Source organism: Urocitellus parryii, chromosome 7 (genome assembly GCF_045843805.1).
Source record: "Urocitellus parryii isolate mUroPar1 chromosome 7, mUroPar1.hap1, whole genome shotgun sequence".
NCBI lineage: Eukaryota > Metazoa > Chordata > Mammalia > Rodentia > Sciuridae > Urocitellus > Urocitellus parryii.
The window spans coordinates 41,586,760-41,658,848 of NC_135537.1; positions in this window are offsets into that span (position 1 = coordinate 41,586,760).

The following is a 72,089-nucleotide window of genomic DNA, read 5'->3' on the forward strand; positions in this document are numbered from 1 at the left end:
GTTAATTCTCACAACAATTGTAGAATAGGTACTGAGATAATTCCCATTATATAGACGGAAGTGAAGTTTAATAACTGGTCCTGTGATGATTAATTTTATGTATCAATTTGACGGGGCTAAAGGACACTCAGCTGGTAAAACAGTATTTCTGAGTGGATTCAGGAGGGTGTGTCTGGAAGGGATTAACATTTGAACTGATAGACTGAGTAAAGGGACCCCTCACTAATGTGGACAGGCATTATCCGGTCCAAGGGTGAATCTGCTCTCTGAGAGAGCTGGTACATCCACATCCATTTTCTCTTGCTCTTGGGTTTTGGATCTTGGACTTGGAGTAGGATTTACATTATTGGCTGCCCTGGTTTTCAGGTCTATGGGCTGGGACTGGAACTATTCCACTGGCTTTTCTATTTCTCCAGCTTGCAGGTAGCAGGCCATAGGACTACTCAGCTTCCATAGTCATTAAGCTAATTCCTCATAATAACTCTCTTTCTTTAAATCCATATATGTCACCTATGGGTTCTGTTTCTCTGGAGAACCTCAACTACTATAAGCCCCATGATAAGATCTGTTCAACACAGGACATATTTGTAATATTCAAGTGGATTTTTTCCATATCAAGAAACTGGGAAACACCAAGGATATAAACTTTAGTTTCTAAATCCACAATTGTAGGCCTGACATCTTTTAGGTCATTAGGCTATAATTCAGTGCACTTGAAAGGAATATATTAATACTTATTTTTGTGACTTGTAAAGTGTAGATACTATAACGTTCATCACCATTTTATCTACCATCAAAATGTATTTAAATGTATTTTATTTTCGTTTGTGGGACTGTATCTAACTATTACCTGCTCTATTGGTTCTCACTGCTTAGGCAGAAGACCAAATTTTATACAGTCAATTTGAAAGCATTTTATAACTCTCAATGTGTATCAGACAGTGTTCTAAGAAATTTACAAATCTTGACTCATTTAACTTTACAGGGTAGGTACTCTTATCATCACCCCCATTTTTCAGATCAGGACACTGAGATGCAGGATGGTTAAATAATCTGTTTGCTATGAAACAGTAAGTTCTCATGATCTGCCTTTGCCCATCTATAGACTTGGCCTTATTACTCCCTGTTATATTCTCTCTTTCCCCTGTCTCTGTCTCCTTCTCATTTTTCTTCTATTTCTCCTTCTTTTTCTCCTCCTCCTTCTTCCCTCCTCCTCCTCCTCCTCCTCTTTCTCCTCCTCCACCACCTCCTCCTTCTTCAGTATCTCAAAAGTATAGTCTTCTTTGTGCCCTGTGGTCTTTGTCCAAGTACACCAAGGTTAGTTTGCATTTCTTTTCTGTTATCTACTCATTAGTGCCCAGTGGTGACCATATTACATTAAGAATGTACTTGAGTGTGGTACAGTTCTAATAACCACCTAAAGTGTTGTTTGTTTCCATTCCTCCAGATCTGTGCCTTCCTGAGTTATCCCCATTTCTGTTGGACAGAGGACCAGCACCCATCCATGTGTTCAGGCCTGCCACTGTGGAGTTCCCTTGATTCCTCTCTTGCTCCCACATCCACATCCCATCCTCCGTACATCCCAGCAGTTTTACTGTACAGCCTGTCGTAAATCTAACTGCTTCTCTTCTCTGCTAGTAAGCTGATCCAAGCCCCTATTTCCTTTTGCCTGGACCCCTGAAACAACCTCCTCATCTTCTTTTGCTCTTTTCAACATGTTCAGAATGATGATGTCACTCCTCTGTGCTCATCTCTAATGGCTTTTTGCTACACTCAGAACAGAATCCAGTGTCTCATCATAGCCACAGAGGTCCCTTGGGCCCACAGCTCTTTGTGTCTTCTTTTCCTTTATCTCACTGTCCCATTTGCTGTCTTCAGGTCTGCTGGTGCCTTCCCTCTGCTCCAGGTACACACACGTGGCTTCCCATGGCAGAGGCTCTGTGTTCTCTGCTCTTCTCCAGCCAAGAACACTCTTTCCCACACCTGTTCAGGGCTGTCCCTTCTTATTCTTCATGTCTTTATCTCCTTGGAGAGGCTTTTCCTGCCTCCATTTTCCTCTGTCCCCTAACTCTATTTTCCTTCAAGGCACTTACATTTTTTTTTTACTACGTATTTATTTGGTTTTATGTTGCCTCTCTAGAATGTAAGCTCTACAACATTAAGAATTCATCATCTAGGAAAGTACCTGGCTTATGTTAAGGATTTGGAATGAATGAGTGAATAAATGATTGAGGAATTAAAAATAAGTAGGATGTTTCCAAAAACATCCTACTTATTTTTAAGTGGGAAGCATAGTAGGAAATCTGTCTAAGCAAACAGGGAACACAGTGAGCCTGCAGTGAGTGAGCCCTATTCATCCCTTTCAGTTGTCCACCTGTGGGAGCCACCCCCCATCCTATTGGTTGGAGAAAAGCACCTGCTTTGCCATTATTGAGCAGAGAAGCCGTGCTTTTCTACATTTCCTCTGTGCTTGGGGGGTCTCACTGGGAATAGATTTTATAGAAGCTTGGTGCGTGGAATGTTATTCCCTTCCTGGGAGTGGTTAGCAGGCACCAAGAACCTATTTGTCCACTAGGGAACAAAGTCTCTCAGGAGAAGCTTAGTATTTTGGCTGAATAGCACAGCCTTTCTTAAAGAAACTCTCCAAGGAATTTCTGCTCAGGCCTCCCAGGGTACAGCAGTGATTTGTAGTAGTTTTAGGTCTCTTTATATTCTAGTTTCATCTCTCTCCATTGATTTTGCCATTTGTGGCTTATAATGGAAATGAGGAGAGCCGGTACAGATGGAGCAGTTACTAGTCACTTCTATCTTATAGCTGGGGGCACTCCTGGGGAATCAGTTGAATGGGTATTTGCTTTCTTAATTCTTCTCTGGGTTTCACCAAGTTGGGGTCTCCTGGAAGGTGGTCATCAATCCTGTGGATTGGTTCGTATTGTACACTGTGAAAACATATGAAAGAGTTTGGACTCCTTCCCAACACGAGAACTTCAAGAGGAATATAATTTTATAAATTATGACAATTTATAGTAATTTTAGAAGTACACTTTGCTAAGACAGAATGAAAAATACGTTAGCTAGATTCCTTCCATCTAATTCTTAAGGAGCAATGAATGAATGCTAATTTTGCTGAAGTTTGATTATGATGCTGGTGTCATAAAAAATGCTGCTATTTATTTTGCCTGAAGAAAATCCAAGATATATATGATAGCATCCTGTGCATAAGTCTTGATCTGGAATTGACTTTGATGTAGAAAAGTAAGTGAAAAAGTCCAGTGGAATTATAAAGCAGGAGACTCAAGCAGAAGCCTGCATTAAAGTCAGGCTCCTTAGCATTTTCTAAGATCCTCACTGATTTCCATTTAATATTCTATTATCAACATCTCCAGTTGTCTTGTTTCCAGAGCAGTTAAGAAGCAGCAAACTGGAAGAGGACAGAGGAGGTTGCAAGTCAAAGTCATCCTGATGGAAGAGGGAAATGACAGCTGACAGGCTGACAGCTGAGGAGGTAATAGCAAAGTTTAGGCAGAAAAGCAGGATGTGGGACTACTGCCACTCTCTAGGAATTGTCAGGTTTTGTCTCAGGGCCAGGTTATACTCAGTGGAGAATTGCCTGTAGGTATGACTCACAGGAAGTAGACATTGGAGGGAATGCCTTGAAGTTGGAATATGTGAATATCTAAAAATTGCATAAATTTGCCAAGTCAAAGTGCTACATCTGGGGAGGAAGCTAAGATACAAAACTGAGCAAATATTGCTTGGTTCAAGCCGGATGCTGGAAGACCAGGAGAGATGGTTTCCAAGGTAGGTGGGCATAAATGAAAATGTGTAGAGGTAGACTAAGGGGCATGTGGTGGCTAGGCTGTTCAGTATCTAAATGAGAAGAGTTTAGGTTGTTGTAGTCACGTTTTTTTTATATAGCTATTTAAAAAATCTGTGATAGACTAGTATTTTCAGTGTGGACAATGTATCCTTGAGGGAGAGAGCATGGTGATCTTAGAGTATGTGATGTGCATGGTATATATGCTTTTTTTTTTTATCCCAATAGAGAAATTAAAATTTAGTTAAAAAGATTGACAGATATTTGGGGTTGTGCTCAAATCAAGTACAAAGTAAGCAGTGTTTGGAAATGAGCGACCTACAGAAATAATATGGCCCCATCAGTCTGCATGAATTCTTTCAGTTTCCTGCTGCCAACGTCATCTGCAGACTTATCTCTATCCACAGCCTGTTTTCATTTTTCAGTTCTATTGCTACAGAAGATATCTTTCAATGGGAAGAGTGACCTTCTTGCCCTCTTTCTGAAGGTGGTTCTTCTGCCTGCACACAGTGTCCCAATTCCACCAGTTAACTTTGAAAACATTCTTCATAAATCTGTTGTCTCTCCGTCACTCACATATTTAAGCATTTTTTCCTGCTAGACTTATGTATAGTTTTACAATTCTTCTATCTTAACAAATATTGTCCAACTCTGCATTCTAAATCTGTAATCTTTAAAAAAATTTTTTTTTAGTTGTAGATGGACACAATACACTTATTTTATCTATTTTTATGTGGTACTTAGAATCGAACCCATTCTCACATGTGCTAGGCAAGTGCTCTATCACTGAGCTACAACCCCAGGACCTGAATCTGTTATGTTTTTTTCTCCTCTGTCATAGTCTGTTCCTCCCAAGTTTTTGCAAAGGAATCACAAGCTCACCATCTTTCCTTTCTCCCTTCTCTTCACATTCCCTGTTATCTGAGCATTGTCTAAGGAAGCTTCCCTGGCTTTGAACTCTGGTCCTAATTACCAACAATCACCTAATAGCAAACCCCGGGTACACTTTTTACTGCCCATTTTAGTTAACCTCTGTTTGATATCTGAGCCACCCCCTCATTTTTGGATGCCTTCTTTCAGTGCATCTCTATTTGTTAACACTTATGGCTTAGACCTACCTTGGAAACAATCTTTCAAGACAAGAAAAGGGCAAACAGCATCTTTGTTCTAAACTAGTTCTTCCAATTGTATCTCCCTACTTTCTTACAGGCTGGCACCATCTGGTCTATCACTGAGAGTGAGACTCAGCTTTTTCTTCTAATGAGTCAGTCAAAGGCATTCCTCATTTCTGTTACTGTGTTTTTGATTTCTAGCATTTCCTTTTGATTCTTAGAGTTTTTATCTCCCTACATACACTGCCTAACTGTTCTTACATGTTGTCTACCTACTTTTCCCACTAGAGTCCTTAATGTATCAATCATAGTTATTTTAAATTTCATATATGGTAATTCCAACATCTGTATCGTATCTGAGTCCGATTCTGATGATGGCTTTTTTTCTTAAAACTTGTGAATTTTTCCTGCCTTTTGGCATGCCTTGTAGTATTTTATTGAAAGTAGGACATGGACATGTTATATTGAAAAATGGGAACTAAATTCTCAGGGAGAAAATTTATGTTAATCTGGGCAGGAATTGAACTGTGTTTAATTCTATTTTAGTTGTAGCTATCAGTGTGCTCTTTCTTTCTTTCTTTCTTTCTTTCTTTCTTTCTTTCTTTCTTTCTTTCTTTCTTTCTTTCTTTCTTTCTTTCTTTCTTTCTTTCTTTCTTTCTTTCTTTTCTTTGAGGATTGAACTCAGAGCACTCAATCATTGAGCCACATCCTCAACCCTATTTTGTCTTTCATTTAGAGACAGGGTCTCACTGAGTTGCTTAGCACCTCACCGTTGCTGAAGCTGGCTTTTAACTGTCAATCTTCCTGCCTCGGCCTCCTGAGCAGCTGGGATTACGGGTGTGAGCCACTGAGCTCGGCATCATCAGTGTGCTCTTGTTGTCTTTGTTTTTGTTCTCTCTCTTGGCTTTGAGGCTTTTCTATGTACTGCTCCTTGGAGAAAATCTGGATCTTATACCCTTTTCAGCTGTAGTCTACTGTTATTACATTGGAGCCAGTTGGTGCCGCAGTAGGGTGTGTGTGTGTTTAGACATGGAATTTATAATCTCCTGATTAAATCTCAGTCTCTTAGAGAGCCTGTATCTTGAGGCTGTGGCCTTCACCTATGTTTCTGTTTCTCCTCCAGTGGTATAGCCTTTTCTCCCTTGTTGCCTATTAATCTCTGGCTGCAACTATCCTAATCTATTTCTGTAAAGTCCTGTTTCTTGATGACTATGGAATTCTTTTTATGCCTTAAGTAATCCGGAAAGACTGGAAATTGCTGTAGAGAGGAGGAATTCTTCTCCTGCAAGTGATACAAGGTTTTAGAATTACATACAGGTGAAGTCTTTCCCCCTGGAGAATAGGCCTTTGTTTTGGAGAAGGCCCTGGGTGGTTTCAAAATGGTTACTTTCCTCTCTTCATGGTAGGGCTAAGAGGGGATCTTTCTCAAATCCTCACTGTGAAAAACTGGTGGGATTTCCTGGAGGGAAAGCCTAGGAAAACTGCTGTCCCTAGGAGCTGCCCCAGCAGTTTCTCACTCTTATGTTAGTCTGTACTCAGTCGCTAGCAATTCATCAAAATGGCCACCTAGGTGTTCCTACCATTTGTGGATCTCCTGGAGCTTCTGTTAAAGAAAACAGCTCTCAGCTGCTGTATCCCCTTGGGATGTGCCTCTTTCTAGATTTCAGGGAGGTTTCCTTAGTCATATGGTGGGTACAAGTTGTTGATTTTCAGTCTCTAGTGTTTTCTTCCAAGATCTTTGCATGTCAGAGCTGAGAATTAACTCCTAGCCCCTCATCTTCCATATTGAATTCTATTTCCAAAATATCTCTTGAAACATCCTCAGCTGTAGCTCAGGCATTATGGTTTCTTGTTTGGATAATTGCAGTAGTCTCTTGGCAATTTCCTTACTTCCAGGAAATTGTATGCTGGTTCACATGTGTGCTGGTTCAGTGGATCCTTTAGATTTCATCCTGGTGTGGTCCTTGAGAACATATTTTGATGATCCAGCCCCTTTAGTATAGAATACAACATCCTCTTGCTGCCCCTTCCCTTGAGTCCCTTATAATTTAGTAGTAAAGATCAAAATTTCAGGTCTGGAGACAAGGTTGTGGATGCATTTTGTTAGAGTTTTCATTCAATCCTCTAGTTTCAATTGCTTTAATTAAATGAGCTCCACAAACTGGAACATATTTAAAGAAGTTAAAAAAATCTTATCACAGAGAAATAAAATTGATATAGATAAATTTTAATACAGTATATGACTTTTTCCCCATTTATTGAAACAAAATGTATGTTTGTGATCACTGTGACATACTTCTGATATTTAGTGGTTGCACAGAGGAAGAGAATGGATAGAAACTTATTTTGGCTAGAACTGCAATAAAATTCTGAGGGCTATGACATGACACATATAGCTTCTGGACATATATGAACCTGGATACAGGTAAGGCCCATGGCATAAGCATTTGACCTGTTTGTGACCTCAGATGCTCTTAATTCACTTCTGAAGATCAAATGAAGTGATAACCATAAAGCATCAACAGTCCAGAATTTAGCTGGCCCTGGAGACATTGCATTTGTGTCCTATGGGTGAAGTCTAAATGAGATGGCAGTCAGGTATGTACACAGGAGTGGTCATTACTGCGGGCAGATGTGCACAGCTAATGGCTGGCAGTGGGGATTGCTGCAGGGGGAATTCCTTGATAAAAATGAGTTAAAATGAGACAATGGATTATCCAGAAGGGTGCTTTTCTACAGACCACACTTTTATTGGGGAAAGCAATCAAAGGAAAAAAATTGAGTCATTAAAAATGAGAGCTGCTATAATGTATTTATTTAGTATCATCAATGAAGCACACAGCTATAGGCTTACATATGATTTTTTTTTCTCTTAGTCTGAGTAAACTAAAGGTAATTTTGCTTCTCCCCCCAAATAAATGTAGATGGGAGGCTGGAACATTAAGACAATGTCGTAGGAATCTGATGTACAGGGGCAGAGGGACTACTTGCAAAAGAGCTAAATCTTTATGCATGTAAACCAAACTGCCCATGATCTCATTACACCACAGAGAGCTTGCAAGCATTGCTCCCAAATCACAAAGAAAAATCAGTGCACAAGTGACCTGTGTATTAGCATCTCTGCAAATCTCAGGCAGGAGCTGAGATTTATATACACTTTACACACCCCTGAGGAAATACCCATTTTATGCCATTGATAGGCCAGATGTATTTTCTTCTGTGAAATGTGATCAGAATGTAATTAGAAGAAAATACACTGTGTATTCAAAAACAAATAGACAGTATTCTTTAAAACTCCTTGGTAATTTAAATTGGGCAGCAATATCAAATTAGAGGAGTTGTGTGGAAGGGTTATTATTGTGTGATTGGGCCTCTGTGGTTATATTTGCTACAGTGAACTGATTTAGTTGTATAACCATTGAGCTGAATTGAAAATTTCACATGTAAAAAAAACCCCTTTTGCTGTGAATATGATTACTAATGTGATAAAATGTCTCACATTAGATAGTGTGATTCCTCGAAAATGACAATGTGGAGTTCAGCCGTTTTGTTTTTTTCAGAATCCATTTTATATGAAAGGAAAAATATCAAGATGGCTTTGGGGGGAAAACACACATATTTCTAATAGAACTTGCTAGAGCAGTCACACAGACTGCTATTATTCTACTGCATCTGTGCATTTTACTGTAACAAAGTGATTAATATGCCTCGAAATGTGAACTTATGGACTCAACTATTTTAGTGTCATATCATCAAAATACACAAAACCCTGACACATCTAATTTCTATGTAATCCCAAGTACTATAAAATTATATGTGTGTTTGTAATGTTTAGGCATTTGAATAGATTGTGTGACATAAGCGTGGACAAGTATATACAGGGACATGAATAAAACATGTTCCAATGCATAAACAAGGTAGTCACCAGCCAAAAAGAATTGTATATGTGCAGGATAAAAATTCTTTCTTTAATCTCTTCTAGACTTTGGATTATAATATTTTATATAATACTAAATATAGGAAATAACTAGTGGGGGGAGGAAGAGTATAATTTGTAACCTGTGTACGACAAGGATTTTAGTCTTTAGAGGTATTTGTTTTGATTTGTGGTTCTGAGGATTGAACCCAGGGCCTTACACAAGCTAGACAGCCACTCTACCACTGAGCGACATCCCCAGCCCTAATCCTTAGTTTTAAGGGGATTAAAGATATAAGTAAAACATTGTTAATGTTTTTAAACTACTCTAAAAAGGTAAAAAGAGAGGCTAAGATAGAGGCATTGAATTTAACAACAGGATTAAAAAAGGTTGTGTCTGAATTGAAGACATTAGGAACTAACTTTACAAAGCAGAGTATTCTCACAAGCAGATCTGGGCATCATCTGGGGCTCTTGCTGGGTTTCAAGTACCACAACCCAAAGTTTTGCTCTGGTATTTGTCAAACATAACAAGTGTGAAGAATTTCTAGAGTAAAGGAAAAGTTTGTGGGTGCACATGAAGAACTGAAACAAGACGTGACAGTTTACAAAATGTAGCCTGCCATTCTCTGATCATCTTCCCACTGAAAGGAGGGGGTCTGTGGCCCTTCCCTTTGAATTTAGGTGGATTTGTCACTGCTTCTATAGAATGTGGAAGTAATGCCATGTGATTCTGAGACTTGGTTAGAAGATGCCAAGAGTTATCTTGTCATGCTCACTCTGGAAGAAATCAACCACCATATAGAGAAATTCTATTACCATGAGACCACCAGGCTGGAGTGGCCACATACAGGTGCTATGGTTGGCAAGTGCATCACCTGCCCAGCACTAGAGTGAGCCATGTGCTGCTGATGTCCTGTTTAATCTTCAGACGACTGCACCTCTAGTCTCTGCAGACAAAGACCCAGGCTCTGAGGAGCACAGACAGGCTGTACTTCCCCTTTTCCTTATGTCTGACCCACAGGACTGTGAGGATAACAAAGTTACTACACTATAAGTTTTGGGGTGCTTGGATTAGCAGTAATAACTGGGACAAGCCAGTGTTTTCTAAGCTTATCTATTTTTATCATTTGGGGATCATGTTGAAAACAGGTTCTCCTATTTCACCTATGAATATTCTGATACAGCAAGTCTGGGGCTGGGGGTAAGGGTGGAGAAAGCTTTGTTTAATAAACAGTATGAAAAGTTAACTATACTAAAATGTCACCAAGATCCCACATGATTCCACATGGCCAATTTTGATACGTGAAGTTTTCATGACAAACATTTTTTAATTATGAGGCCTGGGCTCACAGACCCATGGTTTCCCTTATTTTATGATAGTGAAACACAACTCTTACAGAGAAATCTGTCTTTCTAGCTCCACTTGTGAAAATGTAATGAATAAGACAGGGCCCTCTCAGTTAGTACTAAGTCCCAGCAGTAACAGGGCGGCCAGGGGAGGCAAGTTTGTGAAGGAAGTGGGAACAGAATGAGGCCTTTGATGCTGACAGCACTGCAGCTGACCCAGATGGAAGGTGTCACGGTTGGAGGGAAGGCAGAAAATGAATGGAGAGGTGGCCTGGCCAGAGCCTTGGGAGCAGGGCAGAGATGCCAGGTAGCGTCAGTCAGTCATAGCCAGGGAGGAGTCCTGAGGGCTCCTATTCCATTATAGCTCCAGGGGCACTTTATTACACTGTGCGTTATTACTGTTGTACCTAATAACAATGATGATAGCAACCCTGGCCACCCTGTAGTGAGTGTTTGCTGAGTGTGTGTTGCTCACATCTGTTTCCTGCCTTTTAGAGCCAGAATCACATCTTACTCCTCTTTCTATCTTATGAGGGTGCCTGGTACCTGGTATTCAGGCCCATACATGTTTGTGAACAGATGATTAGAGAAAATGGTAAGAGTTGATATTTACAAGACATAAAAATATTTATTTTTAAATATTTATTTATTTATAAGAACATAAAAATATTTATTTTTGTGTGCTAGACTATGTGCTAAGAACTTTAGGTAGATTATCTATTTGTTAGTTCTAACAGCAGGGTAAGATCATTATCCCAAATTTATTGAAATGAGAACAAAGACAGATCTATGAGTTGCCCAGAATCATGCAGAATATAGATTGTTCCTGTATTCTGACATAGGAGGTTGTATGTCAGAACTTGACTCTGAATGATTTAATAAATCTATGAAAGAGAATAAGTAAAGTCTGTCACTTGTTTTTTAAGGGGGTTAAAGAGGAAGAACAGATACTAAGTAGATTAGACAAAGGGGAATAAAGTCTATTACTCTTGATTCCTCTATTTACTTACCTTGCCTGGAGCCTCCTTTCACCCTTCCCTGTGTATCTGATATCTACTTATTTTGTACTGTTGACCTCAACCTTTTGGGGGCCTATGCATGACAGGGACTGAGCTGGACTTCCTCTGACCCTCGCCCTCTGCCACCTCTTTTAATACACTGAAGTTTGATTTCTATCCTTGCCAGATAGGAAGCATCACAGGGAAAGGACTCACGACTCTTATTCTCTCACACGGACTTCTCAGAGCCCAGCGCAGGGGCAGCATCTGGTAGGCTCCGAGCACATTGTTCTAGATGGATATCCTTTCTGTGGTGTAGGGCATACCTACTGCCTATGAACGTCTGCTATGTCCTCATGCACCCATTTGTTGTAATGCACACAGTTCTAAGGCACACATTTAGGTGTTGAGATACACATATTAGGAAGACAAACTTCTATTTTCCGAGAGCTCACTGTTTAAGAGACTGAAAAGTAAACAAGCATGCATAAAGCCCCAGAGTGGGGGCCGATGGGGGGTGGATTGTCAGGACATGCAGCCAATATAGAGTCTTAAGTTGCCCCTACAGGTTGAGTACAAATGAATCAGATAAATGGGGAAAGCAGGAGCTGGAAGGGCATCCTAGGTAGAGGGAACAGTTAGAATGAAGGTACAGGGGTGTGAAACCACAAGGCACAATTGTGCAAGGCATACAAGTGGGAGATGCTGAAGGCAAGGAAACAGAGCCATCCCAGGCAATAAGGCTGCCCTGGCACTAGGACAAGCCATGAAGGACTAGATCTAGTGTGGTTAGGTCTGAACACCATCCTTACAGAAAAGGGAACATCATCACATGTAACGCTTTCCACTAATTAGAAGAGACTCTTAAATAGGGCTTGAGTAATATGTGGGGGTGTTTGGGGAGGTCACACCAGACAGCACCTCTGACATATTTGGTGGGAATAAGAAATATGCTAACTACGCTGACTGAAAGCTTGAAAGCTCCCCCAAGTCTAGGCAGTGAATATGTACCCAATTTTATTGGTAAGGGAAGAAAATATTTTTTCTTGACCCTCAGGAAATGCCAGACTTACAGGCAGCAATTTATTTAAGGACTGAATCCACACAAATCTTAAACAACAGCATTTTAACTTTTGGGTCTGAACCAAGGAATTTTAGCCTTATGTCTCCTCATGAAGTTAATTTGCTTGTTCACGTTGTTATTCAGATACTCAAGTAATATATATTGAACAATTTTTAAGGGCAAAAGACTGTTCTAGTCAAGGCAGGTCAAGACCCTGCCCTTGTGCAAGAGAGAGTTTATAACCCCAGGGTTCCAAAGGGGGATTAACTATGAGGAAGATGACTTGATTGCTTCTTTTGCAGGCAAGAATTATTTATGTGAGATCTCTGAAAATATAACTAGGGCTACATTTCTTCATAACTAGACAAGCTTGTATTCCCAAGGGTGTATGCACTGTCCGTGCCTTGTGAGAGGTAGTTGTAGACAATGTCATTAAAGCCAATAGCTAACACATATCCAGGACTGTTTAGGGACTAAGAGAATTGAGGATTTATTTAAAACTGGGAAAAGAGAAGAGTTGGCACCTACAGGAAATCTTGCCAGTGCAGTTATTTTAATTGTCTTATATATTTCAGTGAAATCAATTGTTAAAAGGACATTAGCATTGACTTAATTGGTTCCAAATAAGATAAAACCTAGACTGTCCAGAATCCTTCTATAGCTGAATTGGCTTCACTATTTTTCAGCTTATTTTTCTATATCTCTTCATTGGAGGCAGCTAGGCAGGAAGAAAAAATGTAGTGAGGATAGAAAGAAAATGTTAATTGACATTGTATCATCATCATCATTAGTGTGTGTGTGTGTGTGTGTGTGTGTGTGTGTGTACCAGGGATTGAACCAGAGGTGCTTAACCAGTGAGCAATATCCTCAGTTCTTATTTATTTATTTATTTTTATTTTTGAGATAAGTTCTTGCTAAGTTGCTTAGGTTCTCCCTAAGTTGCTGAGGCTGGTCTTGAATTTGCAATCCTCTTGTCTCAGCCTCTTGAGTCAATGCAGTGTATATACTTTTTGTAGGGTATGCTAAATAATGGTCTTCTTTGATGGACCCAAAGAGAACTAGAAGAGTTTCCTTTCCAATAACTTGATAAAGTTGTGAAAGAGACCAAGAGAAGTATTTCCTATATAGACCAAAGATAGAAAAAAAGGGGCAAAGATACCACGGGCAGGAAAAGTTAACTACAATTAATCTCACTGTGTGCATATTTCTCTGGCAGGATGATTTTTTGAGTTAGGAACTCCATTTTGCTTTTGCAGTGTTTGAAGAGAACATGCTCACTCCTTGGGTCCACTTGTCTCAGGGGAAGTTTGGATCAGAAGGCAATATTTGGTGTAAGCCTGAACTTGTTGAGATGGTATATTAAAGTGCTTTGGGTGTCAGGAGAAAAAGGTAAGAAAACAGGTAAAGAACAGAAGAGGGCAGAGATCCTCCAAGATCTTGGAGTATGGATGTCTATGCTCTGTTCTCTCATAGAGGACCCTTGGGTGGCAGGACCTCCGGGGGAAATGGCAATATGGAAGACTGGACCCTAAATACAGAATTTGCTAGTCAAGATAAAAATTCCACTGTCTATTTTGATATAAGGTCATTGGGGTCCATGTCTTTGTATTAGTCAGTTTTGCATCACTGTGACTAAAATACTGACCAAAACTACTTAGAGGAGAAAAAATTTATTTTGACCTCACTGTTTCAGATGTAGTCCATGGTGGGCCAACTGCTCTGATCTGGGCTTGAGGTGAGTGAGGTAGAACATCATGGCAGAAATGCATGGTGGAAGAAAGATGATTATCTCATGACATCCAGGAAGTAGGGAGAGAGCATGGGGAGGGAGCCAGGGACAGGACATATAATTCCCAAGGGAACACCCTCAGTGACCAACTTCCTCCATCCATGTCCCACCAAATTATTCATTCAAATGATTAATCTATCAAATGGATTCATTCATTTATTAGGTTATAACTCTCATAAGTAATCATTTTACCTTCTGCACGAACATAGGAGCTTTTGGGAGACGTCTCATTTCCAAACTCTAACAGTCTCTTAATGGGCAAAGTGGGCCCATGAAAGTCCAGTTGTGATTTTGTAAATGGACAATTGGAGGTCTGTCTTAGCTTTGGGGATACCATTTGAGCTTCCAAGGTTTCTGTGAGATTTTATAGAAAGAAGAGTGTCAAGCCATGAATGGTCTGAGAGCTTACCTTATCTTCAAGTTAATTTAATATTGTTTCATAGGTCTGCAGATATGATGAGACTTCTGGGTCAGAGATGAAGGGTGATTTGTTATTCACAGGAATACTAGTAGCCAGAGTATCATGTTTTTGAACTGATTATGAGCTCTAGTACCCTCAGAGTGCTGTGAAGAGGCCAGATGATGCCTGCACATGCAATGGGCTGCATTTTAGGAGAGGAAACCTGAGCTTAGGGAACCCTGATGTAATATAAGAGGCAGTAATCATGCTTGCTCTTTGCTTCAAGGGAGACACTATCTCTGTATTCCAAGACTATTTGATAGAGGAGTAGCTTTGCAAAGATACTTTAGAAGAAAGGGCAGTCAGTGCCTCTTCTTTAACATGTGCAGAAACATTAAAGACCCAAATAGAACTACCTCCCAATGGAGGAGACATTCAACACTGTACTGACTGAGGAAATCTTGTTATGAAATAGGAACTTTAAGTCACATTTAATGTTATCTAAAGAAAAATAAGAAAGTAGTATATTTCTTTAAAACAGAGTCTGTGGAAAAAGTTTTATACCTACTACATACTTCATGTGATTTATCTCACTTTAAGAGCATGAATTTTGAGTCAGATCTGAGCTCAAATTCTAGTCACCACTTCCTGGCCAAGTTGTTTATCCCTTAAGTCTCATTTGTTTATCTGTAAAATGGGAATAATAATTTCTTCCTCAAAGATGATGTGAGGAACAAATGAAGTTATGCCTGAAAAGAGCTTAACACATTGCCTGACATAGGATAGGTGCCAAATATTTGTGAGCTACTGATATTATTCAAAATCCCACAATGTAACAATAATAAATGATGTGGGAAACAGGGCACCTGGAGGTAAAAAAATAGATAAGGCTTACTTTTCAAGTACTTTGCCTTATCTCTGAGGTTCTCATATTTTTTGAAATTTTGAAAAGTTTTCTGAAAGTTTTGAAATTTTTGAAAGTTTTTATTAGTTATTTTAGTTATAAATAACATTAGGATTCATTTTTGACATGATTATAAAAGCATGGAATATAATTTGTTCTAATTTAGTCCCTAGCACTTTCCATTTCCCTCCTTTCCTGCCTCCCTCTGCTCCTTTTCTTCTAGTACACTGATCTTTCTGCTATTCACTTATAATTCTTTTAAAACTAGTGTCTTGTGGATATACCTGATGGTGAGATTCACTGTGGTATATTGATATACATACATTCCACTGTCTTTCCCTCTCCCATCCCTTCCCCTTTCCTTTTATTCCTTTGTCTATTCCACCAATCTTTCTTCTATTTTTAAAATTTCTCCTTATTTTGGATTAGCTTCCTCATATCAGAGAAAACAAACATTTGATCTTTGACTTTTTGGGAATGGTTTATTTCACTTAGCATGATAATCTCCAGTTCCATTCATTTCCTGGCAAATACTATAATGTCTTTCTTCTTTATGGCCCAGTGTATATATACCACATTTCTTGATCCATTCATCTGTTGAAGAGCACCTAGGTTTGCTCCAGAGCTTGGATATTGTGATTGTGCTCTATAAACATTTATGTGGCTGTGGCGCTTAGTATGATAGTTTAAAATCTTTTGGATATAAATACTGAGGAGTGGGATAGCTGGGTCATATGGGGGTTTCATTCACTAGGAATGATATGAGGAATCTCCATACTGTGGAAAGGGTTTTTTTTTTTTTTTTGAATGCTAGTTCAGATTAGAAAAACATATTTTCTATACTTGCCTCCCTCATGCCTTTCTTTGAATTAATAGGTCATATAGAAATGTTATTCTTTTTTAGAGAAATTCAGAGAAAAAGGATAAGAAGGCCTGAAAATTCGGGTTGACTCAGGAACAAGTGATGGCCCCCGCTAGCCTGTTAAAGCAGGGTGGTCCAAAGATCAGCCTATAGACTGGCCAAGAGAAGGTTATCAATGTGCCATAAGAATGGTACCCTTAGCACAGGGGTGGCTGAAGAAGGGCTCAAGTCCAATGGGTTCCTGGGACACTCATCTCTGACTGGGAACAGCTCAACCATTAAGGACAAATGTTATTTTCAATGTGAGTCATGGTGTGAAAAAGGCTGGGAAGCACTGATTTAAGGATTGAGAATTTTCAGTCCACACTGAGCAAGGTTGTAGTTGAAGTTAGGAAGTGATGGGATAAAATTATCATTAAAAATTTCAGAATGAAATCAATATGTTTCATGCTCAATCAGGGACAGGAGCAGTGAATTCTGGAATTCCAGGAAGCCAAATTATTTACCAGAGTTGTCCAGTTGGAGGGCACTGAGTGGAGATATGCAATGAGGAGATCCTGCATGGGATCTAGCTGTCAGGTCATATGAATCTTGGAGTTTGGGTTTGGGGTAGGACTTATCCCTAGAGTAGACACTATCACTTGATTATAAAGCAGAAGCTCATTTATCTAGGTAACAGGGGACCGATGTCAGAGTGACCCTGAAAACCAGAATAAAGTCCTAGAAAGTGTCCAGGCTAGTGTGTTATGGTTCCCTGTGCTTCCCTAACTTAGGGTGGGAGGGCAAGTTTGGTGCCAGCATCTGGAACAAAGCCAGATTTTAAAGTAAAGGCTTAAGTGTATTTAGATTTGATATCCTGAAGAAGCCAGGCAGGGAGCTAAGCTGACCACAAAATCCAACCTTTCTTTAGGGCTCTTGTGGCTGTGCTTGCCAAGTCTAGAATCTACTAATGGGCCATCCCCCATATCATGGTCTATCCACGAATCCATATCAGTGGATAGCTTTGTTCTTCTTGAACTTCCAAGAACACTTAAGTGTCTGTTCTGCAACTTCGAATCACAGGACTTTTTTTTTTTTCCTTTAATTGAGTGGGTTAAGTAATGAAGTCAGATAATCATGCTCAGTCCTTGTAGCAGCATTTGAGTCATTTATTAATGCAAGGACATTAATCTGCTCTATTATAAATACAGGCTAATTACCCAGATGATGTGTGAAGCTCTTTCTAAATTTTTTTTCTTTATTTAGTCCAACATAAGAGCTAACATATGGTGACTTTACCACGGATACATGTGAATGAGGTCAACCAGTTATGAAAAAAGCAAAAACTGATTGATAAGCAGGCATGATTTAGAGGATTAATCAGTCAATAGGTGTTCTTCTGTAACTGGGACATGTATTAGGAGCATGAGGACAAAAGAAGTGAAAACTAGGTATAATTCTCACAGCGTTTCCAATCTAGCAGGGAAGGAAGGGTAAGCTATCAGGGTTAATTAGGGTGGATGGAAACTTGGAAACCCTCGGAAACTTGGAGACCCTCCATGTAGAGGTGCTTGGCAATGTCCACCACATGCTGAGGGCAGGTAGGTACCACCCACCATAATAGTTGGCACCTCTGATTCGCTTCTTGGGCTTGGAGGAGGGGAGTGCTCTTTAAAACAAAATTAGTTCAATCCAGTATAGGTAGCTGATTGGGCAAGGTGGCAGTTTTGAGCTTCATTCTTTAGAGAAACGACCAAAATTAGGCAAATCTGGTTAACTGAGCTTTATGCCAATTAAGAAAGCAAGCCAGAATGATATATCTAACATCATGCTCAGGATCTATAACAAGTCTTATCTTTTAAAAATTTCTTTTAGTTTTTATTTCTCCATAGTGATTATTCTCTGGAGAAGGATCTCGGTAGATAGGTGTCTGTTACTGAAGGAATTCTAGTACTAAATGTGGGAATGTTGATTCTGCTGGATGTTCCTCTGTTACTCCCAAAGCTCTCCCTTACATCCTGGTATGTTGGTAACAGTTTGTAGGAGAGCAGCAAGGAAAAAGGAGCCCCATACCACAGTGTGGCTGTGGGCTGGAGAGAGGAGAATGAAGAGGCAGGGGAGACACAGTGGGAGAGGGAACTATCTGACCCATGTATATTTCTTTGGCATATTTTGAGTTGCTTTTTCAAAGAAACTACAGACCTCTGCAGAAATGGGAATGACTCCGAAAATCTGTCCTTTTGTAACAAAACAATCTGCATCTATGTGTGTTAGTAAAGCAAGTAACAAATGCAGACAGAAGCTTTTCTTATCTGATATCCCTCTTCCCCTTTTGCCTGGGAGAAAGAGATTGGAGGTCTGATATCTGACCCAGATAGAGATTACAGCAGGTGGCTGTCACCTGGGTGACTGCATCCATGTAAGACCACCTGTGCTTACTGTGCACATCTTCTCCCATCTTTGCACTTCCTGTGCCACCTGTCTTCCACCCACCAGTCTGAGCCCTCATTCCTCCAACATTAGGATCAACTATTTTGCCTCTCTGAGTCCCACACCTCAGGCATGTAATAAAATGTGTTTTTGAAATGGTAGGAAGACCTGAAAAAATCCCCTAGATTTAATGCACTTACTTTTGACTTTTAAAAATTATACCAATTTTAGAGGTCAGGTAGCTAAGCAATAAACTATTAGACTCCATTAGTTTTGCTATAGATACCACCTCTGATGTATAGGCCATGATAGTGTTGGTTGTGTAAGTTGTTTTTCAGGAATTTGGAGGCCACTTTTGTCTAGATCAAACTGATTGGAAACACTGACCCTTCACTCTGGCCTGTGTGACTGTCCAAGGGGTGATTTTTGACATCAGAAGGTGAACACTCCACCCTCAGAACACATTAATGCTGCCATTTTCTGAAAACATGTCCATCCCATGAACAGCCTGAAGTGTGATTGCCCATGTGCCGTCTACTGATGACTTCACCTTTCCTCCCTCCAATCACCTTCCCCAGGCCTTCAACCACTCTTCTTCTCCATCCCATAAAGACTCCTAAACCCTATCTTTGGGTGGTAGGTTTGAGACTTCCTCCCCTGTCTCAGCCATCTCTTATATAAACCCTTTCTCTTTTGCAAAACTCTTCATTTTAGTGGTGGGCATACTGTGTGACAGGCTGAACTGCCTGGTGCAGTAACATTCTTTTTAAAGTTTATTTTATGAATTAAAGTTATCTGAACTTCAGAGGGAAAAGAAAAAAAAATTGAAACATCCTTACAACACAAAATAAAGATAGGGATCTCGAGGAACTTCCGGATCTGAGGGCCAAATATGGATGCCTAAGGCATTCCGGATCCTGGGGCCTAAACATGGACGCCTGAGGCATTTCTGAACCCTAGAGCCTAAACATGGCACTTCCTGATCCTAGAGTCTCAACATAGACGTGCACCAAAGGAACTTCCGGATCCCAGAGCCTAAACATGGACGTGCGCCTGATGAACTTCTGGATCCAGGGCCTAAATGTGCACCTGAGGAACTTCCGAGGGCCTAAACATGGATGCCTGAGGCATTCCCTATTCTGGGGCCTAAACATGGACGCCTGAGGTACTTCTGGATCCCAGAGCCTAAACATGGATGCCTGATGAACTTCCGGACCTGGGGGCTTAAACATGGACGTGAGCCTGAGGAACTTCTGGATGCTACAGCCTAAACATGGAGGACTGAGGAATTTTCGGATCCTAGAGCCTAAACATGGATGCTCACCTGAGGAACTTCCGGACCCGAGGGGGAGGGCGGTCTAAACATGGACGCCTGAGGCATTTCTGGATCCCAGAGTCTAAACATGGATGCCTGAGGAACTTCCGGATCTGGGGGCTTAAACATGGACGTGCACCTGAGGAACCTCTGGATCTGTGGGCCTAAATATGGACGCCTGAGGAACTTCTGGATCCTAGAGCCTAAACATGGATGTGCGCCCAGGAACTTCCGGATCCGGGGGCCTAAATATTGACACGCACCCACCGAACTCCGGATCCTGGGGCTTAAACATGGACGCGCACCTGAGGAACTTTCGGATCTGAGGGCCTAAACATGGACGTGTCCCTGGAACTTCTGGGTCCTTGTGCCTATAAAGGGCAGGGCGTGACTCCCAGAAGAGATGTGGCCCATGAAGGGGAGCCGAGTATGGGGCCTGTTGGGAGGCAGACTGAGCTGTTGCACCCTGAACTTGAATGTGATGGTGGCCTCACTTCCTGGCCTTCCCCTGGGTGTCACTTCCTCCCTTTCCAGGTGGTGCCAGGGAGGAAGTGAGACCAGGTGCAGGGGCCAGGCCCTGAGGAGGGACACTGTCTTTCTCCTTGCTTAGCCAGGCGCCCAGCCTGGCTGGGGATGGGGACATCTTGTGACACTGGCTGCCTCCTGCATCCCTGCCCCAGGACCTCAGGGACCACAGGCAGGGACAGTGGTTGATTCTCCCCTGGCCACTAACCCTCAGCCCCAGGGTCTGCCCAGGGAGAGCTCTGTCTCCCAGAGGGTCAGGGGGCCCCTGTGACCTGCTGTCAGGACACCAGATGCTACTGAGAGTGACATCTCCTAGATGGGCGGCTGGAAACCTTGCCTCTGTCCACCGGCCCCGGACACTGGATGATTCCCTCCAGAGACAGAAAATAACCCCACACTGCCCTTATTTTTAAGCTTTGGATTCTGAAATTTTCCTGCTGCCACCTTCTTTGTGAAGCCAGTTTTTCAACAGAGACAATTTTCCAGGGGGAAAAAACAAGACAAAACATGGAGTCAGTCAAACCAAGCTGACATATCTGGTCCTCCAAGAGAAATCTGGATTGGAGGGAGAACAGCCATTCTCGACTGGCGAAATAATGAAGTTCCCTTGTCCTTATTTTGTGTAAGCAAAATAAATAATCTGATGTTAACTCATCAAATTATTTTTGATGAGTGCTTGGCTCATAGGAAAACTGATTCTGTTTTATGGAATGAAGTGTTACCTGATTTTAAAATTTAAAATGAAGCCAATTAGGATTGTTAAATTACACTGTCATAATTCTGTTCTTTGATAGCAGAAATAAATAAACCTTTTTTTTTTTTAAAGGTAGGGATCTCTCACTGAAAGCAGGAAGTCAAAACTGGGACTAGGGGTGAGTAAGGAAACAGAATTCTCCTGAGAGTCCTGAGATATTAGGGTGATGTTGATACATGCTTGAGCATTTTTAAAATTGAGTCTGAAGCTGTCCTCCCACCCTTCCTGCACGGTGCCAGGGAGTCATATTGAGACATCCAGGCAGCTGACATTGGAGTTACCAAGGCCCCAGTATTTTCCTCTGGGGCAGCAAGGAAGTGGTGGTGTATACTCTGAAGACTGCATCCAACTCCGCGACCTACCTTGAAAGAAGGAAAACTTCCTTGAGGTGAGGAGGTGGTACAGAAAAGCAGGAAGGCAGACCTTCTGTCACTGTGGCTTGCAGTGGGGGAAGGAAGGAAGCCTGTCTACCTGGATAAAGAAATTGTCCTGATACAGTGTAGCTTCTGCAGAGAGCAACAGCCAGCTTGTGCCATCTGTACCCAAGGAAGGCTTCATTTAATGATGTATGCAGTATACAGCCAAAGGCGGGGCTGAGAGGAGCCACTGAGGCTTCCTGAAAGAGAACTGGCTTCAGTTTGATTTTAAAAGTGGGAAGGGATCCTTAGAAAACTTGGAATGGAAGCACCATGTGACCCAGCTATCCCACTCCTTGGTCTATACCCAAAGGTCTTAAAAACAACATAGTGCAGTAATGCAGTCACATCAATGTTCATAGCAGTACAACTCACAATAGCCAAACCATGGAACCAACCTAGATGCTCTTCAATAGATGAATGGATAAAGAAACTATAGTACATATACACAGTGAAGTTTTACTCAGCAATAAAAGAGAATAAAATTATGGCATTTGCAGGTAAATGGATGGAGTTAGAGAATATCATGCTAAGCAAAGTAAGCCAATCCCCCCAAACCAAAGGCTGAACGTTTTCTCTGATAAGTGGATGCTAATCCATAATGGGGGGGTGGTCATGGGATGAGTGGAGGAACTTTGGATGGGGCAAAGGGGAAAGGGGGAGGGGACATAGGTGGAGAAAAGATGGTGAAATGAGATGGACATCATTACCCTAGGTGCATGTACCATTGCTCAGGCGGTGTGACCCTACTTTGGGTACAACCAGAGAAATTAAAAATTGTGCTCCATTTGTATATAAGGAATTGAAGAGCATTCTGCTGTCATGTATAACTAATTAGGAAAAGTAAATAAATTAAAATAAAAAAATAAATAAAATGGAAAAAAAGTGGGAAGGGATTTGCCTAGGTAAAGAAGAGAAATCATTTAAAGATAGCTCCCATTCTAAGTTTTTCTCATATTACCAGATGACTATTTTACATGCTCTTCCATTTAATGCTTGTATTAAGGCTTACTTAACAAAGGAGAAAAATGAGGTTTAGAAAAACAAAGTCCATTTTCTGATAGGAGGTGGAGATGCATTTTATATCTAAGAACCTCTGGTGCTCACTGTGTTTTTAGTTACTGTACCCTGTTGTCTCCATAGGCCATGTGGTATATAGTTTTCAACTGGGAGGCAATGCTGCCCTCCTGGAGGGTATTTTGAAAAGGGAGAGAGGGTGGAGCTTGGAGATCTCACTATGAACTAGGGGTTCTCTCAGCACTTAGTGGGAAGGACTCAGAGTGCAAAACATTCTGCAATATGAGAGCAGTCCTATTCTATGAAGAGTTGTCCCAAATGCTGTTAGTTGGGAAACACTGGAGGGAAACAGCATAAATATAGTAGATGAGGTGATGGGAAATAAGAACCACTAGTATTAGGGTACCTAAGAAGGAGAGCAGGAGATATGTGTCATCAGTGCAAAGACTCACACTGGGGAGAAAAGATTATCTGCTTCTTGAACATTTCCAAGTTCTTTCCCACTTCTGCTATTATCTCCCTTAACCTAGGCTCACTTTGCATGGCTCATTCTTGTCCTTCAGAACTTAGAGCAGATATGAACTCCTTAAATACATCTTTTCAAACTGCTGTCCAGTTTATCCCAGCTTCTTGTATCTCCTGCTGTGTAACACATTGCCCCCAAACTCAGCAGCTAGAACAACAAAATCTCTTGTCTCATGTTTTCTGAGAGCTAGTTCTTCTGGCTCAGGATCTCTTCTGAGGTTTCAGTTAAACTATCAGCTGGGGCTGCGTTCATCTAAGGACTGGAGGATGCACGTCTAATACCATTTACCTGGATGTAGGCAGGCTTCAGTTCCTTGCTGGCTGTCACATGGGGGCTCTCCATAGGCTGTTTGTGTTCCCAGAGTGACACAGAACATAAAAGTGACCCCAATAGAAGCTGTAGTTTCTTCTAGAATCAAATCTTGAAAGTGACATACCATTGCTTCTGCCATATTCTATTTGTCAGCCAGACCAACTCTGTATGTGGAAGAGGACTTGAGAGCATGAATATCAGGAGGTGGGATCCTCCATTTTGAAAGCTGATGATCACGGTCCTGTTTCGCTTCTTCATAGCTCATATCCCAGTCTTTGATTCTCTTGTGGGCTTACTTGTAGATTGTCAATCTCATCCCTATGCAAATGTCACAGTAAACATTATTGAAATAGTAAATATTCAAGTGAACCAAATGTTAAGTTTTAGAAGTTATTAGTTGACAACTACTTCTTCTTTTAAATTTATTTTCATCACAGTTTGTGATGAAGAGTTTGCTTATAAGATCTCTCACTGAATAAGGGAGCAAGAACATGAAATTGATGTCTACTTTCATGTTTTTTAACTTGGTGAATGATTTAACAAGAATTATTTGTATTCTTATACTTTCTTTTGCACTTTGTCAAGTACAGGTTCCAATAAAAATAGTCTGCTATAATACATCATAGTTTCAAAATTGCTTTCACATTGTATGCTTCATTTGGTCTTAACAAGGCCATTTATGTTGATAGGACTTATAGAGAAGATATTGGAGGTTTGAAGAGGTCAGTGACTTGCCAAAGAGAGACACTTATTGGGTAATATGGGGACCTAAACAAAGCCTCTGCCAAATGAAGACACTATTCCTGAGCCTAGACCACCTTTACTCAATGTTTTGCATGATACTTGTCTCATAATAATTTGTAATGATTTTATATAAAATCCTATTCTTAGAATAAGTTATTTTCTTTCATAGCATGGACTGATTCATGTACATAGAGAAATTGTATTAACTAACCATTGTGACATGGGCTTTGAATTGTGCATTTAATTTCATTTAATTATCATTTGATTGCCCACTCTGTACCAGAGTAGTGCTATGTGCTGCATATAAAAAAAGGTGACATGGGGGCTGGGATGTAGGAGTGGTATAGTGCTTCCCCAGCACACATGAAGCTCTAGGTTTGATCCTCAGCAACACACACACACACACACACACACACACACACACACACAATATGTTATACTCCCAGGTTTTAAAAAATGATACTTCTTGAATTTTTCTTTTCCTAATTCTAGAAGAGACTCATATTTTTCAGAATACTTGAAAAACATAAAAATGTAAAAAGAACACAATTTATTTATAGTTCAACCTCTAAATGTAGACTAGTGTTAACAGTTTGGAGTATTTCCTCCTAGGTTTCAGATATATGTATATATAAGAGATTCTGTATTTGTGATAGTTCCCAGGGAGTTGCTCCATAATACCATCACACAAGAAAAAAATATTGCATTTATGAAAGAATTATTTTTTTTTAATTTTTTGACATCTTGTTAAATCTGACCTAGTCTTAACTAACTTGGTTTTGGATTAGCCTACTGCTCTCATGAGGTTGTAAAAGACTCCTCTATGCCTTGAATGTCCCCTCCAAATCTTGTTCTGAATTTTAATTGCCACTGTGCCAATATTGGGAGGTCGGGCCTTTCATAGGTGATTAGATCATGGGGGTTCTGACCTCAATAATGGATTAATGTCTTTATCTTGGGAATGAGTTAGTTATTCAGGGGAGTGACTTTATTACACCTTCTCACCACTTTTATTCCCCCCACCTATGCTTTCTCACTATGCAATACCTTCTTCCCTATTATGGCACGGCAAGAAGTCCCTCACCAGATGATGACAACTTGATATTGGACTTCCTAGCCTACAGAACTGTAAGAAATAAGTTTCTTTATAAATCATTTTATAAATAATTATAAGTAATTTTTAAGTAATTTTTCTTTATAAATTACCCAGTCTTTGGTATTCTGTTATATCAGCAGAAAACAGACTAAAATAGACCCTAAAAAGTTGCATAGTATGGGAAAATTGGGAAGGCTTCTGCTTTTTTGACCACCATGGTGGTAGAACTTATGGATCATTTAATGATTGAGGCTCCTGGGTCTCATAGCTCACCAGGGACCCTGTTCAGGTACGAGTTCTCCAAGGACCATGCTTACCTATGAAATACATCAAACAGAGCCAGACAGTAGTAACTTATCTCTGGACTCTTGCTTTCCCTCCAGTCTTATAGAATCCAAGTCTCTCCCTGGAGTCTAGGGCCATGACTTTCATTACCTTTAAATCATCTCTGTCCCATGAAGGTACAGCTTGCTCACTCTTGCAGTGATTGAAAGACTAAAGTTATGAACTCCATTTGGAGAAACGAGAGTCTGCAACCTTGCAGGCCTTGCTGTTCTCCAGTAGTGGGGGCATGGGAGGGGGAAATTACATTTCCATCCTCTTGCTAATGATTACTCAGCAGAATGGAAAGATGTGAATTAATTTATTAATTACCCTTTCTACTGTTTCTCTCTACCTATATTGAAATGATACTGAACATGGTTTTGTATCCTGCTTTTTAACCCAATGTCATGTGAACATATCCTGCATTATTAAACATTTTATAAGAAACTTGAGTTTGCTACTTTTTGATGTTATAAAGAATTCTGAAATCAATATTCTTGAGCATGAGTCTTTGTGACAACCTTTTGATCATTTTTTTAATAGTAAATGATGGTTTGCTTCTGAAGATTTTACATAAGATTGGGGCATGGAGACAATGAGAGAAATAATTTTTGTGCTGGTAGTGGATAAAACCATGGAGATGGACTGCCAGGTACAAAGGTGGCCCAAATGGGAGAGACAACTGTAGCAGTGATAGATTTGCAAAGATGTGCTCAGATAACTCTTTCCTAAGTCTTCTGAAAATCAGTAGCATCTATTTTAAATTTGACCCTGAAAGAGAGGTAAAGATCTTACTATTCACAAAGTCAGGCCTCAGACCAGAAGCATTAGCAACCTGGAAGTTGTTACAAATGTAGAATCTCAGCCCCCACTCCAGACCTTGATAAATTGTAGATAGCATCACTCTCATCCTATCCTATGTCTTTGTGTTCTAACCAGCTGATAAGCCTGCATTTTTAGCTTGCAGCCTAATTTCCCCTTCCATCAACACAGAGCCCATGTTTGAAAATGCATGAGCAGTTATTGCTATTACGATGATGACTATTATTACTATTGCCTTGATTTTATAGTGTATATTTTCTTTTTAAGAGCTGAGAAGTCTTAAGAAACATTATATCACTAATCCTAACAATATCACTGTGAAATAGGTAGGTGGCAAATATAAACAAGTATCAATATTATGTTAAATCATACTTAAGTATATGGTATGAAATCCTGAGCGATCTAATGAAAGCAATATACTTTTGCTTCTGGTGAAGTATTTTATGTTTATATTTCTCATGGTAAAACTTGAGGGATAGGGCTGTGTGACCTATTATGGGTTTCTCTCTCTCTCAACAATTTAGATAATGTTCCTTTTGCATTTAAATGAAATTGGTTTAGGTATATATTTTTTTTTTATAAATTCTCGATCTGAAAGAGATTTTACAAACACGACCTCAGCAATGCCTCTTCAGCACCACACATTTAAGGAAAACAGAGAATCACCAAATTGAATTGAAATCAGAGGCTGGAATTTAATCCATTCAGCTTCTAAATTGAGGCATTTCTGGACTGAGACCAACTCATCTTTCCATCTTGCCAATGACAATATCATGTTAGAGCTTTCCAAACTTTAAGTCATTTGCCCATCACATCCATCAATTCTATTATTTATCTTTAAAAATAGGCAATTTTTAAGGAAGTGTTTATGTTTTTGAAGCAATTGTTTCTGTTGATATTATTTGCCCCACTTTTTCATTGAGTTGTAATATCTATACATTTTTATGGGATGTAGTATAAATGCATACTATGTGTAAAGATCCAATCAGAGTAATAAGCACTTCCATTTCCTCAAACGTTTATCATTTCTATCTGCTGGGAACCTGTGGGCTGTTATAGTTATTTTGAAATATACCATAGATTATTGTAACCAAAATTTACTGTGCTTTACTCCTATTTAACTAATTTTAAAAAATTTAAATACATTTTCTTTCAAAGGAAATTTTATAATACCTGTATAAATGGAAGACCATTAAGTGCTACTTGGTATAAAATGAAATAATGTTATATTAAAAATAAACACTGTAAAACCAAATAATGTTGTTATCATTTGAACCTTGAGGCTGGTGTTCTCTTTGTTAAAATGAGGGATTTAGCAGGTATTGTAGTGGTGGTAAAGCTATGTTGGTGCCAAACTGAGACTGTCGTTTTGAGGCAGTTGAGAAAATTAACAGGGATTATTTTTCTGATGTTATAATTTAATGTTATTTAATGCCTACATGTGTATTACCCCAAATCAACTTACCTTAACTTCTGTAGTTTTGGACATTAATTCTCAGCTGCCACCAGAGTGATCTACCCACAATATTTCCCATCACTCCTCCCTCTTCCCACTAAATTCTTCTGCTCTGAACCTTTGTAAATCTTCTTCCCTTTGATGTGAGTTCTCTTCTCCCACCATCTGAACCTGCTAAGCCTTCAAGCTGGATCTCAAATTCCTCTTGGAGAGAGTCCTTGATTACCCGGAACTGTGGGAATCTCACCATGCTTTAAATTCCCTTTTCAGTACTCAGTTCATTTTTATCATACACTATCTTAATGGTTGAGAATCTTCTTGAGGGAAAAACATCTGTCTTTATGACAGGCTAGGTAGTAAGTTTTCTGAGGGCAGTTTGATAGCTTGATATCTCCTTCTCTGTATGGTGCTTGCAAGTTGCAGGGATTCAATAAGTGACTATTGCTTGTTTGAGGCAAAATTTCTCTGTCCCTACTACATTTTTTTTTTCTTATGAAAATTCATTTTCTAACTGGGGCTGTATCTACAGTAGACTGATAGCTCTGAGAGTTCCCATTTGACCTCGTCACTCTGTTCAGTATCATTATAGCAGAGGTAGAAACTTCCAGCAGCCTGTAAGTGAGAACAATAAATTCCAATTTATTTCTGCTCTGACCTGGAAGTTATGGCTTGTGCTATTTGTAACTGTTAGCTTCCTTAGTAACCTTAGAAAAGCCTTGTCTAACTCAGAAAAGGTAAATTAAATCAAATTGAAACTTTAGGTTTGGATTCAATCTAGTAGCCCAATCATCTAGAATTCATAGAAATCATTCCTGGAAGAGGGAAGAAAACTATCTTAAACCACCTGACACAGTTTTCATTATTCAAGCCATCAGATCAGACTTCTGTCTTCAGAGTCAATGCATTGCAGACTCTCCCTACCACAGTATGATTGCTTTCAATTTAGTCCTTCCTTTTGGGCTCTGTTTGCCAAGTTAATTAATTACATATGTTCCATATCCTGAAAGGTAATTGTTTCTAGGATTTGGATGCAATAGTCCCCAATAGATCACCAAATTTACAAACAAGTTGTTACTGCTGAAGTCTTTGATATTTCACTTGGGTAAAATTGAAGAGTACCAAGATCATTATCTAAATACTGATAAGCTTTCCTTGTTCAGAATCTTCTGTCTTATTTGAAATCTTCTTTGTGTTGGTTGCACTTCATATGAGATAACTGACCCTTGTAAGGAGTGTTTCTTCTTCAGGTGTGTATTCCTTTTTTAAAAAAATATTTTATTTTATTTTTGTGGTGCTGCGGATTAACTCAGGGCCTTGTGCATGCGAGGCAAGCACTCTACCAACTGAGCTATATTCCCAGCCCCAGGAGTATATTCTTTTTGCAGAGGACTTCTTTTCACCTGTGAAACATCCAGAAAATAGCTAGAGCACATTTTAAACAGCATAGAAAATTATTGTGAAAGATTGGAATTTACATAAGATCTGGGGAAGTCAAATGTAAGCAAGCAAATCCAAAGCTCCTTTTCGTTATTTTTTTGGTTAGAGATGTTGAGATTGCATTTTCATGGCCTTTATAAAATTGTCAGATTGTGTAGGAATGTTAAAGGGTTAATTCATTTCATTTACTTAAATATTCCAAACCACGATGAAAACATTTTTGCACCTAAGAGGAAAGATTGTGGGTGAAAAACTGAAGATACATGATTTATCACTCCCCTCACAAATAAAATTTATTCATTGCATCCACCAGCCATCACACAGATGGTCAGAAAATTGGCTTTGTGTAGGGATGTGGATTCAGGCATGAATATTAATATGAGACAGATGTAAACGCATATTAATATGCATTTGCTTTGCATGGACTGACATTACAATATTTTCATTAAAGAAACTGCATTTGAAAAGAAAGTATAGGTCACCTTTTACAAAGCATAAAATTGTATAGTGGAATGAATTTGTTGGCTCTAGAAAACTGCTGGAGATAAGAAATGGAAATATTAATGTTGAATCTATGGTTGGATGTTTACATGTTACATGGCAGTGGAGGCATCAGACTGATTTTGTCTCTCTGGATTACAATTAAGCTATATTTTCGAACTTCAGTCATACTGGGTACAGGCTGCCATTTGAGCAATCTAGGAAGCAAAGTCCTGTTTGGATACAATACATGGATAAGTATAAATTATGAGTCTGAGAGAAAGTATTTAGAAAGATCCATTCATAGCTAAAACACACATTTTCAGTATGAGGTTGTTGTAATAGCAGTGATTCATAAAAATATAAGATTTATGCAGGCATGGTAGTTTGGATCTATTTTTTTTTTTTTTTTTGATGCGGGACAGCATTTACGCTGACATCAGCATATGCATCTGTGCTCCGTTAGTATCTGCTTATGATAGCATTGTGCTTCCTTCCCAAGTGGAAAGAGAGAATGTGATATTGTAAAAAGCTATTCACGTGCTCACTGCTTTGTACCCACAAACCATTCACAGGGTGTTTTGCCACTAAAATATTGCTTACTGGAGAGAACAGCAGCTTTCTTCTGTTTGTGAATCCCTTTAAAACTGCTGTGTTAGCTCTTCAGACAAACATGATTACATCCCAGCACATGAATGTGCAAGTTAATAATTATAAATGATCTGTTATTGATTATTCACTTCAGTGACTTCACTAATCCTTACAAAACCTCCAGGAAGCTTCTGAATTCCATTCTGTAACCCCAATTTTCCCCTCAGACTTCATCATGTCTATCCAGTTGCCCATTGAACAAATCCATCTGGCAATCCAGCATGGAGTCCAAAAACAGAGCTAACATTTTCTTCCCACATCCTTACTAGACTGGTATCATGAAGAGAGCATGAGCCCCAAAGTCAGGAAGCTTTGGGTTCAAATCCTGTCTGGGCTACTAATTAGCCATGGGATCCAGGCAATAATATTACTTTTCTGAAGCTATTTTTTTTTTAGGGGGGCAGTGTGAGTACCGGGAATTGAACTCAGGGGCACTCAACCACTGAACCACATCCCCACCCCTATTTTGTATTTTATTTAGAGACAGCGTTTCACTGAGTTGTTTAGCACCTTGGCATTGCTGAGGCTGGCTTTGAACTTTTGATCCTCCTGACTTAGCCTCCTGGAGCTGCTGGGATTACAGCATGCATCACTGTGCCCGGCTTCTGAACCTATTTCTTATTGAGTAAACAAACAGATCATTTTATCAGTTTCCACAGCTATGTTTAAGTGATTCTTTTGTGTATTGTACGTGAAAATGATGGGAAAGTGCTCAGCATGTTTGGTATTTAGGTCTTCAGATTTATTTCCATAATTTTTCTGTATCTTTTACTGGTCTTGCCATTTCTCCAATCTCTCCCTCTACTCAATTATTGCTCATGTCTGTCTCATTCATTTTCACTATATCATCATTCCTCCTTGATCTTTTACGATATCTGTCCTTTTATTATATAGTTGTTTTAACATCTCCTCATCTAAACCGTTAGGCAAGGTGGCTTTCCCCAAGCAGAACACACATTAATAAGGGGCATAGCATTACTCATCAAGTGAAACCTCAACCCTTAGTTGGCAGGCAGTCTTATGTATCCCTTATCTATCCCTTCAGGCCAGTGTCTTTCTTCTTGAGGCAAAACTCCAGAGCTATAGCCAAGTGGGCTTGACCACTTTTTCCTAAACCTGCTCTCCCCTTCCAGTCTTGGCCATTGCGTAGATTCTATCTGAGAGAGCTCCCCTTCACATCACCACCTGATAGATTCCTATCTATTTAAAGGGGATCAAGGGTGGGGGAAGGGAGGTACTCAAGAATGAAGTTGATGAGATCATGTTATGTGTGTATATATAACAAAATATAACACAATGAATCCACTTTTATGCATAATTATAATGTACCAATTAAAAAAAGTAAATAGAAAGGAGATCAGAAGAATAGAGAAAGAGGATGAGGAGGAGGAAAGAGGGAAGAAAAAGTGGGAGTACTGGGAAATAAAATGGAGAAAATGATGTTATGTGCATGTATGAATATGTCACAATGAACCCCAATATTATGCATAATTATAATGAACTAATAAAATATATAAAATATCAACTATAAAAGAACAACAAATAATCCTCCTTTAGGAATGTTTTTCCTCTGAATACCCATAATGATTTCAGTCAATAGTTAATTTCATATGTCCACTCGACTGGGCCATGGGGTGCCCAGATATCTGCCTGACTAAACATTATTAATTCTGGATGTGTCTGTGAGATTGTTTCTATCTGTGAGCTTGTTTCCAGGTCCTTTCTGGAAGAGATTAATACTTGAATTGGTTGCCCTCCTCAATGTGGGCAGGCATCATACAATCTCTTATGCACCTGAGTAGAACCAAAAGGCATAGGAAAGTTGTATTCTTTCTTTCTAATTGATTGAGCTAGGACACTAGTCAGACTGGGAATTACACCATTAACTCCCTAGCACTGAGACCTTCAAACTTGGGACTGAGTTCACCACCAGGTTTCCTTGGTTTCCAAGCTTGTAGATGGCAGGACATGGGATTTCTCAAGTCTCCATAATCATGTGAGCTAATTTCTTATAATAAATCTATTCCTCTATGCATCTATTGCTTCTATTTCTCTGGAGAACCCTGACTAATATAAAATATCAGATGAAAGTTTGATAGCACTTTACAGCACTCTGATTCATTCAACCTTATTTTACCTCTACCATGTATCAATTACACAAATGAGGAAACTAAGTTACCAAAGTTAGGCAACTCCCTTGGTCATGTAGCTGTTAGGTGGCACATTTAGGCTCCATTCAGGAAGTCTGGATACAGAATCAGTATTATTCTCCACATGTGTTCTTCATCCTGCTTTTCAACTTTAATATTTTAATATTTATTGTGTCTTCTCTCCAGGCTTGTTGGTGCTATTAATGTACTATTGCAGTTTTTTATCAAGACAACAATTAAAAAATAGTAGCAGTAAGATATAATTTGATTGTATTATTGAATCGCATACCTTTTTTTGACATATTTGGGTCAGAAGATTTAAACTAATGTTTGTCTGAAAAGGGTTCTGTATGAGCTATTTGAGAGCTCAATATGTGTGTGTATAATAAAATGCATATAATATACCAGATAAAATAACAAAATGTGTATATCAGGTATTTCTTCATATATTTGTTTGTTATACTTCCTTAAAATTTGATGTAATAAGACAGTTTGACTTTAGTTCTGTATATTCTTTATATATGTAGTTCCCACACAGAAGATTTTTCAACCATATGAGACATCTTGCATCAATCAGGCCAGAATATTTCCATGCTTCTAGATGCCCAGTTGTTTCTGGGTGAAAAACAAGTCTGATTTTCTCAATGCCTTATTTCCAGTATATAGCATATTGCCCAGAATATGGCTAGTAAACAAATGCTCCAAGAACCATTCTATTTCCTCATGTTGTTCTAAGTACTCTTAGTAATAAGTTATTTATATGTTAATGTATTCTTTCATGTTTGTTGTGATCATCCTTGGTGTGGTTTCTAAAGTTGCAATACAGAGTTCTCCATCTAGTCACTTCCAGAGAAACAAAGGAATGAATCTTTTTTAATTTATTTTTTTATTCTAATTTGTTACATATGACAGCAGAATGCATTACAATTCATATTACACATATAAAGCACAATTTTTCATATCTCTGGTTGTATATAAAGTATATTCACACCATTCGTGTGTTCATACATGTACTTAGGGTAATGATATCCATCTCATTCCACCATCTTTTTTACCCCCATGACCTCTCCCTTCCCCTCCCACTCCTTTTTCCTGTCTAGAGTTCATCTAATCCTCTCATGCACCTCCCCACCCCACTATTTCCCACTTGAGGGCAGCTTAGCGTCACAGCAAATAGAGCCCAGGGTAATTACGACTATGTTTAATAGGTCCCCTGATCCTACTTCTCTGTACTAGTGTAGGAATCCAGTTTTTCAAAGCAGGGACTCCTAGTCAGGGGACACACACCCTTCAGGAGATCCATGTTGGGCTTTTGGGTCCACAAGACTGCTAAAATTAGGTATAGAATTGTACATGTGAAGCAGGCCAGAGACCTCTACCCAGAAGACCCTGGCCATAATGAAGCTTCTCCTCTTGTCAGAAAGAGTTTTACAAAGAGGATCAGCAAAGATCTCAATGTGGTTAGATTTCCTATTTCCTGTTGCCTTGTCTTGCAAAAGCTAAGCTTGGCCATGGACCTCTGACTATTCTAAGAAATAAAACAGAAAGCACTTTCTGAGAACTCAAAGGAAAAGAAATATTTTTATGTAAACCTCCAAGCCTCTCCTCCCATTGGGTATAAAGTTCAAAGCATTTCCAAAATCTTTGTTTAAAGAATTTTGGGCAATAGCCCTCTCTGGACTGACTGCAGCTTCCTAAAAATTCCTCCAGTGTCTGGCCTCTTCTGTCCTACTTCACATGAATTTTTGTGGGGGAGAGGGTCACAGATGTTTTAAATAATTTTTTTGTGGCTTGGGAGGCTGAGGCAGGAGAATTGTAAGTTCAAAGTCAGTCTCAGTAACTTAACAAGACCCTGTCTCAAAAACAAACAAATAAACAAACAAACAAAAGGACTGGAGATGTGGTTAACTGCCTCCCCCCCAAGTAATTATTATTTTATCTTCATTTGCCTTTTTAAATGAGAAAAGTAATATTTTTATACTATAAAAATTTCAAACTGTACAGAAAAGCATCAGGTAAAAAATTTCAGTAGCACTGAAGTATATCAAGTAAAAAAAAATTCTTTTTTTCTTCACTTTTTACTCTTAATATCCTAAATGCCTTCCTCATAAGGAGATCATATCATAATTCTATTTGGCAACCAACCTTAATAATGTAGGTATGTATCTCCATATCATTTTATCTGTACTGACCTGTCTTTTTAATGAACTTTTTTTGAGATAATTATGGATTTATCACAGGAAATTAGAAACAACAATAACAAAACAAACAAAAACCAAAGTATAGGGAGATCCTACATTTTCCCCAATTGTAACATCTTACATAACTATAGTACAATATCAGACCTAGGAAACTGACATTTGTGCATTCACATTATTGATATTTTACCAGTTGTGTGTGTGTGTGTGTAGTTCTAAGCAACTATGTTATGGGTAGATTTGTGTAACCACTTGTATAATTAAGGCACAGAACTGTTCTACAATACATGGGTCCTTCCTGTTAACCTTTTTATAACACCTTCCTCCCCACTCTCTCTAATCCATGATAATCACTGCTCTGGTCTTCATCCTATAATTTTATTATTTCAAGAATGTTATATAAATGCAATCTTACAATTTGTCATCTTTAAAGATTTGTTTTTTATTTTTATTTATTTATTTATTTATTTATCTTTACTCAAAATAAGTCCCTGGAGGTTCATCCAAGGTGTTCTGTGAATCCACAGTTCACTCTTTTTTATTGCTGAGTGATGTTCCACAGTGAGTTGTACCACTGTGTAGGCTTTTTGCTCACTGAAGGATATCTAAGTTATTTCCAGTTTGGGAATATTATGAAAAAAGCTGCTTTGAACATTAATTTATAGGTTTTTCTATGAACGTAAGTTTTAATTTCTTTAGAATAAATGCCCAATGGAGCAATTAGGTCATAGGGTAAGTATAGCTTTACAAGATGTTGCAAAACTATTTTGGGCTCCCAGCTTTTTAAACAGGTTATTAAGAGGGCTGTGACTCCAAGAAAGTTGAACCAAATTGACATGACCCAAATTTGGCCTGGGGCCCACTTGATTTGCTTCATAATGTTATCTAAGGGAATTTCTCTTTTTTTCTCACTCTTTCTACGGCTGTGCATAACCATTTCATACTAAAATGTGAGCGACAGTTCTTCGATTACATTTATTTATTATTTTCAACCCTAGTCCTAGAACTCCCCTAATACCTATTTATTCTCAATCTTTTTGATATTGATTATCTGCAAAAGCAATCAGCTCCAACTCTTGACATCAATGATTTTGACTGAATTTGTCAAACTGTTCTTAATTACAAACATTGTTGACACTCTGTCTATTGATTATTAGCATCCACTCTGCTATTTCTGTGTGTTCTAGAAAGTTAGCCTCTTTCTTCTGACTCTTGCATTGCATTCCTCTTTCTGGATAGTACTTTCAGTTTTCTGTACCCGATTTATACCTGATCCTCATCTTTGCAGATCTGATTTTAGCCTGACAGCAACTCCTCAGTATCTAGACTCTGTCTGCCTGGTGTTGGCTGAACCTGGATTAGATTCTAAGGATCACGAGGAAGTAGCAAAAGGGTCTTTATCACTTTGTTATTTTCTCCTTCTCTCTTTTTAGCTAATGTTTATCCAGAGCTAAGTAAGTGTCAAGCATTGTGCTGAGCATTTTTCATGCATTGCCACAATTAATATTTGTACCAACCTCATGCACCTAGCTCATGGCTATCTTTTCTGAAGCTTTCCATCCCTCTAAAGCATGTTGATTAGTATTCACAGCACACTGGGTGCTCAAGGCCAGTGGGTTAGTCTCTTCTCTGGTCTGCTGAGCTTTCCAGCATCCCTCTGCTGAGGGATATGCTCAGAGGGTCAGTTGAGCTTGTTCTCAAACCTGTTTTTCAGGTGTGTTTGTTTTTGAAAGTACATAAATTCACTGAATATTGTGTAAAATGATGACATATGGATGGGAAAGAGAGAGGATTTGTTTCATGAAAACTTAGTTGAATTTAGAATGACTTGATAAGAAAAGTCACTAAACAATTTGCTCTTTAGTGTGGGAAGAAATTGAGAAGATCTAGAAGGATTGTGCACTTGCAGTGTTTCACAGGTGTCTGTGTGTTCTTGTTCATCTTTAAAGGAAGTAGAACTGGGAATTGTAGATATACTCTGGGGGCACTCCATGGAAGAAGGATGACCCTGCAATGACAATGAAAAGATTACTTCCTTTTTCTTTTTTTCCATTGGTGCTGGGGATTGAACCCAGAACCTCACACATGCTAAGTACAGACTCTACTGTGCTACACCCCCAGCCTCTAAAAGATTCTTACAAAAACAAACAAACAAACAACAACAACAAAAGCCCTCACACTGTTTCAGAAGCTTGGTGAATGTTCATTTACTTGTTTTACATTATGTAAAAGGTTTAAGGGATGTATTTGTATCATTTTGAGACTCTTCTTTGTAACTGGCATTTTGTTTACAAAACTAATTCCATGACTGAATTATTCAGGAAAGGGGGTCTGCAGCACTAGTATTGCATTTTACAGATGGGGAAATGGAAGCTTAGAGAGGTTATGTAGCTTGTTTTCTTCTACCAGACAATTCCATGATATCCCGTGGAATATTGCAAAACTAAGATTGGATATATGTCCTTAAACGTCAGGATATTGCTTGGCCCTATATAATTTTTAAAAATCTTTTAAAATTTTAACCTATAAGATGCATGTTGATGTTTAAAAATATTTTTGATGATGATCAATCTGGAACATTATAATATTGTAATTAACATACTCAGGCATACTCAGTAGGGAAAATAGGTTATAAGCAGTATATATCATGTAAATGTATTTTTTGGAGAATTATGTGTATATATGCATTCAATGTTATGAAGAATTATATATTTTATATATATGTATATGTTAGATTTATCACCACTATTAGCTACATGTATTTTCACATAAAATAGACCAAAGGATTTATGCCCAGTGTTAATAATTGTTTCTATTTTTGAGTTGTGGGAGAAATTCTTTCTTGGAGGGCTATTTTTTATTTTTCAAAATTTTCTCTGTACACACAAAATATCTTTATAATCATTTAAAATTTTCTAAAAAGCCAAACACACGCTGTATATTTTTCCTTTCCCCTCAACTCTATACAAAAATGTGCTGTGCAGCCTATTGTTATAGTCATCTTAATACATTATTGTTATTTCCCCTTTGTCTGGACTTCTGGACAAACTGCTTTAAAAAACAGGCTTCTGTTCCAACCTCCTTTTCTGTGATACCTGACAATTGATCTCCAGTGTTTCTCTCCTGGGCCCACCAATGCCTTATACAGCTGCATTCTGAAGAATTGAATGCAGTATGAGTTGATTTAACAGGGCTTCTGTCATCCCAGATCTCTATTATGTGTAAGATTATAAGAAATCTCCTGTCTTGTGACCTGGAATGGCCCAACTAGAATGAATAATTCACCATACATTCTTCTTCAGTCACCTATTTATCCCTCACCTTTTTAAAACAGAAATTTCCTAACAAATGAAAAAAAAAAAAACATGGGTAAACAAGTTTCAGATGTCATTTCTTGTACACCTTCAGCAGATTCTTGAGCTATATAAATGTGCAAATGAAAGCTGTCTCTCCTTCTCCGCTTGGTTTTCTCTGTGCAATTCATTTTGTTATGTCTCCATCTTTTCTTTTTGATGTAACAATTGCTGTTGTGAGGATGAATTGTAATATTACTTGTCTGGGATCTGAGTGAGGTGTGTCTGAGGAATGCAATGATTAGGGGGTGTGTGTGTGTCGGGGGGGTGTTTCTATTGAAAAAAAAAACATTAAAAAAGAATCAGCATCGGCGGAAAAAATTCTCAGCCAGTACAAGTATCTTTTAGTTAAAAACAAAGTCCTAAGTTACAGTTTTTCACAGGAACACGATAAATGATAATAATTCATTAAACTTTAACAATTTAATCAAGGAGTCAGTAATGGTGGGAGGCCTCTGTGTGAAGCATAGAAAAAAAATTCTTTCTGAGGTTTGATGCAATTTTCTTGCTTTTAATCTGGAGCTCAGAGTGTTTCCAATCATCCTGCTTCACAGTTGGGAGTTTTCCTTGGAGTTCTCGTAGATTGGAAGAGGAATGATAAAACAGCTGTTATCAGGCTGTGTGAGGATCTCTCTCTCTCTTACCTCACTACACTAAGACGGTGAGGTGCAGCTGTTGTTTAATAAGGAATTTAAGAGGTAGGTCAGCCTGCCCAGCCTGGGTGAACACAGGCTGTAATTGCTCCAGTGGGAGACATGTGGTACCCTAGAGGGTGCCACATGACTTCTCTGCCTGGGACCTCTGAGAGGCCAGAATAATGATGTCTGTATGTCTATAATGACGTGTGTTTGGGTATAAACAGGGAAGGTGGCAGGTGGCAGATTTGAGCATCACAAAATGTTTTAACTTTTCCTTTGTCTTCCAAACTTAAGACACTTATGGCTTAAGAATAGTTCTGAGAGGTCAGTCTTTGACTTTTCTTGAACAACTTAATTCTCACTGCCAAACCACCTGCCAATCAACATCGTGGAAGTAAACGGAAAGGATTTGAAGATGAACCAAATACCTTGTTCATTATAGAGTTTTCATGGGTGGAGAACAAGAGTGCCCTCAGATGATCTCTTAGGACAGCACTCAAGAACTTCTGCTTACAATAACCTGATGCACAGACACTTGATATTATTCTGCATTTAGCAGATGGCAAAGTCTTCCCAGTCAACTAGGGACAAAGCTGGATTCTTGCAATGAATGAATACTTGTTTAATTTTGGTGTAAAAAGAGCTCCGAGGAGAAGGATCGCAGGAGATGAGGAAAGTCTCATTTTCATAAAGTACCATCATGTTTGTCTGTCCTTTTAGTGATAAAAATGAAATATGCTTAATACAAAAAATTTAAAATCTGAAAAAAAGAGATATAAAGTGTTGCTGAATTATGATGTCATCATCTGCAGGAATTCTCATGAACAGTTTGGCATGTGTTTTTCCATTTGGCATGTGTTTCTCATGAATATGTAAACTACCCCTCTATGTATACATTTTTTTGTAATAATGGAATAATCACATTCATGCTGTTTAATTATATGCTACTTTCACTTATACTCAGTGTATAAATTTATCATGAGTTATTTGGCTGTTTCCCTAAAGATGGACATTCAATGTATTTCCACTATTTTGCTCTTGTTATCAATTCTATGATGAATACCTTTGCAATATTTTTTAATATTTGCCAAATTATGTTAAGAAATAGAATTTCTGGAAAAAAATTGATACTATAGCCAAACTGTCACCCAAAGATATTAAATCTTTTTATGTTTCCACCAATAATATATGCAAATGTGTTCTCTGAAGTCATTGTTAACATTAGGTTATGTGTGTCTTTAAAAAACATATTACTCTGTTAGACTAAAATATTACAAATTTGTTATCCTGATTTGCATTTATTTTATTAGTAATGAGATGGTACAATTTTTATATTCATATACCATTTGAATTTTTTTCTGTTACTTGCTTCTTTAAAACTTTTGCTTAGTTTTTCTATTGGAGCATTATATTTTTTTCCTTATAGATTTTTAAGCTGTTTGTGTATTAAGCTTATTAATTATTTTGTCATGAATTACCTCTCCCTGTTTTTCAGTGGTCTATTTAAAATTTTATTAACATTTTGGGTCAGATAGAAAACTTAAAAATAATATATAATTAAATCTATTCATTTCTTCCCTTCATGAGTTCTATATTTGGTATAATTTGAAGGCCATGATTGCATCAATTTACTTATATTTTCTTCCAATACTTTCATTGTTTACTTATTCCCATTTGAGTTCTTAGGTGAAATGTTTCATGGTATACAGCATGAGTTAGGAGCTCCTTAACAATTCTCTACTATTACTTACTGAATTTTCTATTGTTTTGAGGTGCTTCATCAGATTATAAATTCTGATAAATACTGGCTCTGTTACTGAATTTGCTTTTCTTTGAATCCATTTGCTCTGTTACTAATACCATGCCTGATCTAAAACTTTAACAGAATACGTATTTAGAAGGAATATCCTTTTGTCTATTTAGCCATTGCACTATACCACATTTTTGTAAGAAGTTATTAACATGAGTTTAGGGGTTAAGATTGCACAGACTTGAATCCAATCCCATCACTTGCACAATATATAATCAGAGGCAAAATTTCCAGCTCTCTTTTAAATAGCCCATGCATTGATTTCTTCCTGCATAAAAGGAAGAAAGTAGTACTTAGCTCTCTGAGTTGCTGTGACAACTTTTAGTGCAGAACTTGGAATACAGCATGTTCCGCAATAACTGTGAGTTTATCCTAGAAATATGTTTTGGACATGTTGTGTCTCATGATTTGCTTAGGACTTCATTGGAAAGGTTAAAAATAGGAATAAAAGGGAAACTTATAAAGATTCACTGTAAGGCAAATGTTCACATTCCAACCTTCCCATCTAGGAGGAAGGAAGGAGGCTGACACAGGCTGCTGTGGCAGGTACAGAGATGTTAGTACCGTGGCTACTGTTCAAATAAGACATTTCAGGGCTGTAGTGTTTTGTTTTGTTTTTTTTTTTTGTTTTTGTTTTTCCTGTTAGCGCTTCCTTATACTTGTTCTCAAATACAGTTGATTAGGGTATAAATTTCATCCCCTACATTATCACCCTTAGCCATTGGGCTTGGTGAGTTCCTAAGTCTGACATTTACACACCAGGTCTCATGATCACTGACTATGCCAACCCCTTATATGCTGAGTTTTACTATGTTCTCGTGGATGGATGGTTATTTCCTGACCTTCTTTCCAGATCAGAGGGTGTGGATGTTTGAGTACAGCACCCAAAGAGCAATGATTTCTTTTTCCTTTTATGCATCTAAAAGAAATCATGTGCTCTCAGTCTGGTTCTATTTTCTTGGGGGTGACATAAGACAAGGGACTTGTAGTTTTCACATCTAATGTTATCCATCCATATCATAATAATAGGCTTTATTGTTCTAAACTCCTATATAAAGACACAACCACTCTTGAGCCATCACCTGTATATATTTTTATCACCCACTATTCATTATAATGTCTTTGTGTTCTGTCAGTGTTATCAGAGGCAATCAGTATTTATTAGGTATCCATAGGATGTGTGACATTGGGGTGGGTGCTGCCAAGGGCACTTATTTAGAATGAAGCATTACAAGGGAGGACAGTGACTATTTTTCTCTACAGTCCACCATTTTACCTTTCATTGTGGTTGAGGCCACCATGTTGGTCAAATGATTCATTTTGTCTCATTGATTCTGCTAGGAATTCCTAGGAATATGAGTGCATTTGTCATGTGTTTCTGATAGGCTCAGTGCAGTATCTTTGGGTGAATTTACAAATAAGAAAAGATAGTATCTCCCATGATTCTTCCACTTTAACATAGAGTGAGAAGCAGGAAATGCTAATACCTTGCACCAGTCGTTGGAAATCAGCAAAACTTTCTGAGATAGGAAAAAGAAATAATGTGAATATGTCATGCGTGTGTTTACTTTATTTGGCATAACAACTTTAAATTTCAATACACATGCTATTAAACAACATGACTCTTGTAAACATTTCTAGATGCATCTACTAAAACAAACTTAGTTTACCTTATTACATATGATAATCCTGGAATTTCTGGGGAGACCTTAATGTTCTTTCCTAGGAGCAAATTCTCCCTTCTTGGCTTTCTCTGAGTGTGGATTCTGCACTCCCAATTTTCTTAGTCTTTGAATTCATCAATCACCTTAAATCTCACAGTGAAGGTGTAGCTATAATTTACAACCATTCTATTGGGTGGTAACCCTTGTGAGTCTAACCATTTGTCCAGGTCAGCACATAGGTCTTTGATCCTATTCTTTCTTGAGTTACATGTCATACTCCGCTCAAAGTTTCTTAGCAGAATTGGAAACTTTCCAGTAGAAGGTTGCCATGACATATTCTTTAGCACTGAAAGAGATTTACATTGCATCAAATAGAGAAGCAGGCTAAGCCATTGAACAAGATATTTCGGTGCAACAGAAGTCTTCTGGACTATTATGTATGCATGATAGCCATTATCACTAATAGAAGTATTGATAAGAAATATCATGGAATGGCAATGCATGGAATTCCATCTTTTTATATACAGATTTTTATTAGTCTTTTGTTGAATGCTGTTGTGTGGTTTTGTGTGTGTTCTTTTATTCATCATAGGTAAAGCAGATGCTGTTGCCTTTATGGGAAGGCATCATGGGTTATTGGAAAGAGCAAGAAATTAAGAACAAGACACATTTCAGGTGGTATTCCACCTTAGCTCCTCTAATTTACTCAGTAGTGAATGTAAGCAACTGGATTAGGGGTTGTATCATCGGGTTCCAGTCAGGAGACAGCAACCATACCAGTCATATTAACAGAGAGAATTTAATATTAGGAATTGCTAACCCGGTTTGGAAGAAATGAAACAACAAAAAGCCAAACACCTAGATATCATGAAGGTGATAATGCAGGAAGCAGCTACCACCCATTCATCTGGAGAAACAAAAGGAAGAAATTGGAAAGATTAAAACTATGAAGAGTCAGGGCCCTGCAGAATTGGGAGCAGACCTCTAAGGAGGATGCACTGGCTGGCCAGGCGTGTGTTGCAGAGGGGTAGCACAATGATGCCAGTTCTGTGTGTGTTAGAAAAAGCGTATGCTTGAATCACTGATGCTACCGGAATAAAAACTTGCTACTTTAAGCTGGAACGGACTTTTGCAGTCAGGGCTGAGAAGTGTTGCTGAGATGATGCTGACAAGAACAAGAATTAAAACAGGATCCAATCCCTTTTCCTCCTCCGACCTGCAGCCTCTCTCTCTCTAATGCCCCCTATTGGCGGAGCCTAACGGGGGAGCCACAGGCAAAACAGAAATATGGTCCGCAGGATCCCTTCCCCAATGTCAACTGAGCAGAGCAACAGAACTGAGAAAAAATAGCTAGGAACCAGTCTGATATTACCTCCTCCATCAACTGGTTGTTATTTTAATCATTATCATTATTATTCAAATATATGTAAAGAATCTAGTATAGTGGCTCAAAGTAAGGGCTAAACTCATTAGTTCTTTTCAACTTTTATTAGTTTGCAAACTCTTCTAACAGCCAGATGTGGTTGTTGAGGATGGCTACTTCCACTTTGCACTCTTTTCCCTCCATTTTGACCTCAACTCCTAATTTATACTAGTCATATGTAGGGGTTAGTTGTGTTGGTTCTGGAATTCATTTATCATTTGTCATGAACTTTGGGCAAGTTAATTAAGTTTCTTAAACCTCAGTTAATACTGCATGTAATAACATGTATTCAGTTCTTAACTCAAATCCTAGCAAATATATGTTTAATAATATTAGCTGTTCTTATCCTGTCACCACCATCATCACCACCCTCATCCTCACTAGCACTTAATAAGTATGGAGAACGTGCAACAAAATAGTCTCAAGTTAGGATGCAACATTTGAGAAGCCAACCCTCTCCCAAATCACACACTATGACCTTGGCTCTCTGCAGTTTAATCTTTGTAATGAAAAGTAAACACAGTCCTTTCTCCTGTAGCCAGCTTCCTCATTTTTGGTTCTTTGACAGACTCTCATTTTCCTAATCTTCTAACTGATAGTCTGAAAGAAGGAAATATTGCCAATTTTGTTTTTCATTAGGGGATATTGAAATCTGAAGTCTCTTTGAGACTTTCCATGAGTCATGAATGTGCTTGTAAAAAGGCCTGGAAGGGATTCAAGAATCCATCATTCTCCTATCAGGGACTCTTGAATTCTGAAGCATTCCTGGCTCCCACTTGCTAAGGGATATGGAGACTGTCACTAGAAATTCAGAATGAGTGTTCTGCATGGTAATGTGGTACATCATTGCTAGGTCCCGAGGCAAGCTGAGGACATCCCGGTTTTATGCATTATGCATGAGAGGGTGTAAGAAATAAAGGATCAATCATCTTCTCCCTCAGATAACATTGATCATTTGCTACACATTATTTGACTGGGCTCGGTGCAGATTTATTTTCTCCAATGAGAACGAGAAGCAGATTGCCTGTTTTCCTAATGAGCAATGGCATCAATCTAGCCAAATCTATCTAATGCATTGGATGGTGCTTTCTCTCTCCCTCCCTCTTCCCCCTCCCCCTCTCTCCCTCTCTCTCTCCTCATCTCTCTCTGTCATAGTTAGAAAGAACATGGACAGCTTCTGAAGAGTATGCCAGCTCCTGTGAGGGTGGTGACAGAGTGGGAAAATTGGGTCTAATTCAAGGTGATGAAAAGTCTCTTTCTTGGCTTTTTTTTTCTTTTTAGTTTAAAACAATGTTTCTTTCCATTTTTCCAGATGGTGTATTCTGAGGGACAGATCTGCAGAATAGGGCAAGCAAAAAGTCACTCAATAATGAAGAAAAAAAAAAAAAGGATGGTAGCATATACATTGCATGACCAGGTAATGGTACTATAACTTGGAGCAGGCTGAAATGGCACCGCCCTGGATAAAACAGCAAATTCCAATCAGAGAATGTTATTAGAGGTGCCCCTTAGCCAGCCCAAATGACCTTTAATAGCAAGAATCAACATGTGCCATCCAATGAGCAAATTGGAATTAAAATTATCTTCTGATGATAGAGTCTTGTGGCAGCCAATAAACAATGACACATATTGGAAGGAATGGTGTGATCCAGGATTTGAGAGGAGAATGCAGTGTCTTACTGGGGCATGCTCCCTCCCCAATTGAGACAAGTGTCTGCTGAGGGAGGCTGGTATGTTGGGACATAAGCTGGCTGAAGTTGGGGAAGTTGGGAGTTGGTGGAGCAAATTATCTAGGCAGGTTTTGACAGAAATGACTTCACTGTAGGTTCAGCTTTCAAGGAATCACTACACCTAAGGGGAAGTGGGGAATTGCAGGCCCCAGTCAAGGCAGAGAGTAGACCAAGAGGGACACCACCTGTGATGGTCAATTTTAAGTGTCAACTTGACTGACCTAAGGGATGCCCAGATAGCTGATATTACATTATTTCTGTGAGGATGTTTTGGATAAGATTAGCATTTGAATATTTTTTGTAAATAAAGATCTCCCTCAATAATATGAGTAGGCATCTGTCAATCTGTTGTTGGGGAGGGGTGGTTGGGATGAATAGAACAAAGAGGCAGGAAAGGTAAATTCTCTCTGCTTGAGCTGGGACATTCATCTTCTGCCTTCCGGCATCATTGATCCTGGTTCTTGGGTCTTTGGACTCATACTGGGACTTACACTGTCAGTTTCCTTAGTTCTCAGGCCTTTGGACTTGGACTGAATTATAGCACCAGCTTTCCTGGTTCTCTAGCGTGTGACGGCAGATTGTGGAACTTCTCGGCCTTTGTAATCATGTAAGCCAATTTCTACGACAAATTTTCTATCTATTGATCTATCTATTGATCTGTCTACCCTCTTTCTCTTTATTCATCTGTCTTATTGTTCTGTTTCTCTGAAGTACTCTAGCTAATACACCAACAGAGGAGGGAAATGTGCCAAAAGGTGGTTGGAACACAGGGGCAGGCAACATCCAGGTGTCCTGCCAACAAAAGGCAGTAGCTTGGGCCCAGGGAGGAAGAGCTGTGAGAACAAGGCTGGACACCCATCCAGGCAGAGGTGACAGTGTGGGATAGAAGGTCTCCCAAGTCATAGACTTCCCATGTACACCCTGGTGTCTCAAAGTCACAAAGAAAGAAATGTTTTTGACAAGGTTAGAAGCTCATTAATCAGGAATCACGAGAGCACATGGAATCAATGATGTAAATTGTGAAACATAAGCCTGCGATTATTCATTTTGTAGAAAAATCTATTCATTTTGTAGAAGTATGGGAGAATTTTCACCAACCTAAAAATTAAGAACAAAGAAGACCAGAAGGGATGTGTCATGGACAGTCATACCACCACTACAGGCTTCCTCCCAGCCTGAAGGCACAGGAACAGGGCTGAGGGAGGCCTGGTTACAGGAACCAGCTTTCAGTGGTGGTGGTGGGGTGGGGGTATGGCTGGGAGAGTTCAGAGCTCAGCTACAATGATAGCTCACTGGTGCCAGACACTGTGTGAAGACCATGAGGATTTTTCCATAAATGGGACACCATGCTTTTAGCTTGCCTGCTTGCTTCCTCCCTCCCCTCCCCTCTCTACCTGCCCCCCCCCTCTACAAATGCAACTGTAACACAGAGAAGAAAACCAGCTTTCCCAAGGTCACACCACTGTCACACCACTGGCAGGTAGAGAGCTGATCCATGAGAGAGTCTGGTCTCCTCAGCACTGTCCGGGTCACCTGATCAGAGATGTCTCATCTGAGTCAGACCCTGCTGGGGGGTTGGGGTGGGAAGGGGGCTGCTCTGCACCAAATCATTGCCTTCTGCATTCTAGACACTCTTGTTTATTGATTCATCCTGAGATCAACTTACTGTTTAGGGAGTTCAACCACAGTGCTGTGTTGATGTTATTAACTTATAATTGGCTCCTAAACTGTCTTTTTATTTTGTACCCAAATGTAGATCTTTATATTGTAGATTTTACTTAAAGTCATCTTTCTGTCTTTAGCCTATTGCTCTAGTCTGTCAAGATCTCTTTAAATCCTTAGGAACAGCAAATTCTTCTTTTTTTTTTTTCCATTTTCTTTTTTAAATTCAATACAACATGAAACAAAAACCACAACTCTTCTAAAAGCCCTCCTGTTCCCGAAAGCTCTGACACATTCAGCAAAGATCTATTCCTCCGTGTCTGTCTGTGCAGTGTTTATTTTCTGCTTTGCCGATTCGTGGAGTATAACTGTACCCAAATGTGCCTTTAGACAGCAAACTCTTCGGGGCAAGGGCTCTGCTCTTTGTTTTGGCACATGCTACCTATTATAGAGCTCAGTGTACACCTGGGGCTCTAGATAAATATAACAATCCAGGAGTATTTCTCACTTGGAAAGCTGCATGGGCTCTTACAGGCAGCCTGTTAGCTTTCTTTAAAGAACATCCAAGTGACCGATTTCACCTTGACATTGAAGGTGCCCATCTCTCTGCACCTGTTCCACCTGCTACCCGGCTGGTCTCTGCTTCTTTATTGTTTGTGGCTTCTGTGCTGCCCCTAGGAGCCATTCCCGAGAAGGAGCGCTTGGGCTTGCAGATGATGCTTGCCTTTATGAATGCTTTGATTCTGACCTCAGTCACACACCCTCCTCTTTTCCACGCCTCAACACAAAACCCTCCCCTCCCTGCCCCACTTTTGTGCTGAAGTGTGGATCCCACATGATTTCCGGAGGACAAAAGCCAGAGCAAGAAGAGGTAAAGAGGTGGGAGGGGATAGATACTAGATTTTTGGCAGTAATACAACTAACCAAAGCCTGACTTTCACAGATTGTAGTAAAAAAGACTTTGATTTTGGTTTATTTCAGTTTCTTCATCATAGAAGAGGGTAGTGGGGAGGGGATTGAATCTTTTGTGGGCTTTGAAAAGAATAATTTAAATATGGGTAACATATATGTAATTGTCTGCAAAATATACAAAGAAAGGAATGCCAGGTGACATGAATGATTTGAAAGCAAAGTTGTCTGCTTTGATTATAGCCAGATAAAATCACTGTCTTTCTCTCAAAGGGCACTTTTGCCAACAATTAAAGTGGATCTTGAGGGGTCAGTTGAGAGATGTCTTATTCCCATGCATCAACTCTATTTGCTCTCAGATTTTGAGCAAATAATTTAAGCCACCAACCTCTGCATTCGAATAAGGAGTGGTTGTTTTTAAACAGGCTTCAAGGTCTTGGATTACTGGTCTTAATCTCATGCCTTTTTGACTCTTGGCAAGCCAAATCCACATTTAATTTCTCTATCAAATGGTCCTTTTCAACAGTCCTTTTATCATAACTCCATCTCATTTATTCACCTCTAAAGTAGTCAGGCAATAAACTGTGGTAGGAAACTCCTATGCTATCCTTTAGAGTCTGACATACCTCTATATCTTCTATTAGCTGTATGGTTATACCTTCTTGCTCCAAAAAGCCATTTTATTTCTAGGCTGATTTTAAAATTCTGCCACTGAGTCTTTAGCTTGTTTCCAAATTAAACCAGTCCTGTGAACTAATTTCTTGGTCAAGACCTATAAGATGGACATAGTCCAGCTCAGTTTAACGAGTTCACATCCGACTGTTGACTATTTTCCCACCCAAAGTTTCTTCTGATCTAAATTTGTAATTATGCTGAGGGGAGGGGAATTACTTTTGTGATATTGGAGAAAAAGAGAAGCCACATCCGCTTTCTCTTCTGCTGATGTTCTTGTAGTCTGTTCTACCCTGGATGACTCCTGGAAGAATCACTCCACGAGGCAACCACTCCTCTTCTTGCATTACCAGTGGCTACACTCTCCTGCTCCCTTTGAGGATTCCTCCCCAGGCAGGCTCTTAGGATTTCTCATTGACTCGTCCTTGCTGTGGGTCCATGGGATCCTTGCAGGTCTCCATGCCTGGCTCGTGGCTGATGATGGTGGTCGGGGGCCATCTGTCATGTCTTTATGTCTATACCACCCACAGTCCCACTCTGGTTTCCCTCAAATCTCACAGGGCTGGATATGCTTGCAGACTGCTACTCTCCAGCTCTATCTGAAAAGTAGAGCTGATGCAGTCTTTTTCTCCTTCTGCTCCTCTATCTTCTTCTGTTAGACTTTGCACAACATCACAGGAAATTCTCTGATGCCCCTTCCTCAAGTCCTGAGTAGGGCCGGAAGTGGAAAGGAGTGAAAACTCCTCCACTGCTCATTTCTAAAAGAATCTTTTCATTTTAATTGGATTTCTATGAATCACCTCACATGCTCAAACCCTGTCAGAATGGCAGCGGAAGTAAGGGATGGTGTGAGATAGAGACCCGCTTCCCTTGCTTTAAAACTATGCACCGATTTCTTCTTTCTCATATCTGAGGCCTTTTACCTCAAAGTCAAGACTTAGACATTTCTTCTTCCTGTTTCTGTAAATATATGATTCTATTGCTTTGCTCTAGAAAACCTGAAAGCAAGATGATACTCTTTCTCTAATGCCAGGTCAAACCATTCTCAATCTAGGGTGAGACATGTATGAGGTGCTAGCATGGAGATCTGTGGGTCAAGACCACATGGCACACAGGGACAGGGTTTATCTCACTTATATATTATCAGTGGAAAATATAGTATTCCAAGATGGCTTTCTCTACTCTTCAGAATGAGCTTGTCCTCTTTTCCCTATGTCAATTGGTGTGTGGTAAAGGAATTAAATTTAATCCCCCTTTTCATGACAATCCACCCAGCCCCTCCATAGTCATTCTCTAGATGGTAGGAAAAGGAATCTAGAATGCAAAACTGGCCTAGTCAAGTCACCCACTGAAAACTCTTCAAATCTTCCCACTGTTCTCAAAATACATAAAAATCCCTTCTCTCTGTCATCAAGGTCTCATGTGGTCTAGCCTCTACTAGTTTCACTCAGCAACCTCTTACTGCAGCTTTCTTTCCTCTTCCACAATTTTTTTTTCTTCCTCTCTCCCACTTGATCCTTCCAAGCTCATGGCCCTTGCAAATGGTGTTTCATTTGCTCAAAGCGCTTCTTTCCCTTTTCAGACTTGTTGCAGTCTCAGTCCTGTGTGATGTCTGATGCCTGAGTTTCATACTGAATTTTGAACTCTGTGTGCCAGTTCTGTTTATGATAACTGTACCACCAGGGCCTACTGAGTGCCTGACACATGGCAGACTAGGATTCAGAGAATGACTGCACGAGTGAATAAATGAATCCAGGAAAAGGTGCCATTCAACCTGAATCCTGATGGATGGATAGGAGTTCATCATAGGGTTCAGAAGAAGGCAACAATACAAATAACTTGGATAAAGGACTGGGGTAAATTGGTACATCCTAAAACTAAGTGAGGATGCTGGGAGGAACATGGTTTATCTCAGGAGGTGAGGAATGAGGCTGGGCGTGTTTTCTGGGACAGACTGTATTTCTTGTTGGTAAGTTGAGACTTTTTCCCAAAGGAATGGACCCACTAAATGTTTTGGAGCAAGAGACTAACATACTATGATAAGAATTCAGCTTGTGTGATAGTGTGAGAAAGGAGTGGAACACAGGGAGCCCAGTGAGGAAGGTGGTGCTGAAGTGTAGGGAAGAGATGATAGTTTTGCCCAAGGAAGTAGCTGTGAGGATGTCTGGTTCCAGTTATATGTTGTTTAGGGCAGTATCAAATTGAAAACTGCATATTTAACCTTTGTAATCAAACTTGTGTGGGACAAGGATGTGGGAGCCCAGTTGACCGAGGCAATAGTAGACTGTGCTCTTCTTTATCATGTTCATTTTAGAGCTCTGCTCATTGATTGAGTGGAATCCTTTAAATAATGGTTACATAATTTAAACTATTTTTTTTCTCTTGTGCTCATGCGTACTCTTATTCTCTGTCTTTTGCTCAGATTTTAGAGTCAAATTTGCATTAATTAAGTGCACATTTACACTTTATTGTTATCTCCTCTTCACAGATGACGAAATTGAATCTTAGAACATTTGAGAAACTTGACAGCTTCTCCAAGCTTTCACATCTGAGCTTTTGAAAAAATGCCCTTGGGAATGTTTAGGCTCCAGACTGAGGCTGGGAGGTTTTTTTCTGCCTTTGTTTTTCATCTATTACAACCCAACTATTTGCTCAAACTTGAAGTATAGTAATCATTCTTGATTTCCACCTTTTCACCCTCCATGTAGTAAATATTTAAAATCTATTCATTTCCTTAGTCTAAGTTTCCAATCATCTTTCACATGGATATTAAATGTAAGAATATGATAATAGCAAATGCATGCATGTATATAAAGCATTTACCACATGCCCAGTACTGTACTTAGAACTTTGAACCTTATCTATATTAACTATAGGTAATATATTTAATTCTCACAGTTACCTCTTGAGTTTCTCACTTTAAAACAGAGTTATACTTGGAATAGAAGCAATAGTTGATGAATAGCATCCTATTTGATTCTCCTTCTTTATTTTCATCTTTTCCAGTTCTCCACAATGTAGTGTTCTCCCCCCCCCCCTTACACCCCTTACTATATTTTTCAAAGAGAATTAAAATCTTTTCCTCTCTTCCTGGTATTTCACTTTCAAGTTGGAAGCATATAACCTGTACCCTTTTCCCATGGGATCTTACCTATATAAGAAGAGTAACTAATGAAAAACAGATGGTAGAAGTTGGATACTAAGGCCCTCTTTGCACCAGTACCTTCTTGGTGCTTTTGACAGACTATGTCCCACATTTGATTGCAGCAATATCTCCTATCCCACATGCTCCTCTTTCAATGTTATGTTCTGAGAGGAAGGGTCCATATTTCTTTCTCTTGAATCTGAGTGAGGTCATACTTATGGTCACTATATTATAGGATTTCTGAGGCTAGGTCATTAAATCTATCTTTTCCATAGATCATGGGAATACTTGCTCTGGATCCTTAAGCAATCAAAATGACCTGAGGCCAATGTGCTGTGTGGAAACTGACCTAGCCTAGGTGAAGAGGCCACATGGAGAAGCCTTGAGACTGCATGAATCCAAAGATGCCCAGCTACCTCTGTTTCAGCCAACCTGTGACTATAAACTCAGGAGTGACCTTGAGGTGATACAAGCACCTAAGGACTTTCAAAATAGTGATCCAGAGAGACTATGAGATATAATAAAATAATTACTGGTGTTTTAAGCCACTAATACTTGGGCTGATTTGTCACACAGCAATATATAACCATGTTTAGATCACTTAGGAACTGTTGCCATATGCACTGGGAGAACACCCTCAGTGTTTTTATCCCTGGTTTGTGCTGGGAAAGGGGCATCCTCACCCTCCCAGACTTCTAAGCTTGTGGAATCTGCTGCCTATTGTTGGACTATGACCTTGAGCCCGCCATTCCTGTTTTGTGCACTTGAACTATGTTTCTTATTGAGCTGTCAGCATGTTGGAGTGTCACAGGTGGTGAAACACACATTTGTCAGTTTATGGCCCTGGTGACTGTCTCCTGCCCTATAAGGTGGCTTAGTGAAGAGCTAGCTCATTAGGAGGAGACAGGGTCACTAGGTATAGCTATACCAAGACTAGAAGCTCCCTTGTCAGGTTGTCCCCACATGTTCTCTACTTTCTCCTTCCATTTCTTGATAAATATTTCTGGAAGTATGGAGATACAGATCTCCCTTCTGCAGCATGTTCTATGGAGTATCCACTGTACTGAGCCAACCATACTGTCTGTAAGAGTGCAAGGAATTCTAGGCTTCCTGTTGCTTCTCTACTTCCAAATTTTTCTCAACAAACCTCACTTGAGGCTTATGGTGTTATGTCTGTGCTTCTTATAATGCCAAGGTTTGGTCCTGCTGCATATTCTGAAATTTAACCAGCCTAAGCTGGACTAATAGTGACTGAATAGTGGTCTCCTTCAATGTTAGTTATAAGAATACTTCATCAAAGATATCTTCCTAAATTCCTAGCCATGTGTCTAGTATTTCATTGATAGAGATTTATCCAGTCAATATTTTTAAAAAATATTTATTTTTTAGTTGTAGTTGGACACCATACCTCTATTTCACCTATTTATTTTTATGTGGTGCTGAGGATTGAACCCAGGGTCTTGCACATGCGAGGCAAGTGCTCTACTGTTGAGCCACAATCCCAGTCCCTCCAGTCAATATTTTTTAGAGCCCACTATATGTTAGATTCTATACTAGGTACTGGGGATATAAAGTTGAATAAAGTAGTCTCTGTTTTTCAAGGTTCCTAGACTTTAGAAGGGAGATAGACAGGAATCTGGCAACTGCAATTCAGGATAAGTACCAGGGTAGGAGTATGCATAGAATATCATGAGAAGGAGACAGACCTGGGGTGGGCTGGGGAATCTAGGAATGTGTCAGCAAAGGAAAGGTGTTATGACTGAGATCTGAAGATTAAGATGGAGTTTGCCAAGTGCAAGGTGAGAGAGGTGCTGTCTCATTCTAGTAATTGAGAAACCATTCTCTGCTGCTGCTAGAAATTATGGGAGTGGGTTTTACTGGTTGAATAGAGAGTGGATTTTCAAGATGGAGCTGAAGAGGCTGGAGTAAGAAAAGCCTTGAAACTATGCAGGGAACTGGGATCTGCTTCAAGGGCAAGAAGGAGCTACTAATTATTTTAGAGGAGGGGAGAGATAGGATCCACCTTAGGAATTTCATCCTGACTATAGTATAGAGAAGAATGGATCAAAGTGGACTACTAAGTTCATCCAGATGAGAGATGCTGGTGGTGTTCATGAGGACAGTGGCATGGGGATGAAAAAGGTTGATAACATGTAACATATTTTTCAGTGTGAGTCTAGAATATATTTTGTACCCTCATCTTCCATTATTCCCAGTCACCCCCACTATGCTCCACCTTGCTGGTCTTTAGTAATGTTAGCTCTTCAGTAGTGTCGGCCATCTTGGTTTCCTTTTCTTCTTTTATTGTCTTCTGTATTTGGTCCACTCTAGTCTTCTTTCAAGACCCATCTTCTCTCTATCTCTCCTGATTTTCTCAGGGAATATTACTGTTCTTTCCTTAATACTTGGATTGATCTTTATCCTCTCTTCCACTATTGTCCAGGCCTGGGCTTCTGTTTAACTCTAGATCCATTCTCTCTTCCCTCCCACTTTGCTTGCCTGAATGAATCAGATCAACCCGAAAAGGGTATCAGTGGATTCTTGTGAAGCTCTGGCTTCTGGTTGGGTTTGGCCATTGTCAGGATAATGGAGGGACTAATGAAAGTAATTTTGGGGAGCTTATTCCTCTATCCTGTGGGGTTCCTGGAATTGTTCCTACAACAAAGTTTACATTGATAGATGTGCTGGTATATGTAAATGATCCTCTTAGGGGTTGGGGAAGTTCTGATTTGTAGTGTTTGCCAATTTCTGAGGTGTAAGTCTTTTATCATAACCAATTTTAAGCTGTCAGTATAATGTCATTCAAAGTAGGGTGTGGAGGAGGTGCACAGTGTGCTCTCTCAAGCTGGCATGAGGCAGCTCCAGAACAACAGTCTTCCATTCTTTCCTTCTAGATGCTCGTACTGTTTCTTCCCCTAGCTCTTCTGGTCTGTCTGTGCCACACTGTTTTCAGCTCTAGGACACTGCAGTGTCTCCTGTGGTTTTCCTCAATACTTACACCTTTGTAAATAGTCCTTTTATTAGATCCTCCTCAAATTATCCAATTTGAGGTACCATCTGTTTCCTGGTGAGATACTAATTGTTTCACCAAGCCATACTATGAGGAAATTAGTCATTTAGAAATCTTTTCTCCTGTTGTATTTGAAAATATCTAGAGTTCAGGGATTATGACTTATTAACTTACGTATTTCCAACACCTAGCCAATGGAGGGTGTGGGAAGGGAAAGAAGAAGAAACTTACTTTGATTGAATATCTATTTTATACCAGATATTGTGTCAGATACCTTTGAAATGTTCTCTTTTTTATTCTAACAAATAAAATTAATCCAATGTACTGTGATTTCCACTTTACAGACAAAGAAACTGAGGCTCAAAGCGATGGAGGAACTTTTCTAAGGTTGTTCAGTTATGAAGTGACTGAATTGGAAATGTGTGTCTGGCTTTAAAAAACACCCTTCTCTTTTGCACTGTAGCCTCAATTTAGTTTTAGTGAATGAATTTTGGTTTTAGTCAACAGTGAAGATGGATTGCCACTGAGCTGCCTGGTAGGGGAGAAGGAAGTTGACTTTCTTGTGTCCCCTGGAGTGAAGTTTTTAGTAATCTAGTATTTTATAAAATGTAAACTGTCCCTGGATAAGCATCCCATTAAAAGGATATTTTGGATAATATTAGGCAATTCATGTATTCATCATATATCTGGTAGATGTTTTTATTGGTAATTTGACATATTCATACCTTACAATAGTACTGGGCAGCATCTAACTTCCTTAAGGATTAAAAACAGCTTAATTCTCTGAGATGGGGAAAACTATATCCCTATGATGACATTAAATGATGAGGAAGACCAAACACAGGAGAAATTTTGTAAAAGAAAACATTTTGATCATCCTTACAGTTCAAATTTCATGCTTGAACTTTTCCATCTAGAAGGTACTGGTGACTCTGGTCAAAACTTGGAAGGATCTGTGGGAGTTACCTTAAAGAAACATCTATAATATATTTTTGCTCCATTAAAAAGCTGTAAAGCAACTAATATTTTGTTATGATAATAATAAATATTTGCTGGAAAAACTGATTCTTTTCATTTGGTGATTTTGGTGTCACAAAAGGAAGCACAACAGGTTGAATGCACCTATTAGGAACTTGAGTTAGAAGACTGGAGTCTCATTCTGGCTTTGTCCCTCTAGTTTTATAACCATAGGTAAGTCCATTAAATTTTCGGGGCATCTGCCTTTTTACAGATGAAATGTGCAGTTGTATTAGATGCAGACTGATTTACTTTCCTACTTTAACAAGATTTTGAAATGCTTAAGAATATTTCTTTCTTTTAAGTAAGGCCACTAGAATTCATTCATATATATATATATATATTTTTTTTTTTATCATAAATGACCCTGAAAGGCCCATGTGTTAAAGCCTTGGTCCCCAGTTTTGAGGCAGTGGAACTTCAGAGGAGGGACCTGGTAGGAGCCCTTTAGGTCACTAGGGTTGTGCCCTTGATGGGGATGGTGGGACCCTGACCTCCTCTCTCCCTCTCTCTTCCTCTCTCTCTCTCTCTCTCTTTCTGTCTCATTTCCTGACTCTGAGGTGAGTGATTTTGTTCTGACACTCGTTCCCCAGAGGATGTGCCAGCACAATGTGTCACCACAGTCCCAAAACAATGGGCCAGTCACTTAAGGGCTGAAACTTCCAAAATTGTGAGCCAAAATAAAACTTTTCTTTTTATAAGTCATGTCAGCATTTGTTATAGTGATAGAAATCTGATTCACATTTTTTAGCTATTTTCTGCTTTAATTCCAATTTTATTATTTTCATCAATAGTAATACTTTTTATTTATTATATTTCTTTTTATTATCTATCCTCTACTTACTATGTATATATTTGTAACTACTAAAGAGAAAATCTGCCCAATGAAATAATCACTATATTATATTGCTTAGCTTTCTTTTCCTTAAGATGTTTTGTATACAGGTGAGTTCATACATATGTAAATAAACATATATGTGTATCTTTATATGCACATATAAATGTGTGTGTTTGTGTATGTGTGTGCATGTGTGTGCAGTGGTGTTCCGGTAAGCATTTATCAGAAAACTGTCCTAAAAACAAATCTTGGACTTTTAGTGTTTGCCAATTTCTGTGGTGTAACTACTGTCATCATGACCAATTTCAGTCTACTCTCATTAAGTCAATGAACATGGAGCTGAGAGAAAATGCATGAAATTGGCTCTTGCATGCCTGTACAAGTTCGTTCCAGCATGCCACTGAACACAAGCAGCCTGCTGGGTGTTAATTTCTCTCTTCCATGCTAAAACACCTATTTTAATATTTATTTTGGAAACTGAATACTGTATGTAATCCTAAGAACACAAAACATGTGCTTTCTAGTTTATTTTTAATTATGGCCTTTACTTTGACTTATAATTAGTAACTCTCTCACTCATACCACATACACAATACATAAGATATATGTGTATAGAGAGCTATCTAAATTCTGTTAATTTTTTTGATGGTGTCTATGCCTTATGTAATTATATATCAGTAGACGATACTAAAATGTTTTGCAAATTTGACCTTTAATAAGTCACCTGCCCTTTCAAATTTAAAGTGAGGAGGGTTTACTCAAATATCTATATTTCTTAAGAGTTCTTAACTTTTAAGCCCTTCTTCATGAGTGCATCTGTATTTGTACTCAATATTTTCATTGACTAGTTATTTATCAAAGGAGTTAGAGCTGGAAAAATCCCCAAACTATTAGATCATCAAGTTTGGAAATGATATAAATTTGATAAACTCAGAAACTCAAAAATCTGCACATAGTAATTTGGTATTTAGTCAATCACAGAAAGGCTACAATGCGTTAACTGTTGACTGAATGATGAGCATCAAACATAGAGTGTAATTAACACAGACAGAAGCTTACTGCCAACAACAGTTTGAAACAATTTTAGTTCTCTATTTCCTGCCAACTTTGATATATAAAGAACTCTTCATTGCGTGATTGAGAAAATTTGTTTTTGCTGGGGGAATTCAGCTTGTCCCCCTTGAGCTTTCAGAATAGTGGCTCTCATAGGGTAGAAACTTAATAGTTATTTCTTGGACTGAACCAGAGTTGTATTTTTTAAAATTGGTCCTCAGACACCACAGTTCTTATAAGTAAATTCTCATTGAATTTCATGAATGGGTGGTGATATGTTCTCTGTACCCTAATGTAGTAAGTGAGCCAGTAAGCCTTTTCCAAGGGAAAAAAGATAATGATGAGCACCCAACTTATTCAATCAAAGCAAAACTTTTACAAAAATCATCATTGAGAATTTGAAGCATGTGTGTACAATGGTGTTCTGGTAAGCGTTTATCAGAAGTATGTGCTGATCCAATAATTGGTTTGTGTTGATCAAATGTGAAAGAAGAAATATCAGCTCTAAGTTGTCCATTAAGTTTACCAACTACCCCTGGAACCATGTTTGCCCAGAGACCTCACTGAGCCCCAGGCAACTAGCTTGAATTTTTAGCTAACAGTCAGTAGGGACTTGATTTGGAAAAGAATGTGTGCCTGAATAATATTTAAGAAGGTGTTTGTATAAATGTTAAACATTAAAAAATATGTATCATTTACCTATGTTAATATAGAAAATTGTCAGAACACAACTATTATCGGTAGCCTTCAATTGTCTGTAGGCTAAAATTTAAAGTCACGAGCTGCCCCTGTGAATCTCTCCAGCCTCACCTCTTGCCACTTCCTTTCTTCTCCCTGCAGATCAGTCACAGTGAGTTACTTGCAGTTCCCTCAAGCTGTCTTGCATCCTACACCCATATATCGCATGAGCGGCTCTACGGCTTGGTATAAGCCCCTTCCCACTCCAGATTTCACTACTTTAACTCATTCTTCAAATATCTCTTCCTCCGGGGGTCATGCTAGTCTGCATTAAGTGCTCATCTTGTGAGGTGCATTGCACCAGTAATACATATATCAGTGTCTTTATTGCCTGTAGACTATACATTTTGTGAGGGAGAAATTGATTCTTACATCTTTGCACAGTATTTGGCAAAGGATAGGTAATCCATTATTTTAGTACTTCAATATACAAATAACTAAAATTAATGACAGAATGATTTTTTAGTGGAGTATTCATATATTCCACCTTGATCCACTTTTTGTTAATGAAGATCTTTTGTTGCAATAGAAATACAACTCAAATTCTCTTTGGGAAACATAAGCATATATCAGTTAAAATGACAAATTCTAAGGAGAGGTGCAAACTATGGGTATATTGGATTTGGGTGTCAGAAGACATCATTGGAAATCTGTCTCTCTCCAATCTCTCTCTCTTTTCCCCACTGGGGTGTTTTAACTCAGCAAAGGCTCTCCATGTAATGAGAAAAGAAGGTCATGGTAACTCAAGGCTTATCTAGTCCAGCACAGCTCACAAGAATACCAATCCATCCCAGATCACTACACTTGGCTCTACTTGGGTTCTACCCTGAGCCTTGGACCTATAACTGTGTCCAGGGTGATGGGACATTGTGTTTGGTCAGTTTAGATCAAATGCAAGCACTTGTGAAAAGTAGGATTCCTTAAATTTAAAACTTCCCCAGGGGTAGTTTGCTAATGAATATGATGTTGGAAGTCAAACATAGCAAAGGTTTCTGTATACTGTTACAGGTTTTATGATGCGATTAACCAATATGTGTTTTTAAAAGGTGTCCAGGCCAGTTGAACAATTCATGCATCTTTTTCAGACACACCAAGATCAGCATAAAAGAAATATTTTATGCTCAATTTTCAGGTACTTAGATGCTGAACTTAGGTGTATAATTTTATGCCTGTACCTTATTTATTGTTTTTGAAAAAAAACTTTTTAATTTGAGAATATTTAGGTTTATAGACAAATTGCACATATAGCCAAGAGAATTCTTACGCCACCCATTTGTCCCTGTTGTTAATCTTATATTATCATGCTACATTTGTCACAACAAAGGAATCAATATTGGTGCAGAACTAATTAACCAGTCTCCACAGTTTATTTGGATTTCACTAATTTTCTTCTAATGTTCTTCTTCTGTTCTAGGAGCCCATTCAAATTACCACATTATATTTAGTTGTCTTCTTTGCTTCCTTCTGTCTGATAGTTTCTCAGGCTTTCCTTCATTTAGGAAACAACCTTGACAGTTTTGAGAAATGCTGGCCAAATATTTTGTAGTATGTTTCTCAACTGGAGTTTGTATGATGTTTTTTTCTCATGATGAGACCAGGGTTGTTAGTTTTGAGGAAGGAGACCACAAATATACCCTCCTCATCATGTCATATCAAGGGTGCATACCAGCAACATGACTTATGACTGTTGATTGGGCCTCAGCAACGTGACTTATCACTGTTGATTGGGTAGTTTTGGCTAAGTTTCTCCATTCTCAAGTTATTTTCCCATGTTCTTCTCTTGCTCTGCTCTTTGGAAACAAGTTACTAAACACAGCTTACACAAAAAAGTGTGGAGCTGACCTTCACCTCCCAGAGGGGCAGAGTATCTACAGAAATACTTGGAACTTTCCAGTGTGGGACACTTCTCTCTTCCCATTTATTTATTTGTTCACTCATGTGCTTATGTCAGTATGGACCCATGGGTATTGACTTCATACTGTGGGTTATAATTTAGTACTGCAATACTTATTTTGTTCCTCACATTATTCCAGCTTTAGCAATTTTGAGCTCTTTTTGTTTGTCTCTCTGTCCCTCTGCCATGCTCCTGTCCCCCACTCTTTTGGAGTACTTCTTTAATTTCTGGCTTTATGAGTCATTCTTGTCTTGTGTATTCTTCTTTGCTCCAGTTCTAGAATTAGCCATTTCTCTAAAGAGGCCTGGTTCCTTTTATGTGAGAATGACATTAAAAACAAATACTTGGGTGCTGGTTGATTTGTTGATGCTCCTGGGGTGTCCTTATTTCTAGGTCTTCTAGCAGATGGAGCTAGGAAATACATGTGTGCATACTAATTCACTGCTTCCTTTTTTTTTTTTTTGTTTTTGTGGTACTAGGGATAGTAGAATCCAGGGCATTAAGCATGTTAGGCGAATGATCTACCACTGAACTATAACCCTTGGCCCCCTTTGCAAAAAATTTTCATCTTGAGATAGGGCCTTGCTAAGTTGCCCAGACTGGCTTCAAACATGCAGTCCTCTGGCCTCAACTTCCTGAGTGGACGGGATTATAGGAGCCCACCATTTCCTTTTAATTTTCTTCTTTACTGACCCTGTCCTCTATTATTTATTAATGCATTTGTCTTGTCCTCCAATTTGATACATAATTTGCTTTTTCCTGGTTTCCAAATTCGGCTCTATTTCTTGGTTATGCTTTTATTGCCTTTTCTCTTTTATTCAGTAATTATGATGCAAGAACTAATGTGTTCAGTTTGGTTCAGCTCCTGGAATGTTCAGTCCAGAAATTGTGTCTGACACTCAGATACTATAGAATATGTAGAAAAGGTTTTCTTTCTGGACCTTGTTTCAAGAAGCTTATAACAAAATTATATACCACTGTATGTAAAAACTACATATTCTATCTGAGTACCCAATTTAACTATGCAGTAAAATGATAAAATAAGTATTTTGTGTCAGAGAGTTGAGTGATAATTTCTAGCATTCTGCTTGTGCAAAGATAAGACATTATTTGGAAACTATGCTTTTATTGGGAAAGAAGATGAGCTATTTGAAGGCACACATAAAGATCTTCTCAGAGTTAGAAATGCACTGTGACAATTTCTGATATTTCTTTTCCTTCCTCACTTGCTTTCTCTTTTCCCTCCTCCTCCTCCTCTCCTCCTCCTCCTCCTCCTCCTCCTCCTCCTCCTCCTCCTCCTCCTCCTCCTCCTTCTCCTCCTCCTCCTTCTCTTTCTCTCTCTTTGTCTTTGCCACAGTTATGAACATTATTATGAATTCTCAGTTGGAATTACAGCATCAAGTCATGAAAACCATTGTGTGAGGAAGAAAGTGAGGTGTGTTCTTGGAGAAAATGAATAGAAGGTAAATACTTGAAATGAAGGAGGGAAATCAACCAATTGGTAACAGCCTAAGGTACTCCATTCTTAGGGGAAGCATCAGCAGAGAACATACACATGCAAACTCTGGCTTGAAAAAATAATTCAGGTTATATTCACATAGGTCAGGAAGATATAAGCTGAATTAGGGCAAGTGATTTCTAGGTAAAGTGCTGTAGATAAATCATATCCATAATTTTACTATATGTTTATTTGTTGCATTACTTCTTAAAAAATGACAAAATTAGTTATCAGTATTTATTTTATATTGATATGGTTAGATTTCCTCATACATATTTTTTAAAAAATATTTTTATTTGTTCTTTTTAGTTATACATGACAGTAAATGCATTTTGACATATCATGCCTACATGGAGTATAACTCCCCATTTTAAGGATAAAGTACTATGATAGAGGCTATGAGATGGGTTATGATGGAGGTAAGCCCCAAATGGGTTATGACGGGGAAAAGGGGAATGATCAGCCAGCTGTAACTCAGCAGCTTTCCCAGTGACAGGCACACTGCTTGAGAAGGAAATCAAAAGCTGTCCTAGCAGAGCCTGAAAACCCAAAGACAAAAACAAGAGAAAAAGGAGTCTGAATGTCCTCTACCCCTTACATCACTCTCTCATCCTCTCTTCCCCACACCTATCTGACCCTCACTGGCAAACCAGAGCTCGGAGGCTTCAAGTTTTGAAGTGTTAACATAATTGAGCATTTTATAAATTCTCTTGAGGGAGTGTGTCGTTAGAGCCCAAGACCAGGGAATAAAAATGGATCAGGATTCTAGGATTTATGATGGGCTGGGGTTGGGAGATGGAGAAGGGATGAGGTATGCAGGAAAGGGACAAGGAAAATATGATCCTTGGTATCCAGCATGAGTCCTGGGGATGATGAATGACATCAGGCGGAAAATGCTAACATTGAGAGACAGAATATAGCCATCATTCCACACAGGGTAGCTTGGCTGGTATGTATCTTTGTTTCTTTATCTGTAAGGTGGGCAGGGTAATTGTAGTTACTTTATGTGAAAACTATGTGAGCCAATGTAAATAAAATCCTTAGTGCTGAGAGCATAATCAGAACCACATAGTTAAGTATTGGCACTGATTATTTAAATACATGAAGACCTTCTATATGTAAAGTGTTCTACAAAATACTAAACACTACAAAAAGTTCTGGGTATGACTCCCCCCACAGTCTTTATGAACAAGCACTTGGAACCCTTCTCCATTGGATTATTACTTTAAAAATATATTTTTTGCAATCTTAGATAGACAACATGCCTTTATTTTATTTGTTTATTTTTATGTGGTGCTGAGGATCAAACCCAGTGCCTCATACATGCTAGGCAAGTAAGTGCTCTGCCACTGAGTTACAGCCCCAGCCCCAATCCCAGATTATTACTTTTTAAATCCAACATTTTGCTATCCCTTTAAGAAAATGATCTTTTCTCATACATTTTTCCTCTTATTTTCAGCATTTCCTATTAGGTATCACATCTGGCTATTCGTTAAACTCAAAAGTATGTATAGCTCTGACTTGGAGTGTAAACATCATCTGAGTCAATGGTACTTGGAGAATAAAGAACCTGGTTTATTTGCCCAGAAGGAAGTGAATTATGTGCTGTTTTCCAGGAGCAGTATCTTCAGATGCTCTGAGGGTCTTTAATTATGATTGCCAATTGTTAAACAAAACTAACAAAAGCATGCTTCACACATAAAGACAGTCATTTAGACTATAACATGAATAGACCAGCCATGATGTAGCATTAAAAAATGAGCTATTTTAATTGAACATACCATTAGAAAATAATGAAAAAGTTCTGACAATTTAATCCAGAAGGAAAGGCTGAGTTTAGGTATTAGGGTTGAAAGTGCAGGAGTATCAACAAGCTTTAGGTTATCTGTGTGGGTCTGGGCCATCCATTAATGTCTTTCTGTGGTGTTAAAGAAAGAAAAAAGCAAACTTAATATGATTCGACTTTTCACTGATACTATGAAGTTAAATGAGATAATCTTTTGGAGGTTTTCTGAGACCTCAGGTGTCCATAGGTTTCAAAATAAAACTTTAGCATCTGAGTTAGTAAGCTAAAAGGATGATCATCACTGTTAAAATGCACACAGTTGAAACCTACATCTGCTAAAGGAAGAATCTAGAAAAGAACTTCAGGCTTCAGGTTAAGATTGATATCTTTGAAAAGTTCAAGAATAAAAGTTTTTGGTCATGTTTCCAAATTAGTAGATAAAAAGATGCTTGGGAACCTGAAATACAAGGAATTCTTTGGATTTTAAAAGGTCTTTTATGTTGTCAAGACATTTTAAGGGTAGAAATACTGCTATAAAGTTTTTTGTTTTCTTTTCATGGTTCTTGATCTCACCAAAAGGAGTTCAAAGTATTATTTTTGTTGGGTTTAGTTTTGGGGTACAATCTTTAGGAAATTTGATATGGCATCAGGAGTTTTCATTGACTTTTCCCATCCTGAATTCTCCTTGCTTCTTACAGACTTTCAGTGGCCTTAGTTGTCAAATGAATCCAGGCATTTGAAGGCAGTTGGACCCTCTGCGCTTGAATAATTAAGTGAATACTATTAAAGAAAGGCTGCACATCAGTAACTTGGAGGATTCAGGGTGAATGAGCCACTTTTCAGAACCTGCATGACAATTTTGAAAATTAAACCCAGTTAATAGAAAAAAATGCTAAATCAATGGCTATAAAATTTAATGGGTTTATAGCAGCCTTAACACAGTAGGACTGAATTATCATGTTAATTTAATTTCCATTTCTAAATGAACCAGAAGGCACAATAAAGGTCAATTAACCAGCTACCTTCCCTGTCTTCTTTTTCTTTTACTGCCGGTTTTAAATCACATTCAGCCCCAAAGCACTCACCCTGCTTCTGGAAACTCATTAGTTTTTCTTGAAATTAAAACAAAAAAGAAAGAAAAAAAAGAAACAAAAACTAACAACTAACCATGTGCTGAGTGAGGACAACCACTGAGCGTGTTCCACAACGATGGGGATGTATGTGTTCAACGGGAAGTCTTTACCCTTGTCACATTGAGGATATAAACTCAGTTGCACCAAGCCTAAGGAAACATGCAAGTTGAAGGTCGCCATTATTTTGTGTTCCAAGTGTTCATCTACAGTGAAAAAGCTGTGTGTGCTACTCTTAACATTTATGAGGCAAAGAAAGAAGGGGACTCCATCTGTGTCATGTGGGGCCGCTGTGAGTACAGTGAGAACCTCAAGCTCTGCACAGCCTGCAATTTTAGCATTGAAATGTGTCACTTCCTATTAACGGGTTTTAAAAATTACTTTGAAAATTTTATTTAATAGAGGAAAACAGAGGTCAGATCCCTCCCACTCACAGGCAAAAATTCAGTTCTTGTTTTGGGTGTAATTATTTTATAGGCAATGGATTGCCTATAGTTTGATGCAATATCTATCGAAATTTTCAAATCTGCTAATTTCTAGCAATACAAACAATATCAGGGGACTAACTTGGGAAACAAAATATATTCTTACAAAACTTTTAGTACTTCTTCTTTTTTTTTTTTTTGTACTGGAGATTGAACCCAGGGACACTTTTGTCACTGAGCCACATCCCCAGCCCTTGTTTGTATTTTATTTAGAGACAGGGTCTCCATGAGTTGCTAGAGCCTCACTAAGTTGCTGAGGCTGGCTTTGAACTCTTAATCTTCCTGCCTCAGCCTCCAGAACTGCTGGGATTACAGGTGTGTGCTACCAGGCACAGCACCAAGATTGATTTCTAATCCCAATGTTTGCCATAATTTGAAGAGTGATTGGATGATATTGCAATAAAGATCAGAATTTTTATATCAATTACTTGGAAACCTGTATAAAACCAAATAGTGTCGATAAAGTTTCACAGGGGACCACAAAGCTTTCAGTTGATGCTAATATTCTCTCTCTTTTTCCTTTTGATGTAATGTACAAGAATGAAATATTTGCTAAAGTTTTCTTGTTTGGAATTATTTCATAGAATTATAAAACTTTAAAAGAACAATGACTTGAGAAACCTACAAATAATAATAATGCTTAATACTGCCCTTCTTTCTGATATGCAAAAAATAGTTTATATGCTATTGTTACTTTTGCTTTACTTGATACCACATGTTCAATGATATAACCACATATTAAATTTTCTATGGCAGGTCAAAATAGCAATGCATAGATTTCACAATTACTATGATTTATAGTTAATTACTAACTTATAACTTCATAAATAAGAAACATCTTTCTTGCTTAGGGGAAATGAAATATGTTTCCTATAATCTTAAAAATAAAAGAGTTAAGTAAGCCATAATTTTATGAACACTAATCACAATAACAACCATTTACAGAGCACACACATGGTCTGTGTATTGTTCTATGTACTTTACCTACATTAATTCCATTCCTTTTCCTCCAGGATTTTTTTTTTTAAACCTAAGTGGCTTCCACCTGGGATTCTCTCATATCTTACTGTGGATTCAGCCTTAGTGATAGGGGCTTGCTAGGGTGAGTTTGGGCGTGGCACAAACATTATAGCTTGGTGACTAAAGCCCAGGAAGATAACTTTGTCAAAATAAATTAGAGAAGTCTGTTCAGTTGCCTAAGATGAAATTTGTACTTTTTTTTCAGACTAACCTTGTGTTCTAGCTAAACGAATTAGAAACTGTATAATCTGTAGATGTTTATGGCATTATTATTACATAATAGTAAAAAGCTGGAAGCTGGGTATGGTGTTACACCTCTGTGATCCCAGTAACTCAGGAGGCTGAGGTAAGAGGATTGCAAATTGAAGGGCAGCCTCAGCATTTTAATGAGAACGTTGGCAACTTAGTGAGAACCTATCTTAAAATTAAAATATCTAAAAATTACTAGGGCTGTTGCTCAGTGGTAAAGCCGCCATGGGTTCAATCCCCAGTACTAAGAAAAAGACAAAACAAAAACTGAGAACAACCTAGATAGATGCCCATCTATCTACCCATGAAGAGGTCAACACAACCGATAGACATTCAAATGAATACTATTTAGCACTATAAAGGAAGATACTGCTGGTATGGGCTACTTCAGAAATGAGCCTCAAAAACATTATCCTAAGGGAAAGAAGACAAACACAAAGGAGATCATATGTTGCATAATTTCACTTATACGGAATATCCTGAAAAGGCCAATTTATAGAAAATGAAAGTTGGTTAGTGTTTTGGGGGGCTGGGAGTAGGAACAGGGATTAAGTGAATGTGAGTAATCTTATTGGGAGAAAATTGTTCTTAAACTAATCAATAATGATTGTGTTAGCTTTGCATCACTATGACAAAAACCTGAGATAAACAAATTAAAAGGAGAGAAGATTCATTTTGGCTCATGGTTTCAGTCCACGTTTGGCTGATGCTATTGGTTTTGGGCTTGTGATGAGGCAGAACATCATGGTAGGGAGCACCGGGTGGAGTCAAGCTACTCATCTGATGGAAGCTAGGAAGCAGATAAAAAGAAAGTGAGTGAGCTAAGGGGCCAGGGACCCAATATCCTTTGCAAGGGCACATCTACAGTGACCTAACTTCCTTCCACAAGGCTCCACCTCCTAAAGTTTAGACCACCTCCCAAGAATCTCATAGACTGGTAACCAAGTCTTTAACACATGAGACACTCCATGGGGGACATTCCAGATTAAAACTGTAACAGTAATAGTTGCAACAGATTGGTAAAGTTCCTAAGACATAATTTAATTGTACACGTGAAATGGGTGAATTCTATGACATATAAAATATATCTCAATAAAGCTGTTTAAAACAAAAGAAGAAGCATGTGGCTTTGGCCAGGATATTGAATTCCTTTTGTTTTATATTCCTTATCTGTAAAATGGGGTGACCAACGTTTAGTTCTTATTTGAATCTCCAGCAGCATTTGCTTCTGCTTAACATTCGCTTCTCTCCCTGTTCACTTATTTGGAGAATACTTTCTTTTTTTTTTATTGGTTGTTCACAACATTACAAAGCTCTTGACATATCATATTTCATACATTAGATTGAAGAGGGTTATGAGACTTTCTTCACTGAATTTGATTTCCCTGAGACTGAACTCTCCTGATTTTCTTCACAGCTAGGACTGGCTCAGCTGTTTCACTCTGCAGTGAAGTATCCATCTCAAAGCCTGTGCCATTCATGCTCATCCAGCCTCTGTGGTTTCATATAGTGCATGATTTCACTTATATGGAATATCCTGAATATCTGTGGTTTCTGGTGCCAGAATTTTTTCAGAAGGCCTGGGATGCAAGAAATACCTCTCCTGATATTCCTGTGCAACTACAAGTTGATTTTTGTTTTTATATTTTGCTACTACTTTGATAGGCTTTTTGAGGAAGGATGTGCTATCTAGGTCCTGTTCATGACTGGAGGGCTTTTCCTCCAGGGCCTGAGGTTGATCCCCTCTCTGGGAGAGCCATCACTCAATGAGTTATTGACAAAATCTTAGCCTTCTCAGATGGCTTGATTCCAACTCTGAAGGACTGACTGTCCAGCTCCAGAGCTTTCTAGAGGTTGGCAGAGGGCTTCACTGAGAAGCCATCCAGACTCACTTCTTTTTTCGTCCTTTTTTTCCTCTCTTCTCTGGCCTTCCACAGGTGTGGATCCCAAGGGTGTGGGGACCTCCACCTCAGTCTGCTTCTTGCATACCACAAATTGTGAGGAAGTTAAAGAGTGGGTGAGCTAGGACATTTGCACCACTTGAGATTGTACTCTATTCTACCAAGAGCCCATTCTCCGTCCATTTTGATCCCTTTTGGGGACTTACATTTAGGTCTCTGAAGGACTACTGAAAGAGGATGGGGGCAATGGAACTCTGCAGCAGTGTCCTTGCCCCACCCAAATCCCCTTAGACCCTTCCTGTTGCTTGAAAGTATCCTTTCACTAGCTTCTTGGGCTTTGGCTCTTAAGGCCCAGGATGTGTATGTGTTCTTTGATGGACAACTCTCATGGCACTGTGGCTTTGCCCTGCAGGGTCAGAAAGCCAAGAGTGCCTAGAAGTTTAGATCCCAGCTCCCACCACAAGAACCCATTGTCATTCAGAGACATAAGGCTCATTCTGGTTCCCCACTTCTCTCCTTCCTCTCCCATAGTTGATACACATGTAACTCTTTTCATGAGCTCAGCCTCCTACTTCCTACTGCCAAACCTGAGGCTGGGTGGAAAACTCTTGGCCATTCGTGTCCTGTCAGGTTCTCTTGAGGCAGACCCTAAGATAAATGTTTGTGTTTAAGTGCTTTATTAAGGAATTGTCTCCAGAAGAAATGGAGAGGGAGAGGCAGGACAGGGAAGGGGAGGAATCCAGACAAAGATAAAATCTCCAGCAGAGATTGTTGGAAAACAACTTTGTCTGATCAATAGAATAAATCTAGGGTTTGACCTCATAGTTTTCCCACCATAAACAGGGGAGTTGGACTTTCACACTCTTGTACTCAATCAGATTGATTGACAATGCATTCTTATGGTGGGAGCTGGGATCTAAACTTCCTGGCTTTCTGACTCTGCAGGACAAAGCCACCCCAGGGCTATGAGAGTTGTCCACCAAAAAACACATACACATCCTGGGCCTTAAGAGCTAAAGCCCAAGAAGCTAATGAAAGGATACTTCTAAGCAGCAGGAAGAGTGTAAGGGGATTTGGTTGGGGCAAGGTTCTGCTGCAGAGTTCCATTGCCCCCATCCTGATCTTGGCAGCATGATCCAATTTCAATAGTGAGTTCTGACATGAGGCTTTTGAAAACCAGCCTAACCAGCAGTCTGATTCTACCATGGTAGATCTTGTAGACTATTTAAATTTGTACTGGACTGCATTCTAATGAACCTGTTTGGATGAATTGGTTGCAAAATGTCCCATTAGATAATGAAATGAGTTAATCTTTTTTTATAGACTGTGTATTTGCTATCAAAATGCTGCAGTGTTTGCCGAAAGAAGCAATCCTGGTCCAGGTCTAATTGATATTGAGCTGTTCCTCAGAGTAGTAATTACCCAACAAGCTTAGTTGCTCTTGAGGCCACTCAGAATGATAATAGGAATATGTCATCAGCATAAAGCAGGATGCTATGACAGAAGGTCATGTATCCAGGTTATCAAAAGATGTATCAAATGGTCTAGGAGGAAACTAAAGAGTAGGTAAGCTAGGACATTTGTACCATTTGGGATTGTAATCTGCTCTGTCAAGAGCCCATTTCCCATCCATTTTGATCCCTTTTTGGTGTTACAGTAAAGGCTCTGAAGGGCCATTAAAAGCCAGGAATCAATATTGAGATCATGCAAGTTGGCCTATAAATGGTTTCTATCTATAAAATCAAAGGCTGACAATAGAGTACTAAATACCGCAAGCCTCAAATTATTTTTAAACATTTTCTCTAATAGAAGACATAGAGTGTAGTAATAGTCCACAACAGAAAAGCTAGCTCTAAAGCATTTGCCCTCTTCCTGTATGACATTAAATAGAAAGATCTAGGCAGGCAGCTGTGAAAGAGCAACCTGGTACAGATATTTGAATAGGATATTCTGAGGGCTACTTGATGGTAAGAAAGGAGAAAAAAACTGCTATTTTTTATAACTAACAGCAGACTATTCCTTGTCTATTTTGTAGAAATTATGCTATAGGTAATTAAGTCAATAATTTTACCTACCATTTAGAACAGAATTTGTGCTGGGAGGTTCTTCTTAAATTCATCATTTGAATGGAATCCAATGAGTAGAGACAGTGGATTTTTGTTAGAGAAAGTTATAGTGTACTTAAAGCATGGGACAAATGTGGCAGAGTTCTAAAAAATAAGAGAAAGCAACAATTATTGAATTCCTTTAATGACTGGAGTATGCGTGTACTGAGATCTGTGTGCTGAGGGTTAGAGACAGGTGACCTGATGGGGGAAAGGATGAGAGAGAGAGAGGTAGAAAGATATTGGTTGTTAGCGAATGTGCAGGTAAAAGCAGGAAAACTAAGCTCAGTCATCAAGCCCAAGGCAAGGAAAAAGTTTGAAAGAAATAGAGACAAAGACAAAAACCAAGAAGCAGTCACCTAAGAACTCTAACATTATTATATCAATATGTCAAAAAAATCTTGATGGATGCTGAGTAGCCATTCACATTCATTCCTAATAATTTCTCAGTTCAACTCTAAATAGAACATGTTTCCTTAACATGATAAAGAGGGTCTGAATAATAAATAAATAGCCAAGCTATGTTTGAGGGGAAATACTTGAGATGTTCACTTCAAATTTGAAAAGTCAGAGAAAGATGTCTGCTATTAACCAGCATATGTCTGGAAGTCATGATCAACAAAGTCAAGAAAGCACTGTGACTTGGGATGATGTGGCCGCCATGTTTCTTGAATGGCTACTGACATTTGTTCAGTCGCAAAAAACACAGTTAACTGACCATTTCCAGCTTCCCAGGCAGCCCCTATCTGATAACTTATGCTCAATGTGGAACTTCTCTAATGGACTTTCCCCTCCACCCATTTTCAACACAACTAATTGGGTTGGCTAAGTGTTTGTTATTCTGCATCACAGTTGGACCTTTAATGCTCGGTTTTCCTTCTTTCTCCCTTCAAATTTTCACAGGTGTTACACTCACACACTTTCTGAATTTTAATTCTTTTTCAATGTCATCTTCTCAGAAGACCCAAGGAACATTTTTTTTTTTTTTTGGTAGCATGAATGACCCAAGAAGGCAGGAGGCAAGTAGGGGGTAGGGATTGGATCATCCTCTGCTAATCTGGCAATGAGATGTGGGTCACAGATATTATGACACCAACTGGAAGTCCATTTGCTAAAACTGGTGCAATTGCCTTGTTGTTAGTAAGTTGCATTGAGGCCATACACAGGAATTGTGAAAAGTTGAGGGCAGTTAACAATTGAACATTGACAGAGAGGCTCTTTTCAGAGTCTCCTACTGTCTGTACTGTGTGAGCAGATGAGGCTGAAGAGTAAATTTGACAGCTCATATAGTTGTCAAGCTCTTAAGAAGATTGAATCGTCAATAAAAGATCTGGTATGCTGAGGGTATGCTGAGACCAGGGTCCTGACTGGGAAAATGTAGGATCCTTGACACATGAGATCGAAGAATTTTGATTGATGCTCTCAAAAGTTTTGGTTTCTAAGATTCTTTTTGAACAGTCAGAAGTGCAAAGGTCACCCACTTATTCTTATTAAGAGTCATCCTTCTCCCTAGGTG